Source organism: Myodes glareolus, chromosome 1, assembly GCF_982192425.1.
Source record: "Myodes glareolus chromosome 1, mMyoGla1.1, whole genome shotgun sequence".
NCBI classification, from domain to species: domain Eukaryota; kingdom Metazoa; phylum Chordata; class Mammalia; order Rodentia; family Cricetidae; genus Myodes; species Myodes glareolus.
The window spans coordinates 7334489-7406259 of record NC_142026.1 but is presented as its reverse complement, the minus strand read 5'-3'; the positions used below and the strand labels follow the sequence as shown (position 1 = coordinate 7406259).

At 43.4% G+C, this 71771-nt stretch overlaps 3 protein-coding genes and 1 long non-coding RNA gene across 5 annotated transcripts; 2 read left to right on the top strand and 2 right to left on the bottom strand.

Moving 5' to 3' along the window:
• Positions 1 to 14528: 14528 nt before the first annotated feature.
• LOC146896194 (uncharacterized) lies at positions 14529 to 15702 on the bottom strand (the record flags this gene model as incomplete). Its single annotated transcript, XM_087910518.1, has 1 exon — positions 14529 to 15702. A coding segment is annotated over one exon (669 nt), but the record flags the coding sequence as incomplete, so codon positions are not given.
• Positions 15333 to 23584, top strand: Fzd5 (frizzled class receptor 5). The gene is made up of 2 exons (XM_048459114.3): positions 15333 to 15926; positions 16209 to 23584. Exon 2 carries the CDS (start codon positions 16457 to 16459, stop codon positions 18224 to 18226), a length of 1770 nt encoding a protein of 589 aa, XP_048315071.3. The 5' UTR covers positions 15333 to 15926; positions 16209 to 16456; the 3' UTR covers positions 18227 to 23584.
• A 3367-nt stretch (positions 23585 to 26951) lies between these two features.
• Ccnyl1 (cyclin Y like 1) lies at positions 26952 to 60499 on the bottom strand. Of its 2 annotated transcripts, XM_085699001.2 has the most exons (10): positions 60203 to 60497; positions 49827 to 49901; positions 48350 to 48384; positions 43069 to 43169; positions 40468 to 40503; positions 38663 to 38714; positions 37076 to 37195; positions 33387 to 33553; positions 30215 to 30377; positions 26952 to 29114 (listed from the first exon to the last, which is right to left on the bottom strand). In XM_085699001.2, the coding sequence occupies exons 1-10, from the start codon at positions 60429 to 60431 to the stop codon at positions 28998 to 29000; spliced, it is 1095 nt and encodes a 364-aa protein (XP_085555127.1). In that variant the 5' UTR covers positions 60432 to 60497; the 3' UTR covers positions 26952 to 28997. The 2 variants fall into 2 exon arrangements, with proteins under 2 accessions (XP_085555127.1, XP_085555130.1); XM_085699004.2 differs by lacking the exons at positions 38663 to 38714; positions 43069 to 43169 and having other exon boundaries at positions 60203 to 60499.
• Positions 60500 to 60959: 460 nt separating this feature from the next.
• Positions 60960 to 62679, top strand: LOC125416294 (uncharacterized). The gene is made up of 2 exons (XR_007236835.3): positions 60960 to 61288; positions 61875 to 62679. It is a non-coding gene; the product is annotated as an uncharacterized LOC125416294 (long non-coding RNA).
• Positions 62680 to 71771: the final 9092 nt, after the last annotated feature.

The window sequence follows — 71771 nt, the reverse complement described above, 5'->3', positions numbered from 1 at the left end:
GCTGCCAAAGACAAGGAGTGCAGGGATTGTCACTCACCGGCTGCAGCAACACATGTTGGTCCAGATACTTTGGAAAGTGCTTAGACTGTTTGAGAAAGTAACTACACTCCTTTAATGTATGTCCCAGTGGTCACCGAATGGAGAATGTGCCACACAGAAACACACACATGGATGTTTCCAGCAGCTTTACTCCTAACTGCCAAACTTAGAAGTGACCAAGAAATGTCCTTCAGTAGGTGAGTGGATGAGCAAACTGTAGTCCATCCATTCATGGCAATATGACTCAGTAGTAAAAATATGAATTATACATAAGGCCCTAAAAGATATGAAGGAACCCTAAATATATGTTGTCAAGTAAAAGAACAGTATAATTTTGACTACACGATGCTTGGAACAGCCTTTGTACACAGTAAATATGTATTACTTTCACTGTTAATAAAGAACTGACTGGCCTATAGCTAGGCAGGAAAGGATTGGGCATGAGAGCTCCACCACGAGGATGCTGGGAAGAAGGGTGGAGTCCCGAGACTAATCAGCCAGATGTAGAGGAAGCAGGATGTGTACAAAATGAGGTGATGAGCCACGAGCCACATGGCAGGAAGTAAAGGAAGAGAAATGGGTTAACTTAAAAATGCAAGAGCTAGTTAGCAATAAGCCTAAGCTATTGGCTGGGTATTTATAATTAATAAAAAGTCTCCATGTGGTTATTTGGGAGCGAGCAGTCCCGGGAAAAAACTCCGCCAACAACATGACTTCGATTATGTGAAAAGGTACAGCTACAAAGTTGGTAGGGCTGGTGGTCATAGGGGCTTGGTGCAAGTAGGGGGTTAATAAATGCAGCCTAGATGCCCTTTTAAAAGGACAGTTCTATATTCTATATGACGCTATAGTGAATTATGGTTATATGATTACATATTGTCCAAACATTTAGAACTATAAAACACCAAGAAAAAACACTAACTATGGACTTTAGCAATGGAATACCAATATTGGTTCATTAATTGTAACTAAAGTACAATGCTAATTAACATAGGGTGTTGATCAAGAAAACAGCAGAGGCAGGAAAAGGTGTAGAAGAGCCTGTCCTGACTACATCAATTTTGCTAAATATAAAACTGCTTTATTCAAGAGAAGCAGAAAGTATACTCTACTGTTGGCATGTTTCTTCGACCAGTTAACCTACCAGTTAGCTGAACAGGAGGTTACCATTAGAGACCTCTGGCTAACAAGCAGTGATACCTGGTAGCCAAATGTGGGTGAAAAGTTTGAAGGCAGCAAGCCTTCCAAGCCATTCCTTGGCTAGACTGTGAATAGCAAGGGTAGAGTGGGCACAGTGTGTTTAGGGCACAGGTTCTCCTTTATGGCTTTAATCATTGGCTATCGGAAGGCAGCCAGGGAGATAGCTTCTTCCTGAGAAATGAGCCACATTTGTTTATTTTGCCAAGTCACCTAAGCAATCAAATAGTTCACCCTCCTCCCTCAGCTTCTGTGTTCATTCATCTTGTAAGTATGTCTCTGTGGAGCCTCGTGGTGTCACGCGTTACTATTAACAGAGTCTTCCAGTCCATCAGTGAGAAACCCCTGCCCCTCATACACAACAGCCCTTCAGTTGTAGTGGGTGTGAGGAACTCTGGGATCAGAGATGAGAAGCCTGCTCTCTGCTTGAGACTGAAAAGTGGAAACATACAAAAGAAGGACCAAGAACAGAGGATGTGTGTTAGAGCCCGCCAGGGTCTAAGAATCACACTGTAGCTGTGCCTGGTGGTGTGGGTCTGTAACTCCAGCTACTCTGACTTAGGCAGGAGGATTGCAAGTTCAAGGCCTGCTTATGCAGCATAAAGAGACCGCACCTCAAAAATGAACAGAGAAAAACAGGGCTAGGGATGTAGGCCAATGGCACAGAACTTGCCTGGCATTTGAGAGGCCCTCAGTTCAGAAAACCCAACACCAGAAAAACAAACAAATGAAACCAGAAAGGAAGCAGAAAACGGCACTGTAAGCGAGACAGTTGGTGTAGTGAAGACAACTCCAATCCAAGCAAGGCAGCGTGCTATTTCTTAGCCCTGACAAGCCCAGCTTTTCTTCTGTGGAGGATGGGGTGAGTTTAGATTGCTGGACACTCACATGGTGGGAGCCTGTGGCTGCTCTTGGGGATGGTAGTTCCTTCTTCCTATAGGAGGCGGCTGGGCAGCAGTTCTCACCACCTCTGCTTACTCTTGCCACCTGCTGTGTAGTTGTCCCAGTCAAACTTCCAACAATGAAGCCGCAAGACTGGCCATGGGATTGGCAGGCCCCCTGAGGCAGGAGCTAAGGGAACTTGGAGGCCAGCCTTGGGAAGCAGAGCACTCTGACTACCAGACTATCCATTACTAGTCCCAGCAGAATCCATTGTTTGGTAACAGGAAGCCTAGTTAGGATTCTGTCTTGGAAACAGAAAATGGTTGGTCTTCACAGCTGCCTTCTTCATTTACCTCCGGCTTCTTCCCAGGAATTCATAAGGAGAGGGATTCTAAATGACTGGCAAGTAGAATTTACAGAACGGAAGAGGTTAAAGGGACCACAGGATACTCTGATATAATCTCTCCTTTGCCTAACCGACAAAAAAAAAAGAAAAAAGAAAAAAAGAAAAAAAGAAAAAAGAAAAAAGAAAGAAAGAAAAAAAAGAGCCCCAGAGAGGTTGATTGCTGTGTTCAAGGGCACACAGCAGGTTCGCGGACTGAGATGTGAATCTGGGTTGCCCCTGGCTTACCCCAAGGGTCTTTCCACTGTGAGGTTCCACCACCAGCCTCACAACAAGACCCCCATCACCTCTTGCAGAATTCGGCACCCATTTTTTTTTCTAAAGCTTAGAACTAAAACTGTGACTAATTAGAACCAAGTGTTTCCTCACCTTGAAGTCACCAGCTAAAATCCACCGCTCCAAGTCCCAGCGCGCCCGCGGCCTTCTGGGTGACAAGCTCAAAGGAAGATTATTGTCTCAACTCAGTCCTCTGTGTCTAGGTCCCCACCAAATGGAAATGGCTTTACTTGGGGAAGAACAAGAGGACAAGATGAGATGAAACGGAAGCACGTTTAAAATGGATAAAAGGAAACCCTTTTCCCCCCACTGCACACAATTGACCCGGGAACCCACTGCAGCGGGATGGTAAGATCAAGGGCGAAGATTTGTGTTTTAAAAGATTAGACATTTCCCATGCATATCATCAACAGCGATGAAAGGGCCAGGGATGAAAGTTCTGGAGCTTCAGGGCCTCAGTGGCTCACCAACTGGGCCAGGTAAAAAGAAAAAAAATAAAAGTCTGTGGACCATCTAAGACTTCACAGGAAGGCAGATTTGGGGTATTCCAATTACCACCACCATGTGACAAAGCTCTCCAGGCCAGTCACGTAAAACAACATGCATTTAATTACGCCCCCGACACAGCAGCTCAGGGATTTGAAGAGGGGGCAGCCATGACTCCTCTCATCTCGGCCCAGCGATGTCTGATCCTCTACTGGGAGGGTTTAACTGGTTAGGGCGATTTGAAATGGGTACTGGGGTCTTCTGGGAGCATCTTTACCCATGTCACCAGACGCCTGGCCATGATGGAAGAAGTTTCTCACTCATCTGGCACCAGCAACTGCAGCACCTACGTTGGCTTCATTGAGGAACAGAAGGAGGAGACCCGCCAGCAGGAGCCTCTCCCTCGTGCCTTCTCTCCCCTCATCATTTCAAGAAAACTGTTCTACAAGGACCGGGTAGAAACCACATAGCCATTTGTGAAGTGTCTTTGGCAATCCTACTGCATCAATTTCACCACATTCTGATGGCAGAGAGCATCACACACACACACACACACACACACACACACACACACACACACACTAGAATTATGACCAAAGGGACCTGGGCCTCCTTCTCTTCCTCGTTCCTCGCTGTGGGATGACAATATTACATTGTAGAAGAGCAAAGGAGGTGGGCTTTTAAAAAAAAAAACTATCTTTGAAAATAGAAAAATGTAATCTGCTAGGGAAGGGTCTTGGTGTGTGAGATTCCCTAAAAACACGCAATCCAGTGAGGAAAACGAAAAGATGAAAGAATAATCAGTCTACTATGAAACAACTCGCGGGGTAGTTATGTGAACTGCCCCCTCTACATACTGCCAGAACTCAGGAGTCGGGGGTTTTATTTTTGCTGCTGAGACAAATATCTGGGACAAAGAGTTTAAAGAAGGAGATTTTATTTGTCATATAGTTTCAGAGATTGCAGTCCATGGCCAGTTGGCGGCATTGTTTCTGGAGCGTGTTGTGGGGGGTGGAACCTCCCTGTGCAAGGGTGGGAACCAAACAGAGCTGCTCAGCTCAGGGCAGCTAGAAAACAGGACGAGGCACAGAGATGATGGGAAGGAGGGGAAAGAGAGAGGAAATGAGAGAGCACGCTCCTGCCAGCAGTTTTCACCTGCTTGATTCCTCCTGGACTCCTGGCTTCTGTCCTGATTCACCCAGTGTGGCCTTCTCCTATATTAGCTCACCCTTTCTGGAGATGCCCTCCCAGGAAGGCCAGACCTACGCTTACGTAGTGCCTGGGTGTGTCTCTCCAATCAAGAGTAACCATCACACACAGGGCATTCTCCCTCCCCACTCTCTTTATTTTAATTTTTAAGATTTATTTATTTTTATGTGCACTGGTGTTTGGCCTGCATGTATGTTTGTGTGAGTGAGGGTGTTGGATACCCTGGAACTAGAGTTGTAGACAGTTATGAGCTACCATGTGGGTGCTTGGAATTGAACCCTGGTCCTCTGGAAGAACAGTCAGTGCTCTTAACTGCTGACCCACCTCTCCAACCCCCCTCCTCACTATTTATTTATTTATTTATTTGAGATAGGGTTTCTCTGTAGCTTTGGTGCCTGTCCTGGAACTCGCTCTGTAGACTAGGCTGATCTCTAACTCACAGAGATCTGCCTGTCTCTGCCTCCCGAGTGCTGGGATTAAAGACATGCACCACCACTGCCAGGCTCCCAACTGTCTCTCTCTCTCTCTCTCTCTCTCTCTCTCTCTCTCTCTCTCTCCCTCCCTCCCTCTTTCCCTCTCTCTCTTTTTAAAGATTTATTTATTCATACATTTTTACGTGTATGAGTCCTCTGTTTTCATGTACACCAAAAGAAGGATCCAAGTACATCACAGGTGCTTAGCAAATATGAGTTGGCAGATTCAAGGACTAAAATGGCTTCCTGGAGTAGCAGTGGAGGGACTGTGGCCCCCAGGCAGCAACAACTCAGCCCGAGAGAGTGATGTTGCAGGGTGTGGTGAAGGCTTTGGAAGGGTGGATAACAGTTTTGCTGATTGAAAAGAGGAGAGTAAATTCCTGTTGATAAGCCTCCTCCAAAGACGTCCACTAGGCAAGGATACGTGGATATCATCTCATCTCAAGTGTGCAGGCTGTGTGGAGCAGCCAGGATGCTCTTGGTAGCAAGTGGCTGAAAATACAGCCACTGTGGGGTTGAAAATGAAGTGACGGATCCTAGCATCCAATAAGAAGTCCTGAGTCAGGCAGCCTCACCCTTCCTGCGTGTGCCAGCTTAGCTTGGTGTGCACATGCAGGTGTGTGCAGAGGCCAGAGGTTGACATGGGATGCTCTTCTTTATTGATTTCCTCTTCTGTTCTCCAGCTTATTTATTGAGACAGGACCTCTTTTTGAACTGGGAGCTCACCAATTAATTGGACTGTCTGGCTAGCAAGCTGCTGGATTGCCTGCCTCCACCTGCCAGTCTTGAATTATAAGCATCCAGTGACACACACAGCGCTCTGTGTGGGTTCGGGGAATCTGAACTCAGACCATCATGCGTGTGCAGCAAGTACTGTTCTCACTGAACCACGTCTCCATCAGTTTAGTTCATACATGACTACAGAACATACCCACAGGTTGCACACACCTACACTGCATGTATCCCATGTAGACACATCCACGGGAAGGCCAATTCTTTCTTCTTCTGAGTAAACCTTTACTGCTAGCCCCTTCGTGACTTCCCATTCGTCCTCTCCCTTCTCGACCAGGATTGTGGCTCTTGCACGTGTGTAATTCCAGTCCTCGGAAGAAGGAAAGCAATATGGTCATGTATTATAACCCATGGCTTGAATCGAATCGCCTTCCTTCTCTCAAGTACATGGTATGAAGAGTCAAGTAGGGCTATAAAAAAAAGAATTAGAAACCAACCAGGGCTCTATAAGGAAGGAGAAAGGGGAGATGAGCTGCAATAGAGTTTGTGACACTAAGCCTGGAGAAATGTAAGGTCCCGCTTCTGTTTTGGGGTTTTTCCTCTCCCAAGTTCATGTGGAAATTACTATGCTCTTAATAAACAAGATGTGTAAGAAGTGATCAAACCACAGAATCTTCCTGATGCAGAACAGTGTAGAGCACTTGTCTAATATGCACGAGACCCTGAATTCCATCCCCAGGAGGAGAGAGAAAAGCTACCCGGTCTCAAATGTACTTATAAATTGAAGATAGGCCCTAGTTGTTTTATGGATTATTATCTAAGGTTTTACTTTCTCATGCACTTTCTGTTTCTCTCCTTTGTTCTTTTACATCACTGTCAGTTAATAAAACAAACACAGTATCAGTAAAGAAGTGCTATATACAGGGTGTACATATGGATAAAGTTTATTAAAAAAAACCTTTTGATTAGACCTGAGGGAACCTCAGTTAAACAGCGACTCCACGATAGCCTGGTCACTTCCAGCTGCTCACCGTTTGAGACAGGTTCTTTCTGGTTCTACGCCCCGCGCCTGGCCTGATTCTTCTTTCGAGGAAATTCTTACCCTATAGCAGACATCGAAGAATGATTCTTCTGACCTCCATCCTACCCTTCTGGTAATCTAGTTGTAGACTCTTGCAGCTAGGTGCGGCTCTGAAATACACTGTCATCCGAATGTCTTCAATGAGATGTGACAGGCAGATGATAGGTGCAGAGAGGACAGGCAGATAGATGCAGAGAGGACAGGCGGATAGGTGCAGAGAGGACAGGCAGATAGGTGCAGAGAGGACAGGCAGATAGATGCAGAGAGGACAGGCGGATAGGTGCAGAGAAGACAGGCAGATAGGTGCAGAGAGGACAGGCGGATAGGTGCAGAGAGGACAGGCAGATAGGTGCAGAGAGGACAGGCAGATGATAGGTGCAGAGAGGACAGGCGGATAGGTGCAGAGAGGACAGGCAGATGATAGGTGCAGAGAGGACAGGCGGATAGGTGCAGAGAGGACAGGCAGATAGGTGCAGAGAGGACAGGCAGATGATAGGTGCAGAGAGGACAGGCGGATAGGTGCAGAGAGGACAGGCAGATGATAGGTGCAGAGAGGACAGGCAGATGGGTGCAGAGAGGACAGGCAGATGGGTGCAGAGAGGACAGGCAGATAGGTGCAGAGAGGACAGATAGGTGCAGAGAGGACAGATAGATAGGTGCAGAGAGGAAGCCCTCTACTGTCATCACAGGCGAGTGAGGCTAGGAGTCTACAATACACAGCAGCTCATGGTGCTGGGCTTGGCATCACTTCCCAGTGGCAAGTCGTCAGCTCTGAGGGTGTGGGAGGCAATCACAGGAGCCTGACTTCTGGGTCCTGGCTACTGTGGTCAGGGCCTGAACTCAATACACCCAGGGCAGCCTGATTTCCACATCTCCAGTCCTTCCCATAGTTGCATAAGTCCCTGCTTGATTCTTAGTACTAAGTCTTTCTCTGTTCAAAATACTCAAGAATGGTTTCTAGTCCCTGTACTAAACCCTGATGAATTATCCAACTCATATTCAGTCTTTTCAGTTAAGTCTGGGTCTTTCCCTGAGCTCTCAGCTTGGGTAAGGGATCCCTTTAAATTCCCACAATGCCCTGCTTTGTCAGATCATACCTTTCTATTTCCATGTTCTTGATAAACACTGGTAAACAGCAGGTGGGGAATCATTGCTCCCTTGGTATTGTTTTGGGGTACTAGGCTGGGAATCCAGGGCCTTGTATCAGCATCAGGTTTAATGTCAAGACTTAGGTTCTGATCACTGGCAAGTGGGCAGAAAGAATGTGAGAGCCAGAGGAGGGGAAATATGTAAGAGAAAGATGGCTTCTGGTCATTTGCATACCTGCTCACTTTAACTGTGGCTACCTACACAAGGCTTGTACAGGATTAGGCCCAGCAGCATTTCATCATGGGGCAGAGGGGTTGTCAGAGAGGACAAAGGGGTACGAATCTTTTTTTGATAAATAGGGATAAATCTGTAGTTTATTAATGTATGAAATAGTCAATTCCAAAAATTTAAAGAACCAAGTTCTGAAATCCAGTATAAGGAACACTCTACCTCATGCCTGACCTGTTTAAGCCCAAGCACTGAGTTGCATCTAGATTTAAACTGAGTTGTAGGAGAGTCCAGAGTCCTCAGCTCTCCCCTTCTCTTCACCTCCACAGAAGAACCACAGCAGAACTGAGGGGGCATCACCGAGCCAAGGAAATCAACTGTTATGACATTATCCCCTCATGGTTCTGTGGCCTTTGTTCATGAGCAGTCATGGCTAGGCTCACAGGCAGGCTTGCAATTGATGGACATGTAAGCGTTGAGGTGAGGGAAGTTTCAAAGGGAAGACATGCAGCCCCTCTGCGCGTTACATAGCTCATCTGAACCACATTTTCCAGGATGGGAGGGAGCAACTCCTGATGTAAAGTGCTAGCATGATACGTACACAGGAGACACTCGGTTCTCACCCATTGCTGTTATTGGATCTGTCACTGGTCATGTATTTACGAGTGTTCTGTTGAGTTTGGCCTTGCAGACTCACATGCAAGCAGCCTAGAATGCTTTTATTCCTTGTTCTGACAGTTCCATGTTGCACACGGATGTGATGAATACCTTTTTGCAGAAGGCCCATGGGGTTCAAGTTTGTAGCTGTACTGAGGAAGAAGCAAACTAATTTTTTCCCCAGTAGTTCTTAGCCCTAGATAAAAACAAGAATCACCCAGAGAATCGAAAATCAACCAGCAACAAAGAAAACCTGAAAACAGTATCTACAGCCCTCAACCAGAAATCCCGGTTTCATAGGGTCCAAGGTTGAGGGGATTCTTAAGGGTCCCTGGGTGATTGTAACATGCAGTTGAGAGCTGTTGATCAATGTGGGAAAGATTAATACTCCTCAGCCTTGGGGAGAAAAAGAAAGCTGATTTTACCCTTTTATAATCTTCACTGTGGTGTGGGAGGGGAGAAGGCGGAAGATTAGAGTGGGATTACTCGACCTGTAGGTGCAGAAGACATTTTCATTATCAGGGCAGGAACAAGGCTCATGTGTTTTTCCTGGTTGGCTTCTTGGCTTCTCATCGGAAAGCAGCTGGCGCAATGGGAAGGGGCTTGAACGAAGATGCCGTGGACATGTGAGGAGCTTGCCTGGAAATGCCCGTGAGCATCAGGCTGGCTGTGGATGCTTGCCTGTGGCAGCACCTGTGCACACAGGTGACTGAGGATGCCAGCTGTATGCCCTTTGGTCGGGGCAAGTGACAAGCCCTGCTTTGGCATTCGATTTAGTACCAAGTGCCAAAGATAACTGGCGACAGCTGGAGTGTGCTCAGGACTAAAAGTGCAAACACCTCAGAAACCTGGGGAAACAGGAACGTGGAATGAACCTTAGAAAAAACGAGTAACAGCCATGAACGTGTGTAGACTCTTCGAGTACTAAACATAGTTCCCATCCCTTCACCCTACAAATCTGATTAACTTCTAATGCCAACTCGATTAGATAGTTAAGCATGTCAAACTCTTTCCTGCAGGCATGAAGGAGGACCTGGAGTGGGTCAGTGAGCTGTCCAAGAGGGCAAGGTGAGTAAGGAAAAAGCTGGACCCACTGTACTTGACAAAGCGGGGTCAAGCTCATCAGATAAGTTCACCTCGGCTGCCACTCGTTCCTTTAGTCTGTGAGGCTGTGGAGTAGACTGTTGAAAGTGTGCATTGTTAGCACACCATTCCCACCTCAGTTATTAAGAGTTCAAGGTTAGACTGTCTCAAAAGCAAATGAACAAGCAGCCAAAAAGTAAATAAAGAGTACACAAAGGCTGACTGCCCACCCGTATCTATAGCATTGAGAATAATGCATTTGTGAAAAACAGAGACTATGATTCAAATGTTTAAGTATTCCCCAGGATAAAATAGAAAACTAATACTTTATTTATTTGTTTGTTTGTTTGTTTTTGAGACAGAGCTTCTCTGATTCAGCCTGAGAAATGACTATCCTGGAACTCGCTTTGTGGACCAGGCTGGTCTTGAACTCACAGAGATCTGCCTACCTCTGCCTTCCGAGTGACAGGATTAAAGGTGTGCACCACCATGCCCAGCAAATTAATACTTTTTAAACTTACAGAATGCCGTCCATTTTGAAATAAGCAATACCATTCTCCAAATTTTCAACAATCAATAAACATAACTAGTATAGTAATTTAAATTTAATTTCATCAAGTTGACTCTGTACAAATATGTTATGTTTAATACAGCAGTTATCAGAAGTGTGATGTTTGTTTAAATGGCTTTATGGAGGGACAGTTGGTAGTGCCCCAAGTACTTAAAAAACCTTTTATCGTTGGAGATAGGCATGGTGGTGAATGCCTTTAATCCCAGCACTCCAGAGGCAGAGGCAGGTAGATCTCTATCAACTTGAGGCCAGCTGGTCTACAAACCGAGTTCCATGTCATCCAGGGCTACACAATGGAATTCTGTTTCAAAAAACAAAATGATAAAAACAAAATTTTAAAAACAACTACATTGTATCTTTGGACCATAAAATGGCCCAGCGGGCAAAAGAGCTTGCTTGTCATGCAAACCTGTTATCTGAGTTTGATCCTCTGAACCCTGGGTGGGAGGAGAGCTTTGACTACCGCGTAAACACCATGGCATAATTGCACCGGGACACACACCTGCAGTACTAGCTGAGCGGAGGTGGCACACACCTTTAATCCCAGAAAGATTGGGGGGCAGAGGCAGGGGGATCTCTGTGAGTTCAAGGCCAGCCTGATCTACAGAGCTAGTTCCAGGACAGCTAGGGTTGTTACACAGAGAAATCCTGCCTTGAAAAACCAAATAAATAAATAAATTGCACCAGCACAGACATCTACAGTACTAATAACAAATAAGATTAAACTGAGAATATCCGTATGGGCTGGCAGAGGATTTATTACTTATAGGTGACAGAGCACTTTCCTAGGATGTGCAAGAACCAGGTGCAGTCCCCAGTGCCAACGTACACGTGACTGGGTCTTTTTGAAATACGTGTTCTAGTTCTTTGTATAATAAGTGGAAACTTGGAAGAAAATTTTGTGTTTTAAAAATTAAGTTTAATTAGATTATGTATTTATTGTATGTACACATTCATATGTGGGGTTTATATTCATGTATGCCTGCATGTTTGGAGACCAGAGGCCAATGCTAGGTGTCTTCCTCTGCTGTTCTCACCTGACTTTGAGACAGGGTCTCTTACTGAAGCTGGAGCTCAGTGACAAGACTGGTAGGCCAAGAAGTCTACGGAAACCTCAGCACCGGGTATAGGTGTTCTTCACACCCAACTTCTCACAGATGTCGGAGATCTGAACTCAAGTCCTATTCTTGCAGGGCAGGTACTTTATGGGTAATCTCTCTAGCCCCCAAAGTAACTCTTTAAATTGATAAACACAAAGTATATATTTATGACTAAAACATGTTGTTTGAATATATCTATAGTTTCTGGGAAGACTAAATCAAGCAATTTTAGCATATATAACACATGTATATATTTTCTTTCTTTTTTATCTTTTTTCATATACATATGTATACACACACACACACACACACACACACACACACACACACAAGGGTTCATATATCCCAGACTGACCTCTAACTTGATGACAAAGGCAAAGATGGATGACCCTGAGGTTCTGACTTCCTGGCTCTTCCTCTGAGTGCTGATATTATGACCACCATGGCTAGTTTTAGGTGGTATTGGGGATTGAACTTGTCTTTGTGTTTGCTAGGCAACAAACTGAGCTACATTTCCAGCCCACATGCTTATCATGTATGTGTGTGTGTGTGTGTGTTAAGAACACTTAAAATCTATTCTCATCAATTTGTAATTGTATATAGTTATTAACTGTAATAATTATGAAGTATAAAATTTTATATCCTCTTTGTGGACTGAATAATACATCCAGTGAGTTGTTCTGGTACCAGTTTCTTTATCTGATTATTTCAAGTATTAAATGAAGTAAAATATATTATTTAACAACTTAAGATATGTTAAACAATCAGCACAATTAAGAAAGACTACTCTATTTTTAGGTATGCAAGTGTTTGTCTGCACATATGCATGTGCACCATGTGTGTGCCTGGTATCCATGGAGGTCAGAAGAGGGCATCAAATCTTCTGGAACTGGAGTTACAGACTGTTGTGAGCCACTCTCTGGTTCCCGGGACTGAACCCATGTCCTCTGCAAGAGCAGACAATGCTCTTTTTTTTTTTAACTTTCTTTTTTATTTATTTTTGTCTTTCACATCATGCCTTCCGATCCCACCCACCTGCCCTCTCTGCTCCTGCAACCTCCCCCCCCACAATAAACAAAATAAAATTTAAGATAAAAAAGGGGGGGGAATGAAGAAAGGGTTCAAGGCTCCCTGGTCACTGCTGCACTATTAACACTGGGACCTCACTAGGACTCTTCCTCCACACCCAGTAGCTGCCCTGTGTCGTGGACAGTCTGTATCCCTGGATTTGAAGGACCCTCCACACCTCCACCACCTCCTGCCCTCCAACAAGTCCCAGATGCGGCAGATGTTGGGGTGGGCCAACACTTAGCCCTGGTTCTGGGCCTGCACGATTAGTCAGCCCTCCAGCTCTCTCTGTCTTCACACCACCAGCCTTGCCCTGGCTAGTTCGTCCCGTGCAACGACAAACAAGGGGCGGGGCCAGAGCCCAGGCTTTCGGGTCCTCTGGGACAGCTCTCTGTGTTGCCCAGTTCAGACAGGTACAGGAGCCACGCTCCCGAGTGTTGCAGCTGATGGGGGGCCGGAACAGCTCTCCTGCTCTTAGGACCTCAGGGCCAGATGGGGTAAGAGGTGCTATCCCCCCCCACCCCCACACCCTTCAATGCTGCCACATAACAGACCAGTAATGGGAGCAGCTCTCCCATCTGCCTCAGGTGGAGGGTGGGGGGCGGACAATGCTCCTAAATGCTGAGCCATTGCTCCAGCCCCAGTCAGCCTATTTGAAAATAATCTTTAAAGTAACATATGAGGAAAGGCAAAATTAAAACACAAAAAGGTATATACACTTATTTGTCACTTCTGGCGGGTGGGGACACAGTTTCCCATGTAGTCCAGGTTGTCCTCAAACTCAAAATCCTCCCGCTGGACCTCTAGAGCGGTGGATTTAACGGTATGAGCCAGACCCAGTTAATGTTTCCTTCCATTGCTACAGTTACTACTTGGAATCTTCAGCCAGAAATCAGATTTTTATCGTTGATTAAGAAGCGAGGTTGACAGAACAGTGGATGATAAAGTTCTAGTCAGAACCAAGCGCAACAACACGGCTACTCTGGCGAAATTCCAGTGTGAGTGGTTTACATTCTCCAACTGCAAAATAAATTTTATTATTAGCCAACACTTGTCCATCCCAGCAACATACACAACACATACAGGGTAGAGGCCTCCCTTGGCGTGTTGGCAGGCTGTACATACTTTCCACTCAGGGCGCCTTCCCTTTGGACGGCTGTGGCATAGTTTTTCACCAGCCACTAATTCCAAGCCTAGAATTTTTGTAGATCTTGAGTGCCAAGCAGTTACTAAGAACAAAGGAGGTTAAATATGAACACCTATAGAGAGATCTGGGAAGCAGAGCAACTCACATTTTAAGCCTTTTTTAATAGCCATGGTGTCCGTGAAGAGATAGTTTATTCCTTTTTAAACTTTGTGACTGAGATTAAAATACAGTTTCATTAGCGTCCACAAAGCCTGTTGATATACAGAAGATGGCTTTTTCGCCCTTACAAATGGCATGGAAAATGACAATAAGACTCAACAGATCTCAGGCCCTGAGGCCAGTCCCAAGTCTTTCAAGTAGCCTTAGGCCCTCTCCCTTTTTCGATTTTTTTTCCTCAACGGAAGAAAAGGTTGAAGGAGTAGTATACAATTTAAAGCCTCTTCATAAGCGTGTGAGTGAATTTCAAGAATGCTGAACTCCTCAGTCTCCCTTCCTAATTAGAACGCGTAGAAAAGCGACATTTATGGGACATTTAAAATTCACAGCATACTAGCCCATCAGGAGAGCGCCACTGTGTGTCCCTGTGTTGACTGTCTGCAGCAGGTTTTCCCCGCGGTCCTGTCTGCCCCCCTCCCAGGGGGTCCCAACCTCGCAGCAGCCAGGTGACCCAGCACCCTGAGCCAAACATACCCTGCCCCAGCCCGAGATTTTCTCTGTGGGCGACTGAGTACTTGCCAGGGATTATAAACCTCGACTAAGGACTAATATTTCTAGTGACTTCCAAAACGGAAAAGAAATTCACGCTCGTCACCACAGTAAGATTTTATTGCATATACGAAAGCGCAAAGTCCTCTAGAATATCGGTATTCTAGAGGAGGTGGAAGTGGTTAAGACTGTTTCAGATTCCAAGTTTGCCAACTAAACGCCTACTGTGTACCAGGGCTCGCAAGTTTGTCAAGGTCTCTGTCTTACTAGCTCGGCCGTGTAGGTCAAGTTCTGAGTCGTTCTGGCCTTAGAATCCTACGGAATTCAGATCGCCTACCAAGGTGTAAACGATTAGCAAACACGTGGTTGCTCATTAAGTATTGGCGCGTCTGTCACCCAGCATAAGACAGATCAGAAGGGAGACAGGTGGCACAGCTGAAATTGACCTCTCCGTTCCTCTTGTTTAAAAGCACCTGACCTCGATACGGACGCTTCTCCGGAGAGAGGTGGCCTGCTGGAGGCCCTGGAAGCGGGAGTTCAGAAACCAGACCCTTTCGGGAAAGTGAGTCGGATACAGGCCGACAGCCGCAGAGAACTCCATAAGGACTTAGGACCACGTTTCCCGCCCGCCTTCTCTAGGCGGCCTGATTAGCATTGACCACGCCCTCATCACTTCCCGGCCCCCTATTGGCTGACGCTCTTCCACCGCCCGCTCCGGGCGGGGCTGCGGGGCGCTCAGGGAGAGGCCAGGGCGACCGGGAGGTGGGCGGGGCCGCACGAAGCGCTCGGTGGGGCGCCCAGCTCCGGGCAGGGTGGAGGGGGCGGTCCGGGGGCGGGGCCTCCCGGCGGGCATTAGAGGCAGGTGACCCGGGCGGGGCGGGAGAGGGCAGTCAGCCTGCGGCCGTGACTCCGCCGCTGCCGTCGCGCACCGCTCGGAGCTCACTGGAGGTGGGCGAAAGTGTGCGAAAACGCGGGGGAGGAGCCGAGCGGGGTGCGTCCTGTGAGCGCCGCCACCGCCCCCCGGAGTCTGCTGGAGCGCGGAGCCCCCTGCAGGGGAGGCGGCGAGCGGCTGGCGGGACGCGGCGGAGGGCGCGGACCATGCAGTCCCGGCCGGGCCAGTGCCGGCAGCTCGCTGTGCAGTGAGGTGGCGGGATCCCCTCTGGCCTCCGCACCCCTCCTCCTTCAAGCCCAAGTACTGCTCGGCGCCCTTACCCTTCGTCCGGGCCCCGGGACACCGGTGGAAGGCACGGCCTGTCCTTGCCCTGCTCTGCTCGAATCATGCCGGGGGCCCCGAAAGAAGAGAAGGCAACTGACCGGCCCGCGCCAACCGTGGTCGAGGGGCTCCCTGCTCTCTGAAACGTCCCCCACCTGCTGCCATGTGTCGCCGCCACAGGTACCTAGCTTGTCGTTAAACTTTTCCAGCTCTGGCCGGATTCGGAGTCGCGGGACGAAGGAGCCCGGCTGGCTGCAGACGTCTGCCGCCCAGCAGGATTCTTGGAGGTGAGAGCCCGCGTCTTCCCCCTAATCCCAGTTCTCCCGGTTCCTCTGCCCCTTTCTCCGGGACTGAACTCTCTGGCCACAGGCATAGCCTGCAGGGTCGGGCCAGGAAAGGGAGGCAGGAGCGGGGAGTGGAGTGGGGGGAGTCTTAAGTTTGGTTCCAGGAGGTGGAGGGGTGGAAAGGAGTTAATCTAGAGATTGGAGACCGGGTACGAAGACCGAGTGGTTGGCGCTCCTCTAAGAGGGAGTGGTTGCGATTTTTCTTCCCCTACCCTCTCTTTTAAGAGTTGTGTCCTTGGAATCGGAGCCCTAATAGTCTCTCCAGCGCTATCTGGCGTGGAGCGCTGCCGGCGGAGGCAGCGCCTTCCCGAAGCAGAATCTCTTTGCACGGATTTCTTTAAGAGAAAAAGAAACCAACAGGTTGCCAGCCCGGGCGTCACACTCAAGATCCCGGAGAGGGAAGCCCCGGCCGCGGATTCGTCGGTCAGCGCCGACCCTCACGGGCACCGGGAGGCAAGGGGAAGAAGGGGGCGATGGCCCGGTCCGACCCGTCCGCGCCGTCCGCGTCGTCTTCGTTGCTCCTGCTGCTGCTAGCGCAGCTTGTGGGCCGGGCAGCGGCCGCCTCCAAGGCCCCAGTGTGCCAGGAAATCACGGTGCCCATGTGCCGCGGCATCGGCTACAACCTGACGCACATGCCCAACCAGTTCAACCACGACACGCAGGACGAGGCAGGCCTGGAGGTGCACCAATTCTGGCCGCTGGTGGAGATCCACTGCTCGCCGGACCTGCGCTTCTTCCTGTGCTCCATGTACACACCCATCTGCTTGCCCGACTACCACAAGCCGCTGCCACCGTGCCGCTCCGTGTGCGAGCGTGCCAAGGCCGGTTGCTCGCCGCTCATGCGCCAGTACGGCTTCGCTTGGCCGGAGCGCATGAGTTGCGACCGTCTCCCAGTGCTGGGCGGCGACGCCGAGGTTCTGTGCATGGATTACAACCGAAGCGAGGCCACCACCACGTCCCCTAAGTCCTTCCCAGCCAAGCCCACCCTCCCAGGCCCACCAGGAGCGCCATCTTCCGGGGGTGAGTGCCCCTCGGGAGGTCCATCTGTGTGCACTTGCCGTGAGCCCTTCGTGCCCATCCTGAAGGAGTCACACCCTCTCTACAACAAGGTGCGTACCGGCCAGGTGCCCAACTGTGCAGTGCCCTGCTACCAGCCGTCATTCAGCCCCGATGAGCGCACGTTCGCCACCTTCTGGATTGGCCTGTGGTCTGTGCTGTGCTTTATCTCCACATCCACCACCGTTGCCACCTTCCTCATCGACATGGAACGATTCCGCTACCCTGAGCGCCCCATCATCTTCTTATCTGCGTGCTACCTGTGTGTGTCGCTGGGGTTCCTGGTGCGCCTGGTCGTGGGCCATGCTAGCGTCGCCTGCAGCCGCGAGCACAGCCACATCCACTATGAGACTACTGGCCCTGCACTGTGCACGGTCGTCTTCCTCCTAGTCTACTTCTTTGGCATGGCCAGCTCCATCTGGTGGGTCATCCTGTCGCTCACCTGGTTCTTGGCTGCTGGCATGAAGTGGGGCAACGAAGCCATCGCAGGCTATGCCCAGTATTTCCATCTTGCTGCCTGGCTCATCCCCAGTGTCAAGTCCATTACAGCGTTGGCACTAAGCTCCGTGGACGGGGACCCGGTGGCCGGCATCTGCTATGTGGGCAACCAAAACCTGAACTCGCTGCGTGGCTTCGTTTTGGGCCCACTGGTGCTCTACCTGCTGGTGGGCACGCTCTTCCTTCTGGCGGGCTTCGTGTCTCTCTTCCGCATTCGGAGTGTCATCAAGCAGGGTGGCACTAAGACAGACAAGCTGGAGAAGCTCATGATCCGCATTGGCATCTTCACTTTGCTCTACACGGTGCCAGCCAGCATTGTGGTGGCCTGCTACCTGTATGAGCAGCACTACCGGGAAAGCTGGGAGGCTGCCCTCACCTGCACGTGTCCAGGACCCGACTCTGGCCAGCCGCGCGCCAAACCCGAGTACTGGGTGCTCATGCTCAAATACTTCATGTGCCTGGTGGTGGGCATCACATCGGGAGTCTGGATCTGGTCCGGCAAGACCCTGGAGTCTTGGCGGCGTTTCACCAGCCGCTGCTGCTGCAGCTCAGGGCGGGGCCACAAGAGTGGCGGCGCTGTGGCCGCAGGGGACTATGCGGAGGCCAGCGCCGCGCTCACCGGCAGGACCGGGCCGCCCGGCCCCGCCGCTGCCGCATACCACAAGCAAGTGTCCCTGTCGCACGTCTAGGAGGCCTGTAGGCCCAGGGACAGTGCTAGAGTTGAAGGAGGGGCTTGTTTTGCTTGGTAACTTTGTGAAGGTCACTTCCGTTTACCTTCTTGGTGCTGGTACCCCCTTCGTGAGGGGCTTGGAGAGGGCAAGGGATCGGTTTCTAGAGAGTACCTGTCTCCAGTCTTCTACCAGGGGGCTCAGCTCACGTGCAGTGTATTCTAGTTTGTATTTCTTATTGCCTTCTTTAGAAGAACCCAGTTTTTAATTTATATGTATTTTAATTTTTAACTTTGTTGCATTTTGGCAACAAAATTAACCTTTGCTTTGAGGACATCACAGTCCTCAAGCGGGCATTGTAATGAGGTTACCCTTGGTTCAGGTTTCTTTGGACTGTGTGGTCTAAATTAGGAAAATATATTTCCTATACGTGTGTCTTTTTTATGTATAGTGAAAGGCTGCTGTGACTGGGAAGGTGTGGAGTGCCTTTTTTTTTTTTTAAGCTAGTTTTTTCCTTACACTGCTTAGAATGTCCAGGACACTTAGAGGCCAGAGGCCCTCTGCTCTCCTCCCCCGAAATGGATCATAATGTGTTTAGGACCATCCCCAAGTGACAAGGGAGCTGGAGATTTTGTGATCCTCCTTAACCTTGCTCAGCAAGCATTGGACTCTTTCCCACCTGGCTGCAGCCTTTCTCATTCCTGCTGGAGCCAGTGTCCTTCCTGTCTTGAGTATGTTAGAGGTGGTGTTCTAGAGCTGGACACACAGACATTGCCATAGGGAGAGCCTGAGGATTGGATGTGAATTCTGAACTCTGAGCCGGAGAGGGAGTGGGTGCTTTGTAATAAGCTCCAGGGATCCCTTATTAGTATTTTTAAAGAAAAGAAACTTGTGCTACACATTTCTGTAAAAGTAAACCCACTCCCTTCTTCTGGAAGTACTTAGGAATCCTTGCTAAAGGGGGCTCTCTTTTAGATTAAAGGACAAAAAACGGATATGCTTCCAGTAATTAAAGTAAATTCCCAGTGCTGCTTCTCTGCTCCTCCCACCCCACCTCCTTTATCATGTTAAACAGTCTTTCTTGCTTTTCTTATTCCTCCCCCTGGAGTGCGGTGATTAGAAGCCACGCCCACCCTCCAATGAAGTGCTGCAGTTTGGGAGCGAGGCTCGTTACCTGGGAACAAACATTGGCTTGGAGGAAGGAAAACAAGTGTCCCTGAACTCGGGGCTAGTTTAAAGCCAGATAGCCCCAAAACAGCAGCGCTGTCCTCTGGTAGCCTCCGGAAAGCAAACAAGATCCAGAACTTGTAGATCCGCTTTGCAGAATGGGACAGTGTAATAATACTACTGCCGGAGGGACCCCGCTCCCCGCCCCGCTTTCTTTGCCTCCTCGTCTATGAAAGCCTGTGTAGTGATGGACACCCCCTCACACACAGTTTCTCTGCTATTAGAAAAGTCTGTTTGCTTTCCTAATCTGTTTAACCATTCATTCACCAAGAGTGTGAGGCCATTACTGGGGGGAAAAGTGCCGTGCATCAGCCAGCAAGTGCCAGTGACCAAGACAGAGTGGGAACTAAACTTAGGGAGCGAAAATGGCCAAGCAATTAAAACGTCACAAAGCTTTCCTAAAAAACAGCTGGAGTCTAGGCATCCCGGTTTTCATTTGCAGCAGCTGGGGGTGGGGTGCGGGAATTAAGCCTGAGTCAGCTTTACCTCCCAGGTACTGAGCGGAGAAATGCATAGTTCCCACTGGGAATTTAAATGCCTAAGACTAAATCTTTAGGTTGCTCTGAAGCCGTTCACGTTTGTAAGCTGCAGTACCCTTACTGATTTGAATCAAAATGAAAACTTCAGTGGCTTCCACAAAATCTCTACCCCTAGCTGTAGAACTCTGGGATTGTCTTACTCTATTTATTCAGAAACCTCTTCCGGGAAGCTCAATAGGCTCCCTGTCTTCTCCTGTTTTTCAAATGAGGCCCTGCTTATCTACCACCTTAACCTCTTGGCTTATTTAGTGCATCTTCCCGGATCTGCTGCCCCAGTCAGCTGTGCCTAGTTTGGGTTGTTTCCTCTTCACAAAGAGAATTGTGGAAGAATCTAGAAAAGACATACAGTGTATCTAAAAGTTGTGGGATGAAGTGGATGAAAATGATTTAATTCGTTTAAAAATGGTGGGTTTTTTTTTTAATCTTAGCAACATGCCAAAGTGAAAAAAAGAACAATTAATTCCCTTTGAAAATAAGAAAGCTGAAACAGACGCGATGCCAAGGCGGTGGCCTGTGGAGGTTTGGAAGCCTCAGAAGTCTCTTTTGTTTCTTCTCATCTTTGCTCTCCTTTCTTCTCCTCTACCCTAAGGAGACAAAGAGAGCCCACCTGCTTCCCTTACGGACACCAGCCTCTGGCCAGCCCAAGTGGAGGGGAGAGGGAAGCCGTGTGTATGAATGGTCACTCCCCCCCTTTCCACCACACATTTTTCTCTCCTTCGCATTTCTGTTGTGGTAACAGTGAATGAAATGACGTGTAGAGCTGTGGGCTACCTCAGCACCTTCTGCTCTGCCAGCTTGTGCTGCTGGCGAGGACTCAGCGCTGCTCTGGCCACCTGGCTCACCTCTTAGCGTTGCACAGGTTAGAGGATGAGGATTTAGGTAGTCAAAGACATGGGGCCTTAGTGACTCCAGTGGCCAAATGTTAGGAAGGTTTGGTTTTATTTTTTTATTATTTAATTTTATATTATTTCCCTCCTCACATATTGAAGTTGTCTAAATTGGATGAAAATCATTTTTCTTGGTGCCTTATTGGCTTATTCTTGCAACCCTTTTGTCATATTTTCATGTGACCACTGCCAGTGACCAGGGCCTGTGTGCATGCCGTGTGTGTAATTGTGCGCATGTACAGCTTAAATAATGTGCCGATGGCACTTGTTCTGAGTTGGTTATTCATTAGGCTGTTTCCTCCTGGGCCAGGGCACCACTAATCTTGACACCGGCTGCCAGGAGAACAGGTCCTGGATCATACACCGAACCTTAATAACAGCATCCGTGACCTGCACTGGGAGTGTAGAATGGGAACCCCAGAGCTAGGAAGCACAGTTGTCTATTTTAATGAACTGCTGCCCCTGCTAAGAAAGCCGCTTTCACTTTTGTGCTCTGCAGAAAGACCAAGGGGGGTAGTGAGGACAAAGCTTTGAATGAGTGCTTTCCAACACCGGATGTGGCAGACAGGACCGAGCACATCACAAACCTAGGCAGGTGTGAGGGCCGGTGGCTAAGAATTGCCTGCTGCCTCTCTGTGCTCTTTCTTGTCTCCGAAGTCCAATCAAGTGATCCTGGGAAAGAAACAGCCTGGGCTGGAGAGGACAGCTTAGAAAGAAAAACTCTCAAAACATGAAAGAAGGGTAGGCAGGTTGTAACTAACCCGATTCAAACTCTCAGCAGCTTTTGGTAGCTTGATGACAATTGCAGAATTTTTTTTTTCCTCCATCCAGGATAATGTCTGTCTGTGGTACATCATTTTAAGACAATATTAATTTACGTTGTTACAAACTATGTATAGTATGTATGTTTTGTGGGTGTGTATATACGTAATATATATTATATACATATACATATATATATATATATGAGAGAGAGAGAGAGATTTAGTGACTTTTGATACGGGTTGGTGCAGGTGAATTTATTACTGAGCCAAATGAGGCACATACTGAGTCAGTAGTTGGAGTACAGGGCATTCAGTGCTGTGTATGATTTGCATACATGTATAGTGCCTATCCCATGCAGTAAGAATCATTGCTGTCACGCCAAACCCAGCATTCACAAATCAGAGCCAGCAATATCTTATTTGTAGACAATCAGCTTGAACCTATAGATTATGACTGGCAATGGTTATAATTCTGAATCCATAACATTAGCAAAAGGAAACCCAGAGTATCTTGAAAAGAGGTTTGTTTTGTGCCTGGAAGTCAGTACAACAGCAATTGTGTGTGGTTATGTTAGTCTCAAGATTCTTAACTTGTTGACCTTATTATTTTGGAAATTTTTTGTATTATATTTGTGGGAAGGTAAAATAATGGTTTAAGATTTTTATCAAATATGGAGATTAGTTATTTATGAAAAACAAAGAAATGTCTATTTTTGTTTCTTTGTTCCCAATTCATGTAGTTAACTTTTTAAAATGCATTAAAGCAATGGTGAAGAAAATGCAATAATGCTGTCGCGTCTTTTTCTCCTATTTATCAAGAAATGCATTGGTTTCTAAGCGTGTCTCAGATGCAGAATCTAACCTGATCACCAGATGTCTCAGATTTCCTTAGAGTATAAGCAACTGAATTTTCATCGTATTCCAATCACAAGAGGAACGAACACATTTTCCTCACCTGTGCTTCCTGGATTTCTCCTGCCGGTACTGCAGTTTGCTTCATTATCCATTTGATGAAGGGAGCTCCATGGGAGATCAGAGACGTCATTTGACTGTGTTCTATTTTATAGACATGTGTTCATTGTCCTATTTGATAAGCTGCATGCTCTGTGTCTGGTTGAGGGGCAGGTGTCGAAATCAAATCAGGAGCTGAGAGGACCAAAATTTATTGAGAATGATACCCAGCTCTCTTCTATGTTCCCAGATAATGTGACTGGGCACCAGAAGGCTTATTACTGGACTAACTTCTGCACGTGGGTTCAATATGATTGCAGTGGTCTTCAGTGTATGTCAGGCAGAGGCAGTCTGAGAACAACAGCATCCTGCCGAAGAGCAACTGCAGTTCCCACCTACGGGACTCTGTCTCCACCTTGTTCTCTCTTGGCTCAGCTTCACCCAGTGGAGAACGGGGGGAAAGAAGAGTCAGAAACTGGAGCAGAGGGTCCTTATACGGCTGGAGAAAATGTGGGCTTCCAAAATCATTGACAATAATACCACTTCTATTTTTTTTATGACTCAATTTACAGAGTTCTTCAATTTGTCAAGATGGAAGCCATGCTTAGAGGGAGACTGGTTGTGTGTATGTACTGAGGCTGACCGTTGGTTTGGATCCCAGCTCCACTTCTTATAGTCCCTGATCCAGGACACTTAACCTGTATTTCAGATTTCTCATTTATGAAAGAGAAGAATAGTTACGTTTGGGGGTTCAGAAGATTTAAAAGGTTAAATTAGGTAAAGCTGGGAGTCTGCAGCTCCTCCCGGTGTGGAATGGAGAGGACCGAGAGGCCAGCTTTCACAGGGTCTGCATAATAATCAATTGGGGCTTTCCTGGGAAATGCATTCCAGTCTCAGCTCCAGCCCTGGGACCTTCGCTGGGTTTTGTTTTTTATAAAGATATTTAAATTTGGGAGTAATTTTATGTAAATCTAGGATTACTCATTTAAAAAATTGCATGTATAATTAGGAGTCCTTGTTTGTTCCTTACTCTTCTAATCTTTTGTTGTTGTTTTTGTTTATTTGTTTTGAGACAGGGTCTCTCTATGTAGTGACAGCTATCCTGAAACTATGTAGACCATAGGCTGGCCTAAACTCAGAGATCCACCTGCCTCTGCCTGAATTGATGGGATCAAGCATGTGTTAATGTCTTAACCATGGTACATGTTACAACTAGAAAGTCTTACTCCATCAGATTTCATACTAATGTTCTGGGACCCAGAGTTTAAGATACTGTAGTATTACATTTAGAGAAGGCTCACTGTTCATGGGTTTTCATCTGACGAGAGCTGGTCTGGTGACCCGAGGGAGAAACAGTGGGATATTTAAATGCACTAAATTAAGTCATGGATTTGCCAAGCACTGTTGAGTTGGAAGTGACCGCTCTGGGAATGTGGGTGGGCTGGCACAGGGAGCTAAGTAGCCAGTTATCCTGTAAGCCACAGAAAGTCTGCATTTCCTTGAACCTGGCGCCAATGGAGGGCTTTTATGGTAGCCAGCGTGAGGCGTGCCATGTTGGACATTCGCCAGAAAGATCACAGGTGACAAAGCTGTGGTGTCTACTGCAGCAGGCCCTCAGGGGCTTGAGCCAGGTAAGGTGGAGGGGTGCGGTGGTGGGGGGGGCATAAAGCAGCTCAGTCCTTGGAGGGATTAGTTCTACTAGAGAATAACCATTTGAACTTCAGGTGGTCTATAGACTTGAAGGGTAAGGAAATGGAGCAGCAGGGTTTTTTTAAGGCATATTTATCTGGGTATCCTTTGAGGGTCTCAGAAATACATTATTTGGTATCTTGCTGAGACTTTTAGGTTCTGGGAATACAAATGAATTTCCTTGGTCACACTGAAACTGCAGTTTTTACAACAGTTGTAAGGCTAGGTGTTTTAAGAACATTTTATTAAAGACATTCCTTTTAAAAGAATGTTAACTTTTCACTGGAGTCAGGATCCCTCATCTATACACATTCCTTCCTGCACCCTGAGGAGCTCAACCCACAAGGTGGAATTGCTAACGTTTACACATAGCAAGTACATGTTCTCTTTCTGGCAAACCCACTTTAAACGGTTGAGTGAAAAGAGCCCAAAAAACCAAGGTTGCTCCTAAACACTAGGGAAGCTACCCTATTCTGTCCCTGCTGGCATTTGCTGCCACAAGTGGCTGTCAGACTGGAGGTGATCTTATGCTGGACTTGTTGACCCGAACTAGGCACACAGTTTGCATAGAAGCTAGCACTTTACCTTGGGATATTTCTCTGCTGAGTGTTTCTTTCCAAATAGTACTATCTTAAGAATGCAGCTTCTGCGTGAAGGACCAGGCAGGCAAACCTGGCTGGAGTAAAGACTGAGTTGTGAAAGGTTTTAGTTAGCCTGCAAAGCTTAGCTTATGAAAACAGTCTAACCTGATACCTGTGTTGTTAATACTGACGACATCTTTGAACCAGGGAATACTGTATTTAGGGATATAAGAAACTAAACCAAGCTGAGCTGTCATAAAACCAAAGCTCTGTGTTGTTGAATTTAAAAAACAGGAAATGAGAAAGGGTGGGCTGGGTTTAGAATCTGATGCAGTCAAAGAAAACTAATCATAAACAGAGGGAATTACTAAGCAACCACTTTTCAGCCTGCCAGAGTGATAGTTTTACTGGGATCAAACATGAACTTCAGATCTATCTTTTCTGTATAGTGCAATTATCATACACTAGTTAAAACTCTGAGGTCAGTGCAGTGCACACCTTTCATCTCAGCACTCTGGAGGCAGAGGCAGAGGCAGAGGCAGAGGCAGAGGCAGAGGCAGAGGCAGAGGCAGAGGCAGAGGCAGAGGCAGGAGGATCTCTGAGTTGAAAGCCAGCCTCATCTACAGATCTAGTGCCAGGCCAGTGAAGCCTACATAGTGAGACCTTGTCTCAAAAATAAATACAAATTTTAAATAGTTGAAGTCTAAATTATTAGAGGCTAAGAAAAAGAACTAGAAAGACGACCATCCCTACCAATCTTCTAAAACACAAACGTGGAATGGATGAGTCCAGGCAGAGTCCAGAGCCCTGAGAAGATGCTAGTTAGCACCCTACCGGTGATTTGGTTTTCATGCCTTGTCTGTCAGGAGACCCTACCCACTTTCAGTGACATTTACATTCTCAGTTGATCTAATTCCCCACTCATATTCTAGTATCAAGGTCAAAGAGGGAAAAACAATTCCCAGTGATATTCATGGTGCCTAACTATCAGACACAATCCCTCTCTCAGATCACTGTTACAACATCTGAACACCCATGCGGTCAGCATTTCTACACAGATGATTCAAATACTTTAAAAAAGTATTAACTTGTACACATATGCTTGCGCCTGAGGTCAGGATCATGTCAGACCTATTGAGAGCTGTAGTTACAGACAGCCATTAGGTACCTGATACAGATGTTGGGACTCGAACTCAGGTCCTCTGCCAAGAGCAATAGAGGCTCTCACGGTGCCATCTCTCTAGCTGCAAGATACAAATTCTTATGTGTGTTTTTTTTTTTTTTCAAGATAGGGTTTCTCTGTTTAACCATGCTGGCCTCAGACTCACAGAGATCCACGGCCTGCCTTTGCATCCTGGGTGCTGGGATTAAAGGCATGTGCCACCACCGCATGGCTTATGTTATTTATGACAGATTTTCCCTTCCTAAGATTGTCAGTTCAGTTATCCTATGTCAAGAACAAAGGAGTCCATCATTGAAAGATCTGACTTCAAGTACTGAAAAGTAAAAGTAAATATATGTGCAGCACAAGCAGGATTTAATAACAATTGTTTATGTCAGGACCCTCACCAATGAGCAGAGGCAGGGCTGTTCAACATTTCCAGACCTGCCAAGGATAACAGTCCCTGTTCAAAACAAAAACAAAAACAAAACCCTTAGGTTGATTGGGTTTATTCCCACATGAAATGCAAACTTGAAACATACAGCAAATGTTAAGTAACCTCAATCCAAATTCCCATTCTTGTTTTATTCCCTGTGGAACATGTTCTAATCTGACACTATTCTAACTACTACTTTCTCTTTGGTGTATACCTATAATCACATCTTCTACCGGGATCCTTCCTGATTCACCACGATCAACTATTCAAATGTGCCATCACTGCACTCTGTCACTAAGTACCATGGCTAGACAGACTCCTGGTATAATATCTTCAGGCAGAAAACAGTCTAAGCAAAGACTACCACTAGTCCCGAACTAGACCATGCATCATAGCAGCTTGGTCAATTGGAAACTATGTAAAAGTTTTCAGAATAAGGTAAAAAACACAAGTTCTAGAGATATATAATGCCCTGTGGACAGAGAAGTGGTACAAACAACACTAGCCATATTTTAATTAAAATAGAATTTATTAGCTTCTCTTTTAATATAAACATGAGGAAGAAAAACCACATTAAGTTGTAGCATTCTTTTCAAAATAAAACTGCAATCAATACTTGAATCTCTATGCTCTGAACTCCATAAACAATGTTTTTTGAGGTGGTAGATTGTAATATTTCATACATCTTTCCTTAACATTTATGTCTGTCCTTTCCATATGAAGAACCCGGCAGCACTGGGAGCGTGTGAAGCGCTGCAGCTACAAGAGGAAGTATTCTGGCCCACAGAGGTCTTGCTCGCAGGTAAGATTTCCAAGGTTACACATGAGAATAGAATGTGTGGGGTTGAAAAAACAAATATTTTGTTATTTCAAATTTAGGCGCTGCTGCCATCGTTTTCCTAACCATTTCCTCCCCCGCCTTTAAAGCTTTGCTCGGGGCTCCTGTGCAGTTCAGAAGACACTGCACCCAGGCAAGCAAACGTGCAGGACAGAGGTGGTTTTTTTTTTAATTGCTCATTTCATCTGCTGTCTGGGGATCTGATTCCTTTTCATGTATTCTATGTGAGTTAACAGTGTTCTTCATAACCTCCCTTAACTGAAAGTAAAGACACTTAGGTGATGAAAGCAGTTAGAGCCCAGCCTGGCACAGAACTACTTGAGAGAAGGAATACTTCCATGGAATTACACAGGAGCCCCAAATCTCAGTGCAGGTTTAAACTCTGATAGTGTAGAGTTATAAACACTACAAAATAATGAAACATTATTTAAAAGTTTTACTTTACCTTTTTTTTCAACTTAATCCCCCAAATTTGGAATATCAAGCCTTTAGTTTTAATTTTTTGGTTCATAGTTTGCAATTGCCAAGGGAAACAATAATTAGAAGCTTAATTATTTCAAATTGGTAAAATTAAAACTTTCAAATGATGTTTTTGTGAAAGCTTGTGGTTTTTCTATATCTGCTGCAATGTCCCAAGAGAGCCCAGGCACAGAACACTAAGTGTAAAAAAGCATCACTAATTTTGGGGACACCTTGTCTTTTAGATATCTGCTCATGATCACTGGACCACTATGTTGTTTGGCATTATGAAAATATCTTTTAATACACTTGTTAACATGAGGAAAACCATCAGATAATGAGAAGCACCATTAATAGTTTACAGAAAATGCCGCGTGGACCCAACAGACGCAATCAACAACTGATAACTTCTCTTCATGGCTCCAAACATAACAAAATGCTAGTGAGCAGTGCTTGCAAGGAATACGAGTGGTGACTGTTACCCAGGTAATTTAAACTGATTGCCAATAATGACTAGCAGCTTTGATGACACAGTAGGAGAACTTTTAATACCTAATGATGCTACATTCTGCTCCTAGGTGGTTTCATGAGTGTTAAGTATCCCATGCTTGGGGCTGAGGAGTGTAGCTCAGTGGTCAAGTGCTCACCAACATGCTAAGTCCTCAGTTTGATTCCCAGCACCACAAATGGGAAGAAGTCTCATGTTTTAATGGTAACACTGAATCAATTCTAACAGCATATGCAGCAGTTGGGCAGGGGTAGGGAGCAAGAAAAACAAGAAAAACCAAAGTTATATGGTTAGTGTCTTTAAAGTCTAAAAATCTGAGCCAGGCATGGGAATCCCAGCATTTGGGAGGTAGAGGCAGGAAGATTAGGAGTTCAAAGCCAGCCTCAGTCATATATTGAGTTTGAGGCCAGCCCAGTCTACATAAGACCCTGTCTCAAACGAAAGTCTAAAAGTTGAAACAATTTAAAACCTCACCTATTTCAGAGCCATTGGCCTACATGGTAAGCAATATCTGTGTGTGGTCAGAGCTTTTGCTTTGGAGTGGTTTTTGTAACTGTTTACATTACAAAGGACAGAGAGTGGTTGCTTTGACAAGGTCCCATTCTTTCCTATGGAGTCAGCATTCACTGTCCAGACTTTGAGTTCTTTCCATTCGCTGGAGTTCCCTCTGCTGGTCTCTGGCCAGGAGAGGCGCTCTTTCTACAGTCTGTGTCAATGAGGAGCCCTGGTGCTCTTACTCCTCATGGCTCTCTTAGGAGAGGATGGCGTTAGAGCGCCGAATACCAATGAAATTATCAGCGCTTAAAGATCTTCTCACAGCGGCTCTACACAAGTCTTTGTATTTGTCTTCACACAATCTTGAAATGGCCTGGAAAAGGTGATCACACAGAACACAGAGATTTAAAAAAAGAATAGAACCTTAAGAAAAATAAAGCAAAAAAAGTAACACAAACTACCTCCATGGAGTGGATGGAGACTGAACTGGTATACTAAGCTGTCCTTTAGATTCTAAACAAATGCAGCACCTGGGCTACAGTGCTATGCCTTGGGGATGCTACTTCCTGTTAGTTTCCTAATCTTTCCAGGGTCATGACTCAATGCCTGGAAAAAGAGAACTTAAGTTACTTAAAAATGGGTTCCTTGGGCTGGGGAGACGGCTTTGAAGGTAAAGTGCTGGCTGAGCATGCATGAGAACTGGCGTTTGGATTCCTTAGCATGTGGGAATTACACGCCTGTAATTCCCGTGTTCCTAAATAGTGAAAGGAGGAAGCCAGAGCCTCAGCGAGCCATCTAGCAACCTGGTAATGAGATTATCTCATCAATGAGATGCCCTATTTCAAGATGTGGGTGGAAAGGAACTGAGGAAGACACACACCTATGTCAGCCTCTGGCCACCACACACATGCACACACCACACACATGCAAACTGAGTTTTCAAAGATGTAGACAGGCTTTTTACATCAATATCATGTTACTTATATCTGAACTTGGATGCACCCTCGAGAAGTCTCTGAGCCATCATCTCCCTAGTCCGTGTTACCACTTTTATGAAAACACGATATCCAGTATGAGAAATACACCTGCACTGTGCATCCTAAACATAGGCCTCTTGTTTAATCCGCTAATGTTGTCTAATACACTCATGATATTCTACTGACAATTTGTAACCGAGTGAAATGCAGCAGAGTTGTGATTTGTAGGTAGGAATAATTAAGAATATAATTTCAAAAAGCTATCCACATATGATTATGTGGGAATGCAGAGCTTCAATAGGGAGACAATCATAACTACAAGACTGAAGTGTGATCACAGGAGGCAAGATCCACCTCTCCATATAGTGTAGATACTTATGGAAACCATAAAAGGCCCGGGAACTATGATGACAAAGAGATAATAACATCTTCAGTGTGTTAAATAAAAGCTTCCCATTGCCTTCAGAGATGCTGGGTGGGTGGCTCGCAGCCTTACCTCTAGGTTCTGTGCTCTTTCTTTGCTGAGAGGAGCAAACAGAAAATTCAGGTTGTTGTCATCTGCTAAGGAGCGAAGGTCAAAGTAGTATTTGGCATAAACACTGGCAGGAACGTTAATATTGAACTGGAGTAGCTCCAAGAAATGCCTTTCCATCTCATTCCTGGAGGAGGAACACAGCAAAACTCACACAGGACAATTTTAGTCAACTGGGCTATCTTCCAAATTATCATTCAGAGCTTTTAGAATAGGTCTAAATTTTGTTTTGGAACACATGAAGGCTGCCCAGCTGGATTAACAGAGTAGGACTCTCCGTGGTCCTTTCGGCATCCCGGCACTCTGAGTCTGGGAGGGGAAAGGTTACAGCCCTCCTCTCAGGCACTGCTGCCGCCTGGCAGGCTCATTCTTCAGAGTTCCATTAGTGCAGCTGGACGACCCGTATTCCACGCTCACTCACAAGGCCCGCTATAGTGAGCAGATGAAAGGAATCATGTATGCTGTTTATTAGCTCTGAAGAACTTGCAGACATTTTCCCTGGGCTGATAACAGGAAGGGGCTTATTGAAGTAGAGAAGCGCCAACAAAAGGAGTGGGCACATCACCACGGCAACAAATGGATCCATCGAGAGCCACGCTATTATCTCTGAGGGGGAAAAACTCTTGAGGCAACAAGGATTCATCTCAAATAAATAAATAAATAAGCCACACTGGATGGGAAAGGAAATCCCTTCCCCCGCCCCAGCACATGAGGCTATCTATGTCAAAGGGCACAATGCAAGTTTCTGCTCACCTTAACATTACGTTAAGGTGACAAACTGTCACTATGACAGCCAGGATACTCATTTTAAACTTTGGAAAGCAGAGAGATCAAAGACAGACGTCTTGGCTACACTAAGCCCACTTTAGTACACTATATCTGGTAGAACACTGTACCAACAAACCTGGTTCCTGTGCTGGGAATAAAACCCCCAAGATGCTCAGCATTTGCTGCCCTAGCCAGGACAGTGTGTGCACACAGAGAGGTGAGCTCAATACAATGGGACACGTGTGACCGCACTGACCTTGCTGAAGGTTTAAAAAACACAAAATTAGAGTAAACTTCACCAATCATAACCCTGAAGAAACTATAGACAAATTATAAATACTTAAGCAAACTCAACAGGGGCTTGTCCTAGAACAGATTTTTTTCTTGGTTCTAAATTTTTTTCACTGTCTCATTCTATACGGAAAGTAGGTAAAAATAAGGTTTTCTCATTTGTTAAAATTAAAGCTAAACAATCGACTTCCAAAATTAATTTCCTGTTCATATGGCAATAAGTCTATAGAAATGTAAATCAGATAATGTTTTGATAATCATGTAATCAAGACTTAATTTGCTACAGGAACAAACGTACTTCACTCTCCCTTTTATACTTTCCTCACTAATACATCTTAACTGTGGGGAAATACAGTCCTTCACGGGATTAACATGTCTATTAATAGAGGCTTCATCACTGAAGAAAAGCATTATGCCAACAGAATATGCACCTTCTGGGTTTTTGTTGTTTTTTTCCCCTTACATGGCTGAATACACACCATTTACCGGCACAGCACATTTTCTGAGCAGCAGCTGCCTAGTTAACTTGTTTTTTAAAACAGAAATATATCCTAATAAGACACATACATGGTGGAAAGTTGTGAGGAAAATCTGATAGATACTGATTTTTAGCTTTTAATTTACACTAAAAAAAAATAAAGGCACTACAAAAAGCCAGCAGCAGGAGACGGCAAATGTGTATTAACCTGGTGGTCATGGTCTTCGGCTCTTGGCCGTGAACAAAAGGCGGCTGTTGGGAGCACAGTTCCTGGTGGTTCTCTGCTCACAGAGAAGGTGGTGAGTACAGAGCGCCCGAGCCGCGCGGCCCTGCGGTGCGGTCACGTCTGGGGAAGCCCAAATGTTTGCCCTCATCTTTTCTGGTCTTACAACTACAGTTACAGCTCCTGGCAGCTATTTCAGTTTCAGATGTTTTCAGCTGCCATTCATAGTACATATTTTGCTTTTTCCCAGGGACCAGTTTGTAGACCACTGACACAGTGACTTGGTGACTTCCAAAAGTGCGTCCATCTGTTTCAGATTTTGTTGTCACCTCTCTTGGTAAGATACCTACCACTGCCACAAAGAACATGGCCATGTTCACCAGCTGCTGCCAGCAGTGGTTCCTTAGTGACTTGAGTTATAAACATTCTGGTAATTCTAAGTGATGGTCCTAACTACAGGAATAGGTAACTTCTATTACTCTCAGTATATCTTAATCTTTCTGTGGTGGTCAATATAATCACGGAGTTTCCGCATCACTATGTCTTAAGTATTACCCACAGAGACAGCCTCACTGTCAGAGTTTGTAGGAAACCTTGCAGACTCCACAGCCTTCCCTTCACTGCATGAGCACTGGACTGGAAGCCCACGGTGCACTCCAGCACCAGGCTAGTGGCCATCACTAAGGCCATGCGCTCAGCAATTTTGGGTCTGCAGTGGGCTGCTATGACTGGACAAGGACCGAGTGTGCTCATTTTCTGGTGAAGGCCCTGAGCTGCTTCTAGGACTGCCTGCCTGAGAGGAATCCTGGAGCTTCCGAGCCCATCAAGACCAGTTTCTAAAAACAAACATTCCACATGGAGAGGTGGCAGGAGCATCCCTGAAACTTTTACTTCTGTACCTCATAGTTTGTTATAGATGCTCAGATTAAAAAAAAAAAAAGTTAGTGTAGGTCCAACGTTAGTGAATAAACAATGAAAAACAGGCTAAAGCTACAGCCTTGTATAAGTCCAGAGGCTCTAAGACATGAACACTCACAGACACATTTCAAAAGCTAGGCATGTCCCCCTTAAAGGGGGAGTAGAATAGTGGATTTTAAAAAGTAAAAGTGTTATGCTGTCCTTGCAAAGGTCACCAAAGTCACAAGAAAAATACCTCTCAGTTTATCAAACACATTATAAATACCACATCAATCCCTACCAGTTAATGAAAGAAAACATGGACTGTTATACAGCTGGACTGAAAGAATAATTTTATGTCTGTTTCCACTGACTGTTTAAAACAACCTTTAAAAACATCCTTTAAATTTTATGTAAAACTTTATGGGAACAAATTTAGAAAAACAGTTAGGAAGTTCACCAAAACCTTACAAACTCACATGTCCTCAACTGTAATGTCCTTGAGGATCTGGCAGTAGTCCACATTCCACACAGCCTGATCATCCCAAACCTTAGAGGCAAGAAGAATGGCTCCCAAAACAATCCTTTTCCAGTTAGTGGGACAAATGTCGATCTCAGCGTAAGTTAAGAGTCTCTCCAAGTAAACCTGCAAAAGTAGAGCACTGGTCTTCAATTCAGTTCAGGCCTCCGCTGTGTTTTACGAGGCAGCGCTGCCACTTAGGAACAGGCATCCTGAAGAGGGCTATAATCTTCATGCTTGCAGAGCAGCAAACAGGCCAGTGCAGACTCGGGTTGTTCAGTAACCCCGAGTCTCTCCCATGTAATTTTACATGGTTTTACAGCTGCCAGTCTTCAGTTCATAGTAACCCTTGTGTGGACCGAGGACAAGAGAGCCTCCCAGTGGCCACTGGGCAGACAGCACCACAGGCACCGTGCCTTTAGAAGGAATCACCTGCACTCAAGGGTGGTCCTTTACACCTCAGTTCTCCCTCTCCACTAGCACTTCCAAGAAGCCATTTTCTCTTTATGTAATCTGTCAATTCTCGTGGCTTTAAGGTGGTAGCAGAGCTGCCAGTTTATCCTTGGAACTTTTAAAGTGGCCAGAAGTTTGTGAGCCATTCTCATGAGTGTTCCTAAACGTATCTAAGGCCTTTGCTATAACCAACTGGGTGAAGTTACTTGAGTTTAGTGAAGACTGTGGAGGAAGCTAGGGGTTGCTACTTCAAAAGTCTCTCTGAAAGGCATCAGTTGTTCCTTGGTATCCAAGGGAGATTGGTTTTAGGATCAAAGATGCTTAAGACCTATATATACATACATACATATGTATGTATGTGTGAGCGCGTATATATATATGGCATATGTATGTGTATATATATGTATGTGTGTGTGTATATATGGCAGTGTTTGCATATAACATTTCCTTGCTTTGTGAGGCAGGGAATCACTATGTAGCTCAGACTGGCTCTAAACTTCTGATCCTTCTGCTTCAGTCTCCCAAGTGCAACAATTACATACATGAGCCACCAAGCTCAGCCCATATTTGCTTTAAAAATCACCTTTAGATTAGTGACAATGGTAAAAACACTGTAAATGTGTAAATGCTAATGCCAATCTGTTTGGAGAATGACAAGTATTTGTACCCTACAGTTGGCAGAGACCAGGTGCTGAGCTCTGATGTAGAAGGAACCCCATAAGTGGTATATAAGTGCCAAAGGGACTTGTTTCCAAAGGGAAACAAATGTATTTTTAAGAGTCAGTCACTGTCTTAAGGTCATTAGACTAATGGCTCAGATTTTGGAAAGTTGCCCACCAAACACTGCATGTTCTCAGTGAGATTACCTTCCCATCCACACACTTGGCACTGCCAAGTATCCCCGGAATGAGTCTTTCTCAGAGCTCCCCGTTCTTCACAGAGATACTCAAGGAGCAATGGAGCACTGCACACCTTGGCTGCTATTTCCCAACAGGTATGTTAGGTGCTATCATGCAGTTGAACACTTGCCCTCCTGTGTCAGTGGGAGACAAGATGATCTTTTCCCCAAACTGAAGCTAACTCTTCTATGTGATGGCTTGACTCCATCCCACTGTGAACAACACTTGCCCCCAAATGGCTTTCTTTTTTTGAAGTCTTTCCCTCTGCCAGAGATCTAGTTCAACAAAAATGTTTAGATTGCTCTGATACCACTTACTTCTCAAGCCCCCCAGACCATGCACATAACAGCTCACCTCCAGCCCATTACTTAGTGCACACACTTGGGTGTGCCTCTGGCTGTTATCACTGTTCTACAGTAGCTCATCACTCCTCCACTTACAAACATGTTTTCACTCCAACTCTCCAATGTCTGGTTGGAGAAGCCCAAACTATGTTACCCTATCCAATCTGCAAGCAGTACTTGTTCTTGTTATCTTCAATGGAAACCTGGTGACTTCCTATCCTGGGCCATTTTTCAATGCTTGCCTGTATGCATCCTAACACTCTGCTGGCCTCTATTCTGGCCTCCAATTATAGTCCACCCCTCCAAAAACAGTTAGGAAAGCCTCCTAAATTAAGATCAGTTCCCCCTGCTCAAGACTTACCAAAAGTTACTAGTCAACCTGGAATCGTTTCCCTGTGGAATTGTTCCTGGCATCTCCTCTCCCGATTCCCTTAGTCCGCACGCCCACCACATGGCCATCCTGCTCTCCTTGAGCACATAGAATGTTCTTGCATCAGTTTTGGCAGTGCTCCCAGCCTATCAAATATAAGCTCCTTGCCTTCCTCTTTGCAGTTAGGCCATTGTTCAAATGCCACTTCTCTGAGGAGGTCTTTTACTCATTCTATCTGAACAGAAAGCTCTCTGGTCACCTAGGAGCCCTTCACCATGCTCAATTTTAATGGCATACAACAACTATCTGAAACTGCAAAAAACACCTGTGATCTTCCTCATTAGAATATGCACTCTATTTTTATTTTTTGTTTTTCGAGATAGGGTTTCTCTGTGTAGCTTTGGAGCCTGTCTTGGCACTCACAGAGATCCACCTGCCTCTGCTTCCCAAGTGCTGGGATTAAAGGTGTGCACTACCACCGCCTGCCTAGAATATACACTCTTAAGGCAAGACTTTTGTCCCTTCTGCTCTCTACACTGCTCAGGAGCTACAATAATGGTGTAGAGCAGCTGTCCAGGGTGTGCACTTTTGCCTCATAGCATTTGCCACTGTGGGAACATACTTATCCTGACTTCTATTACTCATTCCTGGATTTCTTCCTGGTGTGCTTGGCCTCCTCCTTTACAGAATCATCTCCCAAATACTGATGGTAGATCTGTGAGGGCTATCCATTTTATTGTAAACATTCCCCGCACTTCAACAAATACTTTAAAGTCTTTACCCCTGACTCAAATTCATTCTGCAGTCCTGCATATTTAAAGGACCAGGCAGCGTCACTTTGCTCTTCCAGGAATGGTAGTTCCTTATTTACAAGGACCCACCCTGCATTCCCTACCTCCATGGCAGAGGTGCCCACCGGGACTCCACTTCAGAGTCAACTGGATGTTAAAGCAGTAGGAACCAATCTAAGGACTCTTTCCTCAGGTCCATACATTTGACTTTTCACTATGAATTTACTTCTGGGGCAGTAGAATTCCAACCCCTTGAAAAGCACCCATTATTCAAAATGATCTCTAGGCCTTCTGGATGGGGGACACAAAGGTCAGTCCACAGCTGCAGCCCAGCGAGGTCACAAAGTCTAAGAGCTGGTGCTACACACCTGGGAACTTCATAGGCAGACACAAGGCAGCAGAGGTGGAGGAGCACCCATCATCCAACAACAGAGAATGGGCAGAGATCAATCACAACACACAACAGAAGTACTTGGGGATACAGCCTGGCATGTGCCCTAAACTGCACTGAACCAGTTTCCATGAACCACTTGAGTCTGTTACTGCCCCATAACATCCCTGTGTATGTGTAATGAGGTATGGAAGGGAACTCCCTCTTACTGCCTTTATCAGAAAATGCTTTGTGATAATAAAAGCAATGGCAACTTTTAAACCATAATGAAGGCTAAATTCAAATATGTGTCTTTGCATTCCTTGAGAAGGTTCCTCTCATTAAAGTTCTCAATTCCAGGGATTAAACATATCTGGGTACAGTCTTTCTAATAAAGCTTGATAAGAAAGGAATAGCTTACCAACGTCACTATTGCACATTCCGCTGTCAGCTGTGCAGCGCTAAAAAGTGTACGGACAAATCTGTAAATAAATTTGTGTTCAGGGTCATGCTTAAAGTACTCCTCTGGAACTTTCTCTCTCTGAAAGAAAAACAATATAAATATTGACTGAAGGACATTTTAAGTATTCTTAAAATAGCAGTCTTTACATTGTGCCCACATGTTCTTCAAGATAACTTCAATTGGGTACTACGGCTGCTTTTTAAGCATTTATCATGTATATTTGTGTATGTGTGTGTGGGCATGCACAGCCATGGTGCACACATGAGGTTAGAGGACAGCGTTCCCTCCACCACACTGGGGACACATGTCCTCAGGCTTGGCAGCAAGTGCTTTTACCTGCAGAGTCATCTTGTTGGTCTAGGGTATGACTTAGTTTTTTTAATTTCATTTTTTGTTGGTATGTTTGTTTTGAGGCAGGGTTCACTTTGTAGCCCTGACTGTCTTGGAACTCACTATGTAGATCAGGCTGGCCTTGAATTTACAGAGATCCACCTGCCTCTTCCTCCTGAGTTTGGAGACTGAAGAGTGTGTGTTCATCATGCCCAGTAACTTTCAGTTTTTTTCAATATAAACATTGTGAATCTTACAGTCAATTGGCATGAGGACATTTCAGGCAATTATGGATCAAATATATAGTATCAGTTCCATAAAATATCAACAAGTAATACTGTAGCCATCTTAGATAAGTATTCTATGATGTTGGCAGAATAATGAAATCACGTAACAAATATGATGTACCCACAGTTAAGCAATATATGGCTGTACCATAATTATCCACATCCATTCATAATTTATTAAAGAGACACATAAGCATAAGCTCAAAAAATTTATAACCCTCTATTTTCCTCCTTAACTTTTTCAATTCTTTTTATGCTGAAACCTCACTAATCTTAACATGTCACAAAGGTCATACCTGTCCACAATTAACTTTGAAAAAAAAAAACATTTTTTTAAAAGTTTCCTGTAATCATAGGCTCTTAACACTGAATTGTCCATATAACCAGCCACTCTTAAGTATCAAGAGTGGCCAACATATGCCCGAGGAAGTGATTTCTTAAGTTTTTATAGGTTCTTTGTTTGCTTTCTGATTGATTATTTTGGTTCTTTTTCAAGTCAGGGTCTTGCTATGTTGCACAGGCTATTCTCCCAACCACTGTCCTGCTTCAGCCCTCAAGGTATGGAGATTACAGATATATCCAAATCACACCTGGCTTACACCATTTTAGCTGATTAAAAGTTTCCTAATTTCCTTGAGAGATTGTACATATTTGTTGAATTTATTTACAAATATTTATACTGTTTGATATTATTGAAGATGATCTGTTGAAGCTGGATTTTGAATACTGAGACAATCCAGTTTTCCCTTAGGTCACTACTTGACACAGCAGCCTGCTGTTGTCGATCAGAGTCAGGAAACAAGGCTCCTCATCCAACCTAGGGGCCACTTTCTCTTACTTATCAACTGAACGACAACAACAGGCATGGAATAAACACAGCTCTAGGAAAGAAACATACAACTTACAAACAAAGCAAACAGGCACTTACTGTGAGTGGATGTGATCTCTCATCAAAAATGTCCAGGGATCTATTTGCATCTCTATAAAGTTCAACAGGTAATACAGGCTGTTAGTGTCTTAGTTAATAACTGTGAACGTAGGGGACTGAAACAGAAGTCCAGCCTTTAACAAACAGTTTATAATTCCTCCTGGATTCCATCTTCAAACCTCTTTCTATTCAGTACTGCAGCATCTCCACCAGTTAGTGGTGCCATAACCAAATCAGTCACCAACTTACAACTTGGATGAAGATGAATGGAGTTTAAATTACACAAGTTTCTGCCTCTTTTTAGTTCTCCGCATTATGTTTATTTTTAAGTTATGCACTTGCTTCTTATAAATAGTTATGAATTAAAACTTAGATGCCCTTTTTATTTTAAAACGTCACTTTTTTTTTCTTTTACTTAAAGGTTGAGCAGACAAATAGCTCGAGTATTTAAGCACCGTGTCTGTGCAGCTGTGGGCTCATGAAGAGTCCCCCAGCACCGCCTGTTCCTCACTGCTGTGCTGTGCGCACACGCTCCTTGTTACTGTCTCCACTGCCACTGGACTTGTGTTTTATAAACCTGCTCTGAGCTCTCCAGCCTTTGGTGAAGCAGGACAACTAATGTCACTAAATCCTGACCCTTCTTTTTCACGTGCAGTGTTTGTGATTTACCTGTGAATTCAACCAGCTCCTTATTACAGAAAATCTTTTTTATGGATAACTACAAATACTCTCAAAGATGAATGTAGTGCGCCTGTCACTTTGAGGAAAATATAATTTGTCATGATAAAATTCAAGCTGTCAAGCTTCTGGAAGACGTTTTTGGGAACTTGTGCGTTCTGATATATGCCTGACAGCTTTTCAGTGCCCACGAAGGTGAATCATTACTTTTCCTAAGACAGGACACATCATGGAACTATGTACTAGTTAAAGATTCACTTACTATACAACATGTAGCTCAATGAGTATACTGTAAAAGTTCACCTGGGAAGCCGGGCGGTGGTGCACGCCTTTAATCCCAGCCCTCGGGAGGCAGAGGCAGGAGGATCTCTGTGAGTTCAAGACCAGCCTGGTCTACAAGAGCTAGTTCCAGGACAGTCTCCAAAGTTAAAGAGAAACCCTGTCTCGAAAAAGCGAAAATATAAACCATTACAATGGAACATTCTTATGGAGCTTTAGTGTGGCACTAGAGAGCATCAAAGAAATCGGAAAGCTTTAAAAATAACTTCTTCCTAAATGTATGCGAATGAGGACTGGCTTCTAGCTTCTTTAAAACAGATGAAAAGGAAGAGAGAAACATGAAAATATACTTGTCTTTCTACTAAGTTATATGTTAAAGAGATTTGTAAAAATGCAAAGGATGTATCTTCTCTCAATATTTTGATGCAGAAAGTTTTTTTTTTAAAAAAAATATGTTAAGATGGTTCTTTGGTGTGATTTTTGATTGTCACAATGGGAGTGAACAATTGTAACATTGTTAAACATCCTACAATTCATGCAGACACAACAAGAAATTAGCTTAAAAAATTAGTGGAATCAAGCTTGAAAAGTCCTGTGCTTGTTACAATGTTTTTAATTTTAATATACATAAACCAGTAAGTATTGATATAAGAAAACCATACTTCTTAGAACCTTCAATAACTAGAGAGCTCTTAAAGGATCTTAAGAACAAGAAATTTTAATAAAATATTAATTTCAATATTTAATAAAAGCACTCTACAAAGTCTGATATCCACGCTACATCTTAGTACTGTACTTGGTATTATGTGAGGTAGGTAGAATAGTAAGACAAGTTTTAAGAAGCTCACCTGTTCTTTATGTGGTAATATATTGCTAAGGTCACACTGTGGAAGGAAAAGAAAATTATTTGAAGCAATTCATTTTATCATTTTTAAGCAGGGCTGACCTTCCCAGAAGCCCTGAAATCTTACAAAAGTACCATGAAGAACTCGTATACAACTGGACAACATGCTGTGAGAAGGCGTGCTTCTTGTGATTACGATTGTGTGCAAATGTTTGCACACCACTCTTGCCATCTGTCCTTCTACAGAATCTTTGTCCTGTGCAAGGTGTACTATTTGTACATAGGTTTCAGTTTAAAACAGTAAGGATTTCTGGTTAGACCTCAGGCTGCAGAAGATTTACAGTTCATTATCCATTTAGTCACCACAAATGATAAGCAGTGGAAAGTCCTGCATACGGGATAAGAGCATTTAAAATCACTTCTGTATGATTATTAGTAGAAAGCTTAGTGGATGTGACTGAATGCCTGGCTGTCCTGGAATAGGCAGTGCTGACAGTACAGCATAGCAGTAGTAACGGAGATATCTGAAGTGAAATATCAATAGTAGACACACCCTTTAGACATTATATTACTCTTAAGCTTGCCACACATGATGTGAACTAGGGAACAGAGTTGGTTTTTTTTTTTTTTTTCATCTGCCCTTACCAGCTAAAACAAAACTCAAAATATTTGAGGGAAGGCAAATCTGAATTTTAGAAGTAGTTCTATATATTTTAAATTTAAAAATTTGGATTTTGTAACATTACTGACATTGAAGATGGATACTTCTACAGTGCTTCCGTTTTACCCTCAGACTGATTTTAAAATCACACACAAAATTGGTTCCGAGAAGGACCACTAAGATTTTAGATTTACATGACAGTTCACACAACAACCGCGTTTACAGAAAAGGGAGAGAACAATGTTTAGAACTGGTGCAGCTAAGCTCCCCCAAGTAGACAGCCACAGTTCTGTACTCTCATTAAGCAGTGGCTCCCATGTTGCCTTACACTGCAGTCCGAGCAATTGGCACGGGGCAAGACTTGGGTATCAAGATTATTTCTCAAGTTCCCAGGGTGACTGTAGTGTGCCATAAAGTTTGCCAAGGGGCTATGGTTAAGGTCAAAGGACTTGCCTGGACACTTTTTGACAATGCAATTAATGCCTCACATGTATCTCCCTCCTTAAAGACGCCTGAAAGGGACTAGGAATCGAGGGAAAGGCAAAACGAGAAAAATGCATGTGCTCACAGACATGTATTTTTCTTTTCTTAGAGACAAGGTCTCATGTAGCCAAGGCTGGCCCTTAGTTTGCTATGTAGCTGAGGATGAGCTGAACTCTTGAATCCTGCCACCTCAGCCTCCCAATTGCTGGATTACAGATACGAGCTGCCATGTTCACTTGCAGGCATGTATACTGGACAAAGCTGTGAGTCAAAATGGTTTTTTAATCTCCCTGAAAGCCATGCATTATTGCCTATAATAAAACACTTTTCACAATTTTTCCTAAAAGTCAATTTGCTCTAATTTTCTTGGTAAATGTTGATTTCATCATGTAAATGTATCTGTTTTTAGGATTTAATTAAAGAAGGCAAATTAAAACTATCCTTCAAAAGTAGCTTCCTAAAAATTAGATTGCATTGGGTTGGGGGAGAGGCATGAAATGGATTAGTTTGACAGGGTTGCTGTTTGAAAATATGTACTGAATTATATATAGAAATAGCAGAATCATGTGAATTCGAAGTGATCTGAGGACTCTAATGAAACTTCAATGATCTTTTTGCTCACAGACTGAGTTTTTTCCAAATACCAACACTCAGTCTTTACTTAACAGAAGACTGAGAATTGGGGCTTGGTTTTGCTAACACACAATTTAATCTCAACGGCTGTGGTGAGTATAAAAGGAAAGGCACATGATGATGATGAAGAACTTGCAGCTTTTAAATGAAGAAATTACTGACAACTGGCCAAAACAAATTTAAAATGCTAGTACATTAGAAACAAAATTAAGTTTATAAGTTGATTACTATTTGAGACTAAGGGGTAAAGTTAGGGAAAAAGGCATTAACACTCCAAACAAGCATTTCCCAAACTACATTTAAAAAAATCAAAATTTAACAAACCCAAGAAACATTGCCTGGAAAACTCCAATGCAGTGGGAGAAGTTCTGCACTTTTAGGGGCGGGATCACTGTATCAATCTGATTTCCGACTCTAACCTATGTATAAGGCTGCCGTGTCCTGTGACGCCAGGGGGAGGACAAACTATTCAAAGGGCAGCAGTCAAAGCTGTGAGCACTGTGCAGGCCTGTGACCAGTGGTGAGCTACCTGGTCTAGAACATCTGCTCTGGTCTACAGTGCTGTCACACTGCAGATGCACCCAACAGCTGCAGACTTTCCCTGGGACTTCTCACTTGCTAACGGGCTCTCCTTTCCACCATGCAGTTTAAGATAAAATGGAAGCTGAAACTTTACATTTAGTCCCTTAAAAGCCAGTATCTAATTGACCCCCATTTCTTGGAACTGGGTGCTTAATAGATAATCAAATGACTGAAATACCAAAAATGGCTGGGATGCTTTTAGCAGAGGGTCTGTCGCTCAGTGCTTGGTAGCCTAGTTGTACTCACCATTTTATTGTGGTTCTAAGGTTAGGCTGGCTGACTGTGCTGTCATCTAGAAATATTGTTGAGCATGAGCTATACTTTTTAGTAAGGTGCCCTGGAGATACCTGAAGGGGAAGGGAAATAGAAGAGAATGTCACAGTAAGTTAAATCTATAAAATGTGCTCTTTTTCCTTGGTTAAAAGGTCAAATGATAAAGCATTAATGTATTTTTTACAGTAAATGAACTGACTGTGTGTAACAGCATGTGTGGCTCTGCAGGGAAACCACTGGAGGCTTTTAATGTCCCCAGATCACGTTTGAGGAATGGGCTGTAAGATGCAGCTCTTGGTATGATACCTATAAAACCAAACCTGGCAAGTACCTATTATCAATTTCCTTTATAAGTGGTACAAAAAGTTTTAAGTAAGATTCCAGTGTTTTTTCTTAAACAAAAGGCAGCTTTCTACTTCTATACAATCACTTTAATAAAATACAAGGCCTTCAAGAGCATCATCATACTATAGTAAACACAAGGTGAACACTAAGTATCTTTGTGGCTGAAAGTGTTCTGAAGTCAGAGTTGGTGTGCCTGGCTGCTCACCTGCCAACAGGCCAGGGGCCACAAGTCTCTCTGGGCCCACTCCCTTAAGCGTTAACATTTCCTCACATCTGGAAACAGAAGGCAAAAGCAACTTGGGTGACATTAGCTTTCATCTCACATCTAAGCACGGTGCCATCATGGTCCTTAAATGCGAACTCAAGTGTTGATGCTCCTCCAGCTATTTAGCACACATCACGACACCTTCTTTCCCTCTTTGTCCTTGGACCCCATCTACCTTCTAGCACATCTCTGCCAACAACCACACCACAGAATGCTTCTCTTTGGGTACTCCTAAACTGCCTGCAGGATAGCCCCCTCAATACAACTCTAAGCTTCTCAATGCCCCTACTATCAAATGTTGAGCACACAATCATAACAGCTTATGGAGTAAAAATATTTGAAGAATTATTATTTAAGAATTATAGTGCTGGAGCTGTAAACTTAAGGCCCTGGGTTCAACTCTAGAACTGAAAAATTAACTATAAATTGGGAGATGAATCTTACCACAGACATAAACTGGTGAAGAACTACCTACTGTGTCACTGGGAAGACGACGACTCTTTGAGCCCTATCAACTCTCTTTAAAACACTTTAGAAGTATCCATTCATTTGCAAGAATACAGCCATATCAGACAATGGAACAGCCTAAGTATGTTAAGACCCATATAGTCCATGGTCAAATAGTGTCACTGAATGAAGATCAACAGCAACATTCTTTAAAACAGAATACCAAAAACTTAGCATTCTTAAAAAAAACAACAAAAAAGCACTAATTCAGATGCGCCTTCCTTTCCTCCTATAATTAACCATTTCTATCAATACTACCACTTTTCCCATCAGTACTTTCTCATAAACGCATGGAAAACAGGGCAGGCAAAAGACACAGTTGAAAGGACAGAACATGGAAAACTACTAGAAGCTCACAGTCAGTAATCCCCGCATGGTAGATACAACGGGCTCTGTCTCCTTCCAAAGGCACCTGCTTCCTGTCACAGTGCCGGGTTGCTCTGAGAAGGACTCGCTTCCTGTCACAGTGCCGGGGTTGCTCTGAGAAGGACTCGCTTCCTGTCACAGTGCCGGGTTGCTCTGAGAAGGACTCGCTTCCTGTCACAGTGCCGGGTTGCTCTGAGAAGGACTGTTTTACTGTTTTAGAGACTCTTTTCAAGCTACAAGTGGTTTTCTTTCTTTCCTTTTTTTTTAAAGATTTTAAAAATTATATATACAGTGTTCTGCCTGCAGGCCAGAAGAGGGCACCAGATCTCATTACAGATGGCTGTGAGCCACCATGTGAATGCTGGGAATTGAACTCAGGAACTTTAGAAGAACAGCCTGTGCTCTGAACCTGAGCCATCTCTCCAGCCAGCCAGAAGTGTTTCAATTATATCTAAAGCTGTGATGTTTCTTAAGCTATTCAGCTACTATGTGCACTTTTTATTACCTGTGTGTACATAGTTTTATAAGCCCAAAAGGTAAATACAACATGAAAAAGGAAACTGATTTTCATTGAAATGCTTTTATTCCAATGGAAGATACCTTTTAGGGTCACTATTATAGGCTGAAGATCTCAAATCAAAATTCCTTGGGACAGAAAATACTGTGTGTTGGCTAGTGTTTTTTTGTGAACTTGATACAAGCTACAGTGGTTTTGGAAGAGGGAAGCTCAGCTGAAAAACATCCCCACTAGACTGGCAAACCTGTGGTGCATTTTCTTGACTGATGATTGATGAGAAAAGGGTCTGGCTCACTGTGGGTGGTACATATCTGGGCTGCCAGTCCTGTGTGCTATAGGAAAGCTGGCTGAGCAAGCCATGGAGAGCAAGCAAGTAAGTAGCACTTCTCCATAGCTTCCTGCAACACTTCCTGCTCCCCCACCCCCCGCCCCATTCCTGCCCTAAAGTCCCTCCATGATGACAGGCAAAACAAACCCGTTCCTTCCCAGGTTGCTTTTAGTCATAGTATTTCATCACCGCAAAAGAAACCCGAACTAAGATAGTGGGTTTTGGAATACTGACACATATGTATGTATGTATGTATGCATCCACACACATATATGTGTACACATATATATATATATATATATATATATATATATACATATATGTATGGATTTCCTGGGGAGGGGACCCAAGTCTCAGCACAGACACTTCTGTCTGTACTCCTCACTCACACCAACAGTCTAAAGGTAACTTTGTCAGTTTTTGCTGTTTGCCACTTCATCTCATGAGGTCAGCTGTGGAATTTTCCACTTGAGGTGTTAACAATTAATTTTGACAAAAAACTTAGAAGGGAATAAAAATGAAGTCAAAATAAAATATAGACCTTCTGGTGATGCTTCATCCCATCTTCCTCCACATACATGGTTTCTAATCATGCATGTATACTGGCTTGTCTTTGGAATACTAAAACATTTAATTAGATTCAGTCTAACCCTAGTCTCTTAGGAGCTCACTTAACAAATCAGCAACTTACTGGCTAGAAACACCAAACACTGCCCCCATCAGGTCAGACTCTGAACTCCGGATAAAGACAGGCTCCTCTATTCAACTCAAAAGAGCAGCCACTTCTGCTCACCGCTGCTGCCCTCTTCAGGCCACACTCCCAGTTACCACTGACCAATACACAGCAGGGGACATAGCACTCCTGTCCAGCTATTCAAACTTTTCCATCTGGGAACTAGACAATGGCAGAAGTAAATCTCTGAGTAATGCCTGTAACATCACTGTAAAGGGAGCTTTGTCTGGATAGTGTCTGGAAACTTAATAATTGTAGTTATTACTTTTGCTGTCTTATAACTTCCATAAACTACACTAATAAACCTAAGCCTGCAAAATGGTTTTTTTTTTTAAAAAAAAAAGCAGCAAAAGCACTAATAGGTCATTCCTAAAATAGAGACAAAGAATAACATGTATCATTATTCAGTCAGCACATGTATGCATGTGCACCACGTGCATGCTTAGTGCCTGCAGAGGTCAGAAGAGGCCTCAGATCCCCTGAAACTGAAGTTGTGGATGGTTGTGAGCCACCATATTAGTGCTGGAAACCAAACTCTGGTCCTCAGAAAGAGAAGGAAGCACTCTTAACCAGTGAGCCTTCTCTCCAGCCTCTATATATGGATTCTAAATTCATTTAAACATCATGGACTGACCACAAACTTATTTCTTTATGATATTTCATTTGAATTAAATAAATGAGTTTCTATCAAGATGCAGGAAACAGGACTAACAGAATTTTTAATATTAAAAGATGAAAATTAAACTGAGTATGGTGGTGTATGTCTACAATCCCAACATCCCAGAGAGGAAGACAGGAGGATCAGGAGTCATACAAAATAAAATATATAAATAAAAAAACCCAGAATCACTATGTTCTTGAGATTATAACAGAAAAGTATCCTGAGAATGGTGGAAATTAGTTTCAACCTAAACTCCATCTATAGGAGAGATTCCCAGGCCAGATCACTACAAGTACTATGTGTTTCTTCTCAAGAAAAGGTGTTCTAGTACAGTGTAAGAAGACAAAGGGAAACACAGAATCCAGGACATTGAGGAACCAATACAAGAGAGCAGTTATGTGAGATCCCAGTAACTTAAAAGCCATAGCCAAAAAAAAAAAAAAAAAAAGAAAGAAAAAAGAAAAAAAAAAGCCTCAGCAAAACCCAGCCTCATTGACAGAGGATGGCAGAGGCTGTGAAGGTGTGCCCACATGAGAAAACTAGAACACATGCATTTTAGGAGATGGGAAATATTTTTGATAGGCATGTGACAAATTTGACAACATTTGGGGTTAAAAAAAATATGCCTGTTAGAAATGGGCAAGTGAAATGGTCTGGAAATGAATTCTATACACCAAAGGAAGAATGTGAAGCTGGGAGACCAGTCAGGGCTGCACACTGAAGTTGGTTGGGTGAGCTAGAAAAAGGACTAGAAAAAGGGATTCACCAAGAGGGCATGAAGAATCCAGATTCAAAGCCACGAAAGAGAAAAAATTAAGGTGTGGAAGGAGGGAGGCAACACAATCACAATACTACATGGCCCAGCAGTTAACAATGTGCACAGTCATAGTGAAAACACTGACTTATGGATTTAACAAAAACTAAGATATATGTTGAGGAAATGGAAGAGGGAAATAATGGTCACAATGGAAAACAACTGTTACCTATTATGATGGGAAATCAACATAGTAGCAAAAATGGTTTGTTACTTCAATTACAAATTAGACTAAGGGGCAGAGGAGACCGCTCAGCAGCTCAGAGCTCAGCAGCTCAGAGCTCTTATCGGCTTGCAGAGAACCCAGGCTCGGTTCCCAGCATTCATATCGGGCGGCTCACAGCCACCTTTAACTCCGTTTACATGAGATCTGATTCCCTCTTTGGATCTCTGAAGGCACCTATACCTATAAAGTACACATAAACTCTTTTAGGCACACACACATACACATAAATAATAAGTACATCTTAAAGAAATCAGGATAAAAAGGAAAAAAATTTCAGGATGTCTCTGTATGATAACCATGTTATGTAACTATGAGTAAGTAAAATAAAAAATGGTATTAAGTCAGACTTCCCTAAGTAAATTTATTATCTGAGAGCAGATTTTAGAACATGTACAGAAAGTCTACACTAACAGCACTGCATCCCCACTATATCACTGAAGACATATTTTAAATTCAAATACTAATTTCTTAAGTTTCCAACTATTTACTTACATGGTTTAAATGGTTGCTCTTCCTCTTTTCACGCACTAAGAATAAAAAAAATTAACTGATCAATTCTGATACAAATGCCACGGAAAAATAAAAGTAGCTGTTACTTATCTGATGGACTACCAACATGCAAAGTCAGATAAAATTCAACTCTACTTTAAAAAAAAAAAAGTTCTAACAAAATAAATTTGTCAAAATAAACTGCATAAAGTACATAGAAAAACTAAATTTTATTTTTAACCTAGTAGATAATGTAGTAGGCACAAACGAGAATTTTCATATACAAAAGAAAATGACAAACTACATTAGGGCAGGTGAGAGAGCCAGCTAATAAAAAAATCTGTCATACATCTAGCACTAAGCCTACCTTACAAAGCAGGACATCTACAGTACACACATTCCAGGAAGAGCCTTGGCCACACTATTTCCCCACAGTCTCCTCTGTGAACACTAGACTGGACTCTAAGACACATACTCCTTCCTACTAACGGGGGGCAGGTACAGATAGCTTTTATTTTATTTTGGTTTTTTTTTTTAGGGTTTTTCTGTGTTGCCCTGGCTGTCCTGGAACTTGCTCTGTAGACCAGGCTGTCTTGGAACTCACAGAGATCCGCCTGTCTCTACCTCCTGAGTGCTGAGACTAAAGGTGGACACTGCCACCTCTCAGTTAAGATAGCTTTCACATATGCACTGAGAGATACGGCATTACTAACCAGAATCAATAGTTCAAGACAGGCAGATTCGACAAGCTATGAAAAGCAGGCTAGATGCTCCACCACCCCCTTCTTAAACCGGGCTGCATACTTGCATTATCCCTAGTATTATTGTAGAATCCTCACTTCTCATATTCATACTTCCATAATCAACAGAAAAAGTTACTTAACTCTTTTTTTTTAAATGGGAGTGATGTTAACCAAATATTACAGAAAATAGTATGGAGAAATCCCACAGTTCAGACTCTCAACCTAAAGCAAGCAAAATAGAAAACCCACATCCCAGCAAACCTTCTAGGAAACATTAGGACATGTTTGCTCTAAGTTCTGCTGCAACAAGATAAAGAGGTTTTTAAATAGCCTGAAAATTTTGAGTCACATAAATCTGAGTGTGACACAGGCTTACAGAGGTGTGACACTATATGAAATGGGTCAAAATGACCATATATAACACATTTGTTTTGACGTTTCACCTAAAAATCTAACAGAACCCTAAACTGTATCATTTGCCTTTAAAACACACTACTGGATTAAGGAAGAGAAGGAAAGAGGCAGACAGCTGTAAATCCATGCCACTTCTAAATCACGTATCTATAAAATCCGCAGGCTGTCCCTAAAAGAGTGATGTCAGAGCAAAGCATATCATCACATATCAAATACATTAAGAGTTTAAGTCAGTATATAAATTCCAAGAAAGATTTCCAATAATGTATCATACTGAATAGAAACAGTTTTCAGGCTTTCCTCAGTGGGGAAAAGTGTCTTACCATCTGTCTGAGACTTGCTGAGGAAAATTGTGCTTGCCCTGGGGTGGTCAGAAGGATTTGATTCCAAAGCTAAATCTACAGAAGAAAAGAGAAAGACATGATTATTTGTCTCAGAAGAAACGAAGGTGGTTTTGAAAATCGCGACTGACACTTCTAACTTTGAGGACAAGGATTTTCATGAGAATATAAAATCAACAACAAAAATTCTACAGGAAAACTGCAGAATCTCTCCATTCATGGGAAAACTACTATCTATGTCTTAGATTCTTTAAATGTATACCTAAGTAATCTTAGAAACTTTAATAGAATCATATATATATAGGCCCTTCCCTCCTACTTATCTAACATATGTGCTGATGTTACTAAATGTTTCCAAACCAGCCTTAAGTCAAATACAGCTCAATATATTAAATATGTGACAACAAGGACAACAGGTTTTTATAACCACTCTTTAACTACTTGACGAATTCTAACTTCATCAGACAAGAGAACTTGTTTAGTCAGCTGTTTATGTGGAAGCAATCCGTCATGCAGATGTAGGACTGCACTGAAATTCAAGGCCTAACCCACCTAACTTTCATGAACACAAACTGATTTTTAACTTTTGGTCTCAATTTTCAAGGCTGCACTCACTCACTTCTTGTTGCAATCTACCTTGGGAGCAAGATGGGATCATCTATTTAACCAAGGCTACAAGACGGACTTTCTTCTCTCTCTCTCTCTCTCCCTCTCTCTCTCTCTCGTGTGGTGTGTGTGTGTGTGTGTGTGTGTGTGTGTGTGTGTGTGTTTGCTTTCTGTTTTACAAGACAGGGTTTTTCTGTTTAGCCCTGGATGTCCCGGGACTCTCTCTGTAGACCAGGCTGTCCTTGAATTCACAGAGATCTGCCTGCCTCTGCCTCCCAAGTAGTAAAGGCATGCACTACCAAGACAGACTCTAAACTAACCATAATGAACACTTTGCCATCACACGGGATAAGGAAAGTTGTAAAAAAATAAAAATAAAAAAAAAGGAAAAAAAACTGTGACATTTCTGAGCAATGCTCATCTCAAGCCACTTAACCGGTCTTGTCAGAAACTGGAACAAGATCCGGGCAGAGAAATGGTAAGGCAACACTTCCTGAGCCTTGCCAGCCAACATTCTACTCTTGAAAAAGGGGCTTAGTGGTGAATCACAGTGTACCTACTACATCCTTGACTTCTACAGAATACACACTTAACAGTCAACTCCACTGAACTGGAAAGTTGGCTCAGCAGTTAGCATACTGTTCTTTGGGGGATCCAAGTTCCATTTCTAGCACCCACATGACGTGGCTCACAACTGCCTATTACCCTAGCTCCAGGGGACCCAATGCTCTCTTCGGCCTCCTTGGGCACGCGCACCAAGAACAGAATGTAACTCTAAAAGCCCTACTCAACCAGCACTACTGTCTAGCTCAGCATTTCGCGAATGCATACAATTAGAACCCCCTTCCTTCCTCCAAGCAGCAAGCACAGAGTCCTGCATAAATGTAATTCAGGACTTCCTTGTGGAACAGGAATTTAAATCACCTACTTTATTTTATTTTTAAGTTATTTATTTAGAGATAATATCGCACTTTATAGTTTGAGCTGGCTTGAACTCTTGGATCTTTCTGCCTCAAGTTCAAGAGGGCTAAGATTAAAGGCGTGTACCAGCTGAAGAGAATTATTCTAAAGGATGCCCCACAAAACTACTTGTAAGGTTTTCTGACATCTTTAAGTGTGAAACAAAGTTAGGTCTGTGGAAAACAAAGCCATGTGTGCATGAAGTGATAGGCAGAGATCTTCTAAGCTGTTTCTAATCTAAAGCTTGTTTCTAAAGCGACAGAGGACTACTTCCTTCTAAAAAATCAAACATATTGCCATTTGAATTAAAATGTAGCTTGCAGATCACACTATTAAAAATAGTTTTTGAAACAGCTATATCATGTAGCAGTCCCTATGTCACAATAAAAGTTCTTTATAAAATTTCAGTAGATGGGGCCGAAGTCATATATATAGCTCAGTCAGTACAGTGTTTCCATGGATTTGATCCCCAGACCTGGAAAAAAAAAAGAAAATCTAAGGAATTTCATGAGTATAAAAAAATTAAGTATTAAAATCAAAGAAGACTGTTTAAAACATACATGTAAATCGAGTGGCCAAAGAGATGACTCAGCAGTTAAGAGCATTTGCTCTTGTAAAAGACTTTGGTTTGGTTCCCGGCATTCATGTTGGGCAGCTCACAATGGCCTGTAATGACGACTTCGGGAGATTTAACACCCTTTTATGGCCTCCTGGGATACACATATGTGCATACACACACAGACATACACGCAGGTACACATACATTCACATAAAATACATTTTTAAAAAAGCTAAATGTACAATTTTGGACCTAAAGGCAAAATCTAAGGTTGTGATAAAATCAAGAACAACATGTCTTGGAGAGAAGGTTTTAGAGTGGGTACATGTCCCGGGGATGGCCAATCTATCACAACTCTCAAGACTTCTCAAAGTCCAAGACAAATGTGCTGTCGGTGCATTAGCTAGATAGGAGATGCGGTAGTTTTCGGGAGGAAAGCCTTTTCAGCAGAGATGAACAGAGGGGAGCAGAATCAAAATGAGATCACATAATTCACAGGTCAAGCTAAACTTAGTTTGGCTACCTCTGAACTCCTTGTTGAGTACACACTGATTTTGAGATAGATTTCCACTGATGCATAATTATATATGGCATAGTTAATCAGTATTATGGATCACATTAGAAATGAGATGGATAAAAGTCTTCCTTAGTAACAGAAATTAGCAGAAGCTAAAATAACACTTCATTTGAAATAAACTACCAATAGATATACTCACAATAATTAACTTTCAGCTATGTTTCTTGTGGATTTTTTTTTTAAAAAGTTAAAAACAGTGTAGCTCAGTGCTTAGATACCTGCCCCTGGGTACTGAACTGCAAGAAAACAAAACCTCTTATCAGTTCTAGACACAAAATCTCTTTTCAGCTCACAACTTGTGTTGTATTAAAGAAAACCATTCCCACCCTCAGTGTATTTATTGTTGAATAATGTATAATGACACAGGAAGTATTATTCCCATTCTAGCTTAGTCAGTCCAGTATTGGGAATTTAGACACAAAATTCTGTCTTTATGAGTACACAGTACTTTTTTTTAGTACACTGTATTTTTAAATAATGCTGTTTATTTCTTTAAGAAAGACCTTCAAATGCGGGCTTCTAGTTGGGTAATTTCCATGGCTCCAATATACAACATGACACAGCTTTCCAAAGAAGTAAAGGCACAGGCTGAGGTATAACACTAGCAATTATGTCAGTTCTCACTGCTAGCTTAGTTTTGGATACTTAAAGATTCCTGATGTTTGTGAATAAGGAACATTACTGTGACTCTAGCTTGCATATATTTGATTACAGGTTGGCCACTCTCCCATAGTTAAAATATTTTCACATTGATCAGCTTTTTAAAAAAAATAACTTATATAAAGCCTATAGGAATTATATACACCAGGGTTTCAATGCCAATTTGCTTAGCATTTTGAGAAAATACAAATGTTATGTAGCCACCATAGTTTTCCATGTAGTATGTACTTTCCATTTATCATAATAACCACATGCTGCTATTTTATACAGAATGAAAACAAACCAGTAGACAGTGGCCCTATATACAAACTATATTACTTCTGTACTCCCTATTAACTCTATTCCCTAGAGCCCATGGAGACACTGGTAAGTCATACTACTCTACTCATTATGTATCCAGAGGCAAAATAACCAACTACGAACCAAAGCATTAGGATCCATAAACACATTCTGCACACACACACACAGAGATTAGGAAAATGAGGACATACCAACTACCATGTATCTTCTACCTAAGTTTCTTTAGAAAACTGTAAGCACAGCTGGTCAGACAGCTCCGTTGACAAAGGTGCTTAATGCACAAGGATGAGGACCAGAGTGTGGAGCCCCAGCACTCATGGAAACTCAGCATTTAACACTGCATCTGTGGTTCTAGTAACAGAGAGGTAGCGACAGGCAGACCCTGGCACTCACCAGGGAAACAGCCTCGACTGTCTTAAATAGGTGGAGCAGGAATGAGGAAGAGCACCCTTTCCCTGACTGTCACATATGAACATGTAGTACACACGCATATATGGACACATCTTTCACAAAGAAACCTCTAAGAATGTTTCAACTAGGACAAATAAGTCAAGACAAGGATTAGGATTAAAATTATGATAAAATTATGATTAAGATCCAGCATTTTTGATTCATCAATTAAAGTTGCAATTTAGTTTGAAAGCAATGGTAGGTAAACTGCTTTTTCTCCAGACCAAGAATCTATACATTGTATGATCCACCTTAATCACACATCAAAAATACTAAAAAAAAAAAACCACTCAACTTAAGAGTAACTAAATGTAGTGCTGAAAGCTAAAATGTTAACATCACACAATCACAATCCATCACAAAATTTCCTTATCAAAATATTAAAGAAGGCAATGACTAAGACATTGGCAGATAGAAATAGCACATTTCAGGTGTGTGGGAAGTTGATTCCAACATAGCAATTTCAATATATCACAATTAAATAGAGTATGTCGGCAGTTCCTGGGTACTTGTCTAAAGACTTAGTCTACTTACTGACATGCTCCATCATCCCTTAACATGCTCTACTAGTTTTGTGGTTTTGAACACAAACATTACAAAATTCACAACTGCACTGTCAGATGAATCGATCACAGAGTCTACACTTTACATCACTCAAGCAAGCTGACCTCGGCGGAGGGTCCTCAATCGATAAGTCACTGCTGCCCAGCTTTCCTCGCCTCCAATGAGCCAATCCACTTCTGTGCCTGCCCCTCCACCAGTTCTCAGTATTTCCTGTCCTAAATCTCAATCTATGTTTTAATGGCTGTGATCATTCATATATTGAAACTTTTTTCCTTAGTCTATTTCTTGAGAGGATTTTAGTCACTTAAACTTTAAAGATTATTTCTAGGTTACACAATTACCACCTTCACTTTTTTCCTTAGTCTATTTCTTGAGAGGATTTTAGTCACTTAAACTTTAAAGATTATTTCTAGGTTACACAATTACCACCTTCACTTCATTGTGTGTTTCTCAACATTACTGTTGAAATGCCAAAGCTCAGTAGCCCCAAAAGAGAACAGAAGACAGGTGACACCCAAAGAAGCCCATTTTGAGTCATATTCTCTAAGTTCTAGGCTGATATGTCATACAAATGGAATTTACATTCCTGATTGAACATTTCTTAGTTGTTAAAACCTTAGAATACTCAATTTCTATTTCCTAGAAGCCGTCTTCTCATCTGTAAACCAGCTACAATTCCTGTACTAATTCAAAACCCTGAGAGGATAAAATCAAGTGTACAGGACATACACAATACATTACAAAGTTTTCACACCCACAGAAGCAAACAAGTAAATGTTGCCATTTCGTTGGAAAATCTATATCAAAGTAATTCTTAGGCAAATATGTATGTGCTTTGGCCAACACTAGATAATAGGGTATATACATAATCACATAAGATCAAGAATTCCAGTGTTTTTTATAATTGAATATATATTTTTCTTGCTGTTCTCCATACATCACTCCCAACCCCTTTCATGAAATCTACCCTGAAGATGGCTCTAAACAGATACCTGATTTATTTTATGGTTCCATAGGTCCATACTTACTTTTACAGATACAACTGCATAACCATGTAGATATGCCAGTTTATCTTACCTGTCTCTACTGCATATGAGTTGTTGCCTATCATCTTAATGAAAATAATACAGCAAGAACTTTGAAAATATGTTGTCTCATATGACGGTCTACACATCTTTAGTATAAATTCCTGAAAGCGGGGTTTCTAGATTAAATAAACTAGCAATGTTGTTAGATTTTTGCCAAATTCCCCTTCATGGAGTCAAATCATTCTGCATTTAAAACAGCAATGTATGAAAATAACCTTCCTCATAACCTCACCAAGATTTGTCAAGTTTTTGGGTTTCCCATCCCCCAAAGAAGGAACTGCAGTTTTCATTCACATTTCTCTTGTGTGTGAAGTTTAAGGCTCACCGGTCCATCCATCTTTGTTACTTTATTTACTTCTTTTCCTTTAGTCAGCCTAGTTTACTCCCGAGGCAATAATGCTTTTTTTGTTCAAGTCACCACTGGTTTTCCCTAAATTACTGCCCGGACTCACAGCTGGTCTTTTGCATACATCATAGTGCATTCACACACAGCCACTAACCTGGTCCTTTTCACAAAGAACTTGTTTCGCTGTGTATAATTCTCCAGTGGTTTCCCAACACAACCCAAGTTCACATTGTTGTCAAGGCCAACTTAGCATACAAAGGCCTAATCCACCATCTTTCTTTAGTCATCCCCTTTTCTCTACTGTGTCTCTTCCTTTCTGTCATTTACAGACACCAAGTTTGGTCCCATATAAAAAGCTCTCAAAGGATCTGTCCACAGGGAAGTCTCCCCTCACCCTTTATTGTTTCCTTTCCCTTTTAGGAAAGTTCACACATTACTTACAGACAACAGTCACCTTTCATCACCTCAGTGTAAAACTGTACCTTTCCCAATAACTGCTCTCTGATTTTCTTCCTACCAGCTCATTACATTCTTGATGACTCACTACTGTCTATTCCCACCTGTCTCTGGAACAGAAGGATCAGAGTTAGGAGGGACTTCCTTTTCTATCACTGCCTCTATCTGGAGTACTGCCTAGCCATTCAAGGTGCTCAATAAACACGTTTCAGGGTACTCAAATCAGTAGGGCACCTTTCAGCTTTCTCCTATTTCTGACTTCTTGGTTTGTCATCTGAGATCAGACCTCTTAGAGCAGCAGCTATTCAGAAATAAAGAGATGAGATAGTTTACTAAGAACCATAAATCTAATCAGGAAGTTAAATGACAAGTAAAAAAGTCAGTGTTACCGTCAAACTGGCTGGCATAAGAACTAAATGCCTTTAACACCAATGACACATCATAAGGCACTAAATTGTAAGACTATACCACCTGAATTCTATCCAGAGGTAGAACACACAAATCATCAAAATCTGTTTTTATCTTATGAGAGTAGGCATAATTTCACTATGAAAGATGTCTAACCATATGAGACAGGAGTATCTGATACTCAGCTATTCAATGGTATACTAAGAAGTTAAGAAAAAGCAAACCATAGGGCACTGTGCACTGTCTTCCTGGAGCATGCTCTGGGGATGAAGCACTGTTTCGGGGATAGGAAGCACCACACACAATCTCATCTTTATACAGGGAAATGTTGTATTTACAGGCATATGAAAGGTTCAAGAAGATGCAACACCAAAATATTAATAAAAATGGCTTATCTGTGTTTTCTATAGCTCTTAACAACATATTAAAAGAATGGTTAATAGCTACTAGAAAGGGGAAAAGAGGTTCTGAGGTTCTCCCACATCATATTTGCCAGTTCTCTCCAAGGGACAGCGTGACTTGAGAGAGCACTTTTTGTTGTTGTTGTTTGTCGAGACAGGGTTTCTCTGTATAGCTTTGGAGACTGTCCTGGAACTCACTCTGTAGACCAGGCTGGCTCACCTGCCTCTGCCTCCCGAGTGCTGGGATTAAAGGCATGTGCCACCACCGCCCGATTGAGAGAGCACTTTTTTAAAAAAATGTTTTCTTTATTTATTATCTGTACAGTGTTCTGTCTACATATACACCTGCAGGCCAGAAAAGGGCATTACAGATGGTTGTGAGCCATCAAGTGGTTGTGGGAATTGAACTCAGGACCTCTAGAAGAGCAGTCAGTGATCTTAACCTCTGAGCCATCTCTCCAGCCTGAGCACTTTTGACCAGTGCAATAAGCATAGTTCCTAAAGTCAGAACATGAAAGTTGCATGAAAGGCTGAGAAAAAAGAAGCCCCAGTACCTTACTTTGTGTTACTGATGTTACCATCAGTTATCAGACATGACATTAGAGCCAATGGATTAGGAAATACTAATCTACGTACTTTGGAAGTTTTAGAAGTTTCAAAAGAGAATAAAGCAGATCATTTATTCATGATTTTATCTAAGAAATCAAAACAATTCAATTCTTCTCTATAAATAAAAGCTACTTTTTAAGCTATTTCTCAGTTTCCAAGGAAACTGGTATAAAATTTTCTGAAATACAGAAATTAAAAGCAAACTTTCAATATGTTTACATATATTTGGTATTTTCAGGATCAAGCCAAGGGATCTGTACTTTTTGGGCAAGTACATATCATACCATAAAGTAGTCCTCCAGACCTAAAAATGTTTAGAAGAAACACTGAAATTTTAATGGGAATATTAATAAACTCAAATTCTATGTTCACATTTTTTTTCAAAATTTCTGACTTAGCATTCCCTATCATATAGGTCTATGCTCACACACCTCTCACCAGTCATTCTTAATGTCAGCATCCTCAGCTTCAACCCATGATTACCAGAACATCCCATTTACATAACCAGTGAATTCAGGACACATCCTTACCCCTCCCTTTACTCATTCTCACTGAAAAGAACACTTATGAGATCTCCAGCAAATGCTGGCTTTCCATCAGTTACTTGTATTATAACTAAGACAGGAAAGGACTAAGAACCGAGCTCTACTATACAGATTAAAATAGAGTATCCATTCTCAAGAGTCCAACCTAGCACATCCGCCACACCTCCACCCTATTCTTGAGCACTGCAGCTTCAGTCATAACTTAACTCTGCGTCCTCATCAGCAGTACTGAGAATGCAGACAGACTTCCTTTGTATTGCGAAGGGACAAATGAGCATACATGAAATTGTGTTGTAATCCCTCAAGAATTATCAAAAGGTCCTATTTGGATTCTTATCCAACACTACCCACATTCTAACTGGTTTGTAAACCCAGAAGCTTCCCTTAAAACAGAACAGTTTTCATAAACACACACACACAGAGTCATGCAAGTAGTACATTGTTTAAAGATACAATTATTTTTGCATTCTTTTATAATATTTAAATATTACAAAAAGTTACACAAGTTTATCGATCATGGCCCTAAAGTTTATTTTAACATGAAGACACCAAAGGTCCAGCTAAAGTTTAAAGAAGGTTATAAGAGATTCCTCTAAAGAAAGGAAATCATTTGTAGCATTTAAGTGAAACAAACAAGCCAATCTGGCTCAAACACTTGATGATACTTTGTCTTAATGTCTATAGCCTTCAAGAATCATCTTGTTATCCTGTATTACTTCTCTCTAGACTCATAGGTTTTCAAGCTTTTAATTATAAAGCTTCAAGCACTTCCGCTTCTTCCTCCTATCTACCCAGCCCACCCTCCAGCGGTTCAGGATGCTGAACTTGTCTTTTACTTCAACGTGCTCAGCACTGAATAAAATTCTACAGGCAAGGAGGTAGAGAGGGAAAGGGGCCATGGGAATAAACAGTACAAGAACCTGAGTGCTTCACCCTCACTCCCAAACCTTTACATTACCAATTTAATGCTCAATTTTAGCTTTTGACTCCTTTGAAACGTCTGACCAACAATCTCTCCCTACCCCTCCTTTGGAAGAGGTAAAGTAAATGAAACTTTTAAAGTGGCGATGTATTTATCAAAACGAGCCTTTAAGGGTAAACTTGAATATGTGTGTGTGTGGGGGGGGGGGAATAGGAACGGACGGGACTTAAACGTAGCCCTGGAAGAAAACATAGGCATCTCTCACAAAAGCCCCTTTCCCAATCTCCTTTCTTTCTGTGCTCCTATTAAAACAGCCTATATTGAAGATACTTTTAATATCCTATTAATATCAAACACATTTCTGCGGCAACCTCTACTTCAACGTAAGTAAGAAATCCTCAAATAGGCTGAGTCCGGACTGCTTTAATATCAGTTATCTAACTAGTTCCACAGAAGAAGAACCATTAGGTTCTTACCTTAGGTACCATGTGGCTAAACAAGGACAGGGAGATAGGATGACTACTCCGAGGTCAGGGTCCTAGAAGTTTTATTAAGAAAAGGGGCACTTACGTACAGACACATGAAGTCTTGATAAAGTCCCGCTGGACAGTGCCCAGTATTACAAAGAGGAAGTGGAGGGGGCTGCAGGGTCCCAGGTCGGGATGAGAACAAGAACTGGGCGGGCGTAGGGGTGGGAGAGAAACTGGCCAGACGCAGCCCAGGAAGAATAAGGGGTGGAGACGCGAGCCACACACAGCCTTCATCCCCGGTGCCCAGGCCCGCGCCAGCCTACTCCGGGCAGTAAGGAACCCGAGGCGGCGGCCGCCTCCCACCTCCCTGCGGGACCCTGGGAGAAGGTGGAGGCCAGAGGTGCGCCGCGGCCGGGACGCGCACGCTGCCCCCTCACCTTCGGGCATCTCTCGGTCGCTGATGTGCTGCAGGTGGTGCCCCTCGCCGGCTCCGAAATCCAACTCGGAAGGCTCCACAGCCGCAGCGGGCGTCGGCGCTACCGCCACCGCGTCCCCGGCCGCCGCCTCGTAGGTCTCGGACTCGTAGTCGGGCTCCGCCGGCCCCGCACGCCGGCCCAGCTTGGGGCTGGCATTGGGGGACACGCAACAGGTCAGCGTGTTCCCCATGGGGCGCGTCCGCTCCACTCGGCCGCTGCCTGCGCCGCCGCTCGCCCCGGACTCCGCTCCCGCCCCCTCCCCCAACAATGGCGCGGTCGGCGCCGGCAGCCCCGGGCTGAGCGGGGCTGCGCCCGCCCGCACTCGCCGCCGCGCCCGCTGCGCGCCCGCCCGCCCCGCCGCCCGGCCCGGGGCAGGGCTCCGGCCTCGGCCGCACCCCCGCCGGCTCGCAGCCGCCGCCTCCCCACAGCGGACTAGTCTGCGAGGGCGGCGACCAGCCCGGCTTATTTAAAAGGGGTGGGGACCCGACAAGCGCTGGGAGACGCAGCCACTGCGGGCCGAGAGCGCGGCCGGAGCTCCTCCTCCTTCCGTCGCCGCCTCCAGACTGAAGGCCGCTAGCCGGCTCCTGCCAACCGGAACGCGCCCCGCGGTCACCTGGTGACGGGCAGCCAATCAGACCCAGACTTCCCTCCACGCGCCCGCCTACGGTCCGGCACGTGACTCGCAAAGCCCCGCCCCGGCCCTCAAGCCGCGGCGCGCGGACTCGGGTTTCCATTCATCGTGGGCAGCTTGGAGCCGGGGTCCTGGGCCTGAGCTGCGGCAGTTCGCTACTCGAGGCCGCGCTGGGTAGAGAGCTGATTCTGTCAGCAGCGGGGCTTCTCCATGTCTGACAGCTTTCCCTTGCTTACCCAAGCAAGTTGCACCGGACTTGGCCGGTTGTATACAGCTAAATGCTCCCGTCTTCCCAGTGTTACGTTTTCGCTTGCAGCTTAACCATAGCAACTCCGGGGCTCTCGTCTCCCTCTCAATAAAGAGTTGTGACTGTGCCTTGCACGAGGCCCGAGGACACGTCACCCTTCAACTTCCTCGTACGTAAAATAAGGACTAAACTTGTTCCTCCCAGCTCAGAGAACGTGGGAGCCAGCAGCTCACATGTCGCCTGTTTTCTCCTATCTCCAGATAGACGTTTCCAGATTTCCTTTAACTAGCAATGCCGAGAGCAGTTTTCACCTACAAAATTGAAAACCACGCAGTGGGTTACCTACAGTCCTAATTCGTGGGGATGGTAGAGAATGATTAACATTTAGCAAGTGTCATGTACTGGTCACCATGCCAACGGAGTTCCCTAACTCTAAAGCAATCCAATGTTGTTACATCTCCCAGATTTTACTGAGGTTGGGGGTGGTGGGAGTGCGAGATGCAGAAATTAAGTAACTTCCCCAAGGTTACATAACTGCTCAGGCAGGAGCCAAAATAGTCTGGATTCCGGGTGATCTAGATCCTTGTATACACTATTAATGTGATTGTCTGTCTCACAGTACCAGTTGAAGGAAGTCACACTTGGGGAAGTGACGGAGACCTGGTATTTGGTGGTGTTTAAGGAAGAGTAATCTTTTCACGTGCGTTTTTAAATACTTTCTCTAATTGAACCTTCAAATTCATTCTCTGTTCCAGGAGTCCAGGCTCCCAGTCATTGAGGCAAAAGAGAGAAGCAGAAGTTTGAAGACTCTAGCTGTCTGAACTTGGGGTACAAACACATCTCTGTCACGCCTAAGTCAGTGGTGTCAAGATTTGAAATTTATACTGGAAATATTTGTTAAACACTCACATGAAATTGAAGAGTCACTATCAGATTTGTGACTAGATCACGCTGGCCAATAAGAAGGAAGGGAATTAAGGATTGTTTAAGGATCATATTCATTAGGGAAGGGAGCATATTCATTCTTGCAGGAGGAAAGACAGTTCCAACCAAGGGCAGTGGTGACTGAATAGGGACAGAGAACTTGTTTATGAGGCGAAATAGGAAGTACTTAGCTATTGGATATAGAGGGAGAACAAAAGGAAAAGGAAAAAAATGTCTAAGGTTCTGATTAAGGGGACTCGGCAGATTTTGATGCCCCCCCCCCAGACAGTTAATGGAGGAAGAATAAGACTGGAGAAGAGAATAGTTTTTGGCCTTAAGTGATATATGGAAATGAATGTCTGGAAGTTGGACATTCTTGGAGGTTGAATGTGAACCTCTATAAGCCACTCCATCTTGTAACAGCCCAACTTAAACTCTTTCAAAAACAGCACTTTCACTAAAACAAAAAGACAGTAATTGGGGGACGTTTTCCTGCAGTTTACCTTCTAAGACTGCTTCTTTGGTTTACTGGTTACTTCCGTGGAACAACTTGGAATCTGTGGTTTTAGTGAGCGAGTAAGATAAAACTGTTCAGAACACAACAGTGGAAACTATTAAAACCAGAGAGTAGAGGAAGTAATTGAAGTTGTGGTTACCTTAAGATGTCTATTAAAAGAGAGGTCTCAGGCGGGAGTGAAGGAAGGAAACTTGGAGAATAAGGAGTTAAGTGGTGGTGAGGAAGGGCTGCTAGGATGATCTCTAGCTGATTGTGTGGATCTCATCCTACAGTACCTTAATGGACAGAGTGCACTGCTGCCATTGGCTGCCGAGGCGGGGGGGTGGGGGGAGTGGGGGGTGGCTGCCGAGGCAGCGGGGTGGCTAAAGGCTGTATGTGCAGGTTAGATGGTGACGAGTAGGGAAATGGATAGATGAGAAAGTGTATCACTTGCTTTTCTTGTTGCTGTCACAAAGTACCTGACAGAAGCAACTTAAGATTTGTTTTGGCTCACACTTTGCAGAGTCCAGTCTATCATGGTGGGGAAGGTATGGTGGCAGGAACTCACAGCCTGCTTCTCACATTCCAGTGCACCAGGGGCAGAGCATTTCAGGAAACCAGAAGGGATATCACTTTCAGGGCCATCCCCAACAAGCCACACATTAGCTAGAGGTACACCTAAGGTTCTAACCGCTGGGGACCAAGTGTTTAGACACTGGAGCTTACAAAGATCACCGCGCATCGAAACCACAACAGAGAATGAGGCGAGGCTAGCCGGGTTATATAGCGAGACCTTATCTGGGTTAGGTAAGCTTGGGAAGCAGAAGCGGGGGTGGGGCTTGGGAGACCTGTGTGACATGGAGACATTTCTGGTAGAGAAATTTGGGGAAAGTTCACTTTGTGACCCCTATCTTCCGTAGGTTTCAGTTGGAAATAACTGTGGAAACAAGGAAGTATGTGTAGATGTCTACAGCTCCCAGAAAGGTTATACTTGAAACCATGTTATACATGAAAACCAAATACCTCTTATACGGGCTAGTTTTACGTCAACATGACACAAGCTAAAATCTTCTGAGAGGAGGGAACGTCGATTAAGAAAGCGCCTCCATGAGATCAGGCTGTAGGCAGACTTGCAAGGCATTTTCTTAATGATTGATGGGGGAGGACCCAGCCTATGGTGGGTGGTGCCATCCTGGGTTGATGGTCCTGGCTTCTGTAAGAAAACTGGCTGAGCAAGCCAGAATGAGCAGGTCAGTAAGCAGCACTCCTCCATGGCCTCTGCATCGGCTCCTGCCTCCAGGTTCCTGCCCTGTTTGAGCTCTGTCCTGACTTCCTTCAGTGATGAACAGTGATGTGGAAGTGTAAGCCAAACACACCCTTTCCTCCCAAGTTGTTTTCATTCATGGTGTTTCAGCACAGCAATAGGAGCCCTCGCTAAGACACCATCGCTCCTCACGTCCCGATACCACAGTTAGAGGCAGCTGAAGTCCTTGTCTGAAATAGCACAGTGTTTACGTATAACCTACTCGTGTACATTCGCTCGTGTATTTCAGATCACCTCTAACCTAACTTAATGTCAGTGCCATATAAATAGGTGCAATACGGTAATATTTATAGAGCAATGACAAAAAAATGTATGTGCTTGGTACAGATGCAAGTTATTTAAAATATTTTCAGTTCACTGCTCATTTGACCCGTGGAGGCAGAGCCACAGATGCTAGAGCGCCAATGTCACTTCCCTCAAGTGTGGGGAATTGAAGAGGTGTTTGAGCAAAATTCATGGAGCCCAACTCTAAACAGGTTTATCACAAAAGAGGAAAGTGGCATTAGTTATTCTTTCCAAGAAGTTAAAAGAAATAGCAACATTTGAGGAGGAGTAAGCAGAAATTAAGGAAATACAATATATTTGTAAAAAAAGATGGACATTTGCAAACCCTCTAGCCACATGTAAGACCACAAAAAGGACTCAAGAGACTATTAGTCTTTAAACTGGAAGAAGAGGTTACCTCAAAAGTCAAGAGAGCAGAGGAGATTAATTTTTAATTTAATTCTGTTTAAAGCATTTAGTTAAGTATTGATGACAAAAAAAAAAAAACCATTAAAACATGAGAAACCACGGTGGAATGTGAGTATTCAGTGAGGCCTCGTTTCCGTAACCAATGTTTAGTTAAATCCTCAAGACCTAGTGATTGTGCTCTGTGGCAAAAATATTGTGGGAAATTCCAGATATATTGCTGCATACCATTTTATATGTCTTCTGTTGACTTGAGGAAATGTCTAAGATCAGATTACAAGAGAGTGCCAGCACATAACAATAGATGTTCACAAACAGATGAGCAGGGCGTTGAAAGTTAAATAATTAAAAACATAATCAAAATATTGTAAACCATTGTTTTGAAAATGCTTAACTTTCAAGGAATAGTAGAAAACATGTTTTTAAAGATTACCCATCTTTCTGGAAGGTGCTATACAAACAATAAACTTGTAATCCTGTGGTAATTATTAAGTGAAAACTTGAGTTTGTAAGAGAAACTGAGGTTTTGTTTATATATGAGTCTGTAGTATATTCAGTGATTGATCTTCACTGATTACCTGTTCAATTGAGGAAACAGTCTCTACCTATTGTGTCTTTATTCCACGTAGTTAAAGAAAGGAAGAAGACAGGAGATTGTTCAGAACACCCATATAACATAGTGTTTCTATATCATTGGTTTAATCTTTCTTCCTGTTATGGTGTTTGTGTCAAGTGTTTTATCAAAGCAGTGAAGTTTGACATCCTATTCATAGAGGAGTGATATGTGCGTATATATTTTTCTGAGTAGAGAATCTACAGTTACTATCATATTCAAGGTCTGTAAACAAAATTTTAAAGAATTATTATAACACCTGGCATGATGTACATCAATTTGACTTCTCTTACTCTTAAATAAGAGAATTCAAATAATCATAATCTGGTTTTTCAGTAATTTAGGCATTTGCTGGTACTGGTAGGCCATCTTAATAAACCGTCTCTGCATTCCTCAACCATCTCCTGTCTTCTTTCCTTTCATAGTACATGGGATGAGAGCACTAATTTATTTGAAACAGTGCTCTGAAAAAGAATGTCAGTTCATCCCATCAGGACAGCGTCTGTCCCCAATGTCGTCTGTGATAGAGTTCCTAGTATTGTGTATTTTATGTGGACAGCCCCAGGAAAAGCTTGCATTTGGAGAGAGACTGGGCTTTTCCTTTGCTTTCCTAGCTCTCTGCTTTTCCCATCTCATGGTCTGTGTGTTTCTGTGGGTATTTTATCTCCCACACAGCAGCTACACCTGAATCCACTGAGGTTTTAACTACCTTCTGCAGCCCCCCCGGCCCGCAGTCAGCGCCACAACCCTGCTCAGGCCATGGCAAGTCTCATTCATCATTCATATGTGGGGTGAAAACCTGCTGCTCAGAGAGGCCAACAAGCAACCAGCTGACCTTCAGTTTTGGCCAGAGACACAACAAGAAAGTGTCTCTCCAAACCAAAAAATACCTCGAATCTCCAAGTCCCTCCTTACTCCTTCCTGTGTGTCTCTCTATCCATATTCCTGGCTCTTCCTACTCTCTATGGCTAATTCCTGCCAAATAGTCACTGGCAGGATCACTCCCTGATCCAAGGTTGATTTTATTAACACAGTCTTGGGGTTTCACAGTGCAGTCAAATATCCCACAACATTCTGGTTTCACTTGTCTAAATGCTGCAGAAATCTAAAATGTCCCTTAGCCCTTAGATCCTCTCTTAGATATGTCGGGGAGAAGACAGTGTTCAGGATTTTCTAAGTCAGACACCAGCTCTCCTCCCTGCTCCAAGGACTTTCATAATATGTGATCGCTCAGGTTGTTTGATGGAAGAGTCCACCCTCTACACTTGATCAGGAAATAAACTCACTTGGAATCTATTTTGGAACAAGACATCTACAGCTGTTCCAGTCATTGTTGGAACAGTTATTTCCTTCATTCCTGTCGCTGTCTCCTCCATTTACCTGCTTCACTGTTTATTTCTCTCGTGTGATATCTTAGGACTTTAGAATATATCAACCCCCTTTATATTTATATTTTCAGTTTTATTTATGTGCATGGGCATTGTGTCTGTGTAGTCTAGTGCTCTTGAGGGCCGTGGGCAGTCACTGGATCCCAGGACTAGAGTTACAGATACTTGTGAGCTGCCTCATGGACGTTAGGAATCTGGAAGAGCAGCCAGTACTCTTAACGGCTGAACTATCTTTCCATCCCTACTTTTATTTATTAATTGTGTGTGTGTGTGTGTGTGTGTGTGTGTGTGTGTGTGTGTACACAAGTGCAGGTTTCCTGAAGTCTGGAAGAGGGTGTTGGGTTCCTGGAAGTGGAATTACAGGTGGCTGTGAGTTGCTTTACAGGTGCTGGGAACTGAACTTGGGTCCTCTCCCAGAACAGTATGTGTTCTTAACTGCTAAGCCATCTCTACAAGCCTCCGAATTTCTCTATTAAAGGGAACCTTTGACCAAGTGAAACAAGTTTCTCTTACATTAGAAACATTTTCTAGCAATGATTTGACATGTTCCCTTCGGTTCTTCCAGAAGCCTTTTTGACAGCAGCCTCTTCAGATGAGCCGACATTAGAAAGACAGTGCTGGAGGGGAAAAGGAGTTTCATTAAACTTGACAGCAATGAACAGTTTAAAGAGGCCTTTTTAGCCTAGTTTGTCTTCTTAGAAAAGAAGCTGCGACTTAGGGCATAATCTTTTCCTTATAATGGTTCTATTACCCTGTTGTCAAAATAATCTTTACTATCACGACACAACTTTCCCTGAAATAACTCTAGAATCATGCTGTCAGAAGACATTTGCACAGCAATCTCAGGGGCTGCAGGGGGCAGGGAACTGATCTTGGCAGATGCCCTATGGAAAACTTATTTTTTAAGAAAAGAAACTCCCAAACCCCAACAATCTAGGTTGGCTTAGATTCTTCTGGAGTGAGCCTGCCTATTTTAATAGGTTTTCAAAGGATGAGTGGTCATACTTGACTTCTTGAGGCATAGACTATGACCCCAAATTTAGTAACATGGTGTCTTCTGGGTACTTAGGTGGAAAAGGGCAATATTCTCCTCTGACCTGTGTCTTCCAATGTCTTTCCCACAGATGGAAAAGATTATTCCCTTGAAAATATATCTGGTTATTCAATAAATGTTCTGTGTGGGAGGAGTAGAGAAAGCCTGAAACCATAGGAGCAATAAAAACTCGATTGTCCAATCTAGTTCTGTCCTGTTCTTTGCTGCCAAAATCAGGAATCCAGGATAGCAGCTCATCTTGGCCATCTGGTCAACCTGTACTTGTTCCCTGGGATTTATCTGGGACAGAGTTTGTTCTACAGTGCTTCTCACATTCCCTTAAGACAGGTTCTGTCTCTTTCTTGTAAGGAGTTATTTTGCAATGTCAAACTGTAGAGAAATATGCTCTCACATTGTACGGTAATTGCTTTCATGTCTGACAACCCTGTGGTAACCAGTTTCTGAGAACAGAAGCCTTCTGTTTTACATTTCCTTAGCTCTACGTGTATACCCAGCTTAGTACATTTGTGAGTGCATCAATGAGAAAAAAATAGCATGGACCAACATCAGAAGTTGAGAACTATTTAAAGCCATTTGTTTTTTTCCAATATCCTCCTTTATGCCTCTGTTTCTAGCTTCTCTTCTTCTGTAGCGTCTCTTTAAAACAACCATCATTTTATAATAATCTCATAACTAGAAGTCAGGGAATGAATCAGGACATGTATCACTGCTTAAGAAACAGAGGATACAGCAGGAGTGGACCAATTTAGCAACGGAAATGACCAAATTGGCTTACCAGCAGTATCAGTTCCGACTGAGCTTAGATCTTCCATTCTTCTCCCTGCCTTGACTCTGAGGCTAGAATGTCCATGATGGCTTCTTCATTGCATGTCAGGTACCTGGTTTACAAAGTTTGCAACATCTGGGACTGACTAGACACATCTGGGTTTTCTCAAGAGCAACCAGATTTCTTATGATACAGGTGTATCATATTTTCAGTAAAGACATCAGCCTAAAATTACAGAGGAAGAAGAGCTGTGGTCAGCCTCACTCCTTTTTGGGGGAAAAATCCCTCGAAGCCAGTTCCTGTTATGTCCAGACTGTTAGGGAGTAGTCCTCTTCTATGCTGTAAAGATTTGCCACTGGAATTGGTTAAATAAAATGCTGATTGGCCAGTAGCCAGGCAGAAAGTATAGGTGGGGCAACCAAACTAAGAATGATAGGAAGGAAAAGGGTGGAATCAGGAGACAGCCAGTGACTGAGCAAACAGGACATAAAAAATGAGATAACAAGCCATGCATGAGTCACATGCAAAGCATAAATAGAAATACAGGTTAATGTAAGGATAAGAGTAAGTTAGTAATAAACCTGAGCTATCAGCTGAACATTTATAAATAATTTTAAGGCTCTTTGTGTTTATTTGGGAGTTGCCAAATAAACTTATGGGACAGAAACTTCTGCCTATACCACTGCTGCTCTTATTTATTCAGTACTTTAAAATGGATAAGCTAAAGCTATTGGAGCCAGATCTCAGTGTAGTATCCAGAGAGACCGTGACCCCGTGGCCCTTAGGGGTTGGTTTGTTTGTTTGTTTGTTTGTTTGTTTGGAGAGAGGGTCTTAGTGTGTAGCCAAACTTGTGATCCTCACTATGCAGCCTTCCTAGTGTTGGGAGTTACATGTATGTGCCACCAAGTCCAGCAACCTTTGAGTTTTTAGTAGGTAGAAAGACCGTGGGTTCACAGTTGACTTCAGAAGTGATTACACTCAGTTAATTCCATATTATAATGTCTCCTTACACATTGACTGAAACTGAAAATAGTAATAGAGGAAAAACCTTCAGACTTACACACTAAGAACCTTGCATTTTCCTGGTAATTCTATCCATAGAGAAATCTATAATCTATAGTTTGAGCAGATAAGAACTCCTACAGAGAAAGAAGCCATTACAGAAGACAGTGTCCTAAGTGAAATTATGCTGCTTTTAACTAGCAACTACCAAATAGACAGATACTGAGTACAAAACCATATCCGTGACAGTCACCTACAAGGTGATAGTTCAGATTCTCAGGCAAACCTCCCATGGGCCAGCGACATGCTAAACCCATCATATGAAGGTAGTAGAATGATGGTGTCATTCACTGTTGTGTGACTTCCAACAAAGTATGCAAGGTCTCTGTGCCCTTCACAAGTGTCAGGAAAAGCCTACAACATCTGTCAACCCTGCACAGTGTTCCTTTGAGTCAGAAAATCATGCTTTGCTGGAGTTTTGTTTCTATGAAATAAATAGAAAAATCTGACCCTCAGAGCTCTCAATGAGGTGAGAGCCATGATGAGTCAGCATTGGTGTTAAGTGTCTTAGATGGAGAAAAGGAATAAAAGGAATAGTTAGAAAAGTATGCATTCTAACTGGTTCCATAACAGGCTTGACCAAAGCTATGCAGAAAGCAAACAATGCTAGTTCTAAGGCTCAACATCAATCAATTGTAATTAAGAAGTAATTTTAATGATTTAGGTTAGTTATAAGTCCTTATCCCTATGCTCTGGGCTGGAATAATGCGTTTTGGAACCATTAATGCAACCTGAAGCAAAAGATATGTCAACAATACTTTATTGAAGTTTTTGTTATCTGATAGTTTCTCTCATTTTTTAAAAAGTGATGACTTACAAAAAATGAATAGACATGACTGTGAGAGAAAGATGGTGGGAAAAGGGGTGCTGTGGGATTATCCTTCTTATGCTGTGAATATGTATTACTCCCATTGGTTAATAATAAAGCTGATTGGCCGATAGCAAGGCAGGATAAAGTTAGGCGGGATAATCAAACTAAGGACTCGGATGAAGAAGGGTGCACTCCAGAGAGACGTGAGCCAGCTGCCCAATAAACAAGACACTAGAACAGGTAAAACCATGAGCCACCTGGCCATACATGGATTGATAAAAAATGGGTTAATTTAAATGTAAGAACTAGTTAGTAATAAACCTGAGCTATTGACCAAGCAGTTTGTATTCTGTGTGTTTATTTGGGACTGGGCAGTTGAGACAGGAAAGCCCTGGCTCCATTTATAAAGCGGAGAGTCAGTGGGAATGGGAGGTAGGTGCAGAGTGTGTAGATATGTGACACCCAGAGAACAGTGACTTCAGCTGTTATCCGGGTTAGGTCTGGACACTAGGCAGGTGCTTCCCCACCATTTCCTTCCGCCCTTCCAGATATCTGCAGGCTTCTGCCAAAACTGCGTGAGAGATTCTGGACATTGTCTGGCCTACTCGCGGAAGAAAATAAAGTGATAAGCACACCCTGGAATGTTTCTCCAAACCATTGATCAAAAGACCCAAATTCCATCTAGGTCAGAGAACAGCACTGCCCTTTGTCCTGCCGTCATCACCCATTGCTGAAGAAGAATCGGAACTCCGGACAGGTGTGACAAACAGATCTGACACCACCAAGCTGTACTGTGCCACTGGGCTTCAAGAAACCTGCCGCACTGTCTCCTCACCATTCACTGCTGAAAAAGAAAAGGGAAATAGATACATGATAGCCAATTAAAAGTGAAGACAAGATAACTTCTGTTAAAGATTAACTATACTATATTTAGCTTCTTACAGACATAAAAAATATATATCAGCTGTAAAAAGTTAAGAAATCACCGAAAGCTAGAAATAAAACCCCATCCCAAGATACCCCTCCTATTAGCATTTTATGGCATACTTCTCTCTAAGCGTCAATAAAGCGTTTCAATGATTTAAAAATGAAACTGTGCTACCTATATACTTTGTCTTGCTTTCTTAACAATTTGAACAGTTTTCCTCTCACTTGTGTGTGTGATTTATAATGACTTCACAAAAGGCCTTCATCCCTCCGTGAATATTCATCAGGGGCTAGTCTGCAGGCAATGAGCTCAAAACTGAGACACTTCAGTTAGCAAAATAGAGACTTTGGCCTTCTGGGGCTGATATTTAAGTAGAGAGAAACCTTAAAAACTAATAAATAAATGAACATGCCAGTTAACAGGGCAGCATTTCCTGAAGAATACCAGGGAGTCTCTATTAAGCTATGTGGCTACATTATATCCCTTGACTTCAAAATATTTATGTTGAAGTCCTGACACTTGGTTCCTCAGAATATAACTACATTTGCGGATAAAGTATTTTTTGTTGATGTTTTGTTTTGGCTTTTGTTTAAAGA

Bases quoted from the DNA above. Each gene is read 5' to 3' on its own strand.
- Fzd5 (XM_048459114.3), top strand. From the start codon at position 16,457: ATGGCCCGGTCCGACCCGTCCGCGCCGTCCGCGTCGTCTTCGTTGCTC.
- Ccnyl1 (XM_085699001.2), bottom strand. From the start codon at position 60,431: ATGGGGAACACGCTGACCTGTTGCGTGTCCCCCAATGCCAGCCCCAAG. The intron at 49,902-60,202 runs GTGAGGGGGCAG...TTTCTTCTGTAG, and splicing joins CGACCGAGAGATGCCCGAAG to ATTTAGCTTTGGAATCAAAT. The intron at 43,170-48,349 runs GTAAGTAAATAG...CTTCCCCTTCAG, and splicing joins AGAGCAACCATTTAAACCAT to GTATCTCCAGGGCACCTTAC.